Source organism: Saccostrea echinata, unplaced genomic scaffold (genome assembly GCF_033153115.1).
Source record: "Saccostrea echinata isolate AGI-Se365-2 ecotype Australia unplaced genomic scaffold, CSIRO_AGI_Sech_v1 ptg000009l, whole genome shotgun sequence".
NCBI lineage: Eukaryota > Metazoa > Mollusca > Bivalvia > Ostreida > Ostreidae > Saccostrea > Saccostrea echinata.
Window position 1 is genome coordinate 40,868,498 of NW_026889758.1, and position 63,724 is coordinate 40,932,221.

Sequence of the window (63,724 nt, forward strand, 5' to 3'; positions counted from 1 at the left end):
GAGGACTTTTAATAACAAGCTACATGTACTATATCTGATCTTTTAATGTCCTTGTGTACATCTGGGTCAAAATTCAAAACTTTATTGATCTACATGACCAGTCAATCATTAACCAAGAGGCCCAAGGGCCTAGAATCGCTCTTCTGAAAATTATACAACCTATAATCTCATCTGTTTTAAGCCTCTTGGTAACCTCTGTATAAGGATAAAGCCTTAAAATTCCAAAAGTAGGTGTCAGCATGGCAACAATTGACAAAGTTTGATAATTCCAAGCCAATTAGTATCTGAAATATTTAAAGATCATAGGAAACGATTCTTAACACTAGGATTTCACTTTTTAAACCTAAAGCTATATATGAAAGAATGTTAAATTACGAGTTGTTATATTTTTTGGCCTTTGTTCTACTGAAAAATAAAGGTGAAAACTTTTTCACTTGTTACTTTTCTTACCCGCTTATCGTTCTTGATTTTGTGGTTTTATGACGTCACAAGAGCCCACTGATGTAAACAGAGCATTAGACTAATGTATATTTCTAACATATTTTAGTTATTTTAGTTAATTAAAGCTATTTTTGTAAATATAAATGTGTCTATGTTTTCGGGTGAGTTATCTGATTTTGTAGTTCAGTCAATTCAGTTTGAGCGAGTCGTTAATAAGGCACGGCAACTCAAAACTGGAGCTTTTTATCGGAGGATGATCCTGATGAATATCCTATATAAAATTATGCTTAAATTAAGCTACAACTTCGATTACTTACTCTACATCAAACCTTTAGAAACAAAAAAAAAATTCCCTGTTTAATACACATATATACGACATACCAAGAGGATTTCATCGTCATTCAAAAAAAGTTATTAAGTTGTTTTTTATTCCAAGAAAAATCGCATAATGCAACATAGAACAGAGCAATTTATTAAAAGTGACCTTTTCTGCCTGGAATAAAAATTTTGATTAAGCCTATAATATTCTGTTAAAGAAAGATATATGACACGTATGTGGGGAATATCCCTAACGTGAATCCCCAAAATAAACACTGGGGTCATGTAGTGGTATTTAAGTCCATGATAAGCGCGAGCCACTGAATTGTCAGCGTTTTGAAGTTTCGTTTTCCCCGATCTGAAACACACATATTGCTGTTAAAACGATACAGCAATAGAATCCCTGAGTTTATGACATGATCGTATTCTTCTAAATATATATATATATATATATATATATAGAGAGAGAGAGAGAGAGAGAGAGAGAGAGAGAGAGAGAAGAAATGTTGAGCCCAGAGCAAATGAGATTGTTACGATGCCGATACTTTGTGCAGTCACGGTTTGACTCGACAATGGTATGTAGTAGTAAACAGTACAGTCCGTGATCAATTTGAAAATCCATCCATCATTTGCGAGACTACAATTTTAATATTATTGTTCTTTTTAACAGGTAATAAAACTTTTGAAATTATATCCTTTACAGAAAAAAATCCCCCGTAAATATAATATACACTGGAAATATAAATAGGTTTATATACGATGATAAGTACTGATCTTTGATAAATATTTTAACAAATTGATGGGAAAGATACCTACCTTGTTTTTTGGTATTTTATGTATTAAATTTTACTAAATAAAAAAAAATGTCGATGTCTAATTCATTCAATATCTACATTTGGTAGAATCCTTATTCTTCATAGAAATATTTCCACATGTTAGAGCTGCCTTTTTTTCTTTAATACATCTAGGTCTACATGTTTAAACGGCGTTTGTACTAACTCGCATATATACAAGTTTACGTTTAGCTTTTGCCAGAGTTGTTTTTAACCCATCTGCAGTGTGTTTAAAAATGACACGATTAAGAACTTTAAAGAACTTTCAATTACAAAAACAAAGAAATAAAGGGGGAGGGGGCGCCAGAGAACGGGTATTGGTGGTGATGTTGTACAGTAAGTGAATTAATGACTGTGTCAAATGATAAGAATTGATTAAATTGTATAAAACAGTAACAAAAGAAATTTTTTTCTTGTTTTTTTTAGCCGGGCTTTGCTGAAAGCAAAGTCCTGGCTGTAGGCATCGTGATCGACTGCCTTACTATAAATAGCACATGTTCAGAAAAGTAAACAAAAAGCCTAACAGCGTCAAAGCAGACGCTTCCGATAAACAAAATAGTCACATTGAACGATACTTAAACAAATATTTTTTACATCTCAATCTACGGAATTGTCAATTGATCAATATTTTTGTTTGAGAATTAAATTAAAAGAGGAATTAGATATTTACTTTATTAGGGTAGTCGTGATACAACAATTTGTGCACATACGCTACTGAATGCATATTGTAAGCGAACTATTTTCAATAAGCGCGGGTTTTTCGACAGGTTGCCTATATTGAATTGTTAAAGAATTTCATATCGTTTTCGTCGATGTTATGTGAGTGGTTATATTCTCTGTTTTGTCTTTCAGCAAATAAATAGATTAAGTAAATTGGAGTTTAAAGAATTAATTAATGTGCGTTATGCCTGAATTAAGTCGCCTGACAATTGTACATGGTGTATCTAGTCGGCGATAAAAGTACTGTTTGTTTGAAACTTTAAGAATATCTCTCAAAATATGTGCATTTCTTTAACTATGAATTATATTATTAAACCGATATGAATTTAATTTTTTAAAATTAAATTCTTATTCAAATCTATCTAAAGAAAAATCAGCAAACCATATGGTTCAACATTCTTTTTAAAAAAGTTTGGCAATTGACAGACAAATATTTTTTGTAAAAAAATTAATTGTTTTCTTAAAAGTTAAAATTAGTGACCTTAAATGTTTAAATTAGTGACATTAAATAAAACAAATGACTTATATATTCCCCTCACTGGCCATATGTTATTGGTAGAATTAAAAAAAAATTGTATGACATTTTTTGCTTGTTTACTGATATTATAGTATAATTAGTCTGACCTATATTTATTTACGTCCGTAATGCTTGTATAAACAGTAAGCTCAGTGACAATGTCGTGATATCTGTAAGTGTTTTTCAGATCAGTATAGCATTAAGGTGTCTTGAATTGCAAGAAATTTAATGTAATAATGAATTTTACAAATATCGGTTTTCATTTATCAGATGTAATTTGGTATGATACCGTGTTAATTCCTTTTGATATTTTCAGGGTTGATCTTGTGAAACCGGCTTAACAGGAGACAATTTATTAAATTTTTCCTTTCAAAATAATTTGAAAAGGATGATTTTATGATTATATTAACGGCATAAAATACAGCGAACACCGACTACTTGCAGCAAACAAGTGCGCCGCCATTACGAATTCGTAAAACAAAGAGACAGTTACGGAAACTCGTAATTTTCTGAAAAAAAATGTGTAGGAGGTCAGTCGGTTATAACCGGAAACAAACAAATTTTTTTTAGCCTAATGATGTATGTATGTAAATATTCATGAAGATTAATCTTACATTTGTAATACTGGTAATGCTGAAATGTTTTCAATATATTACTACTCAAATAAAAAAGTTAAAATTTGAATGCGTTTAAAGAAAAGGGTTTGAAAATACGGTATTACTTCGATAACCCTGAATGCAATTAAAATAACTTTCTCCTTTCTAATAAATAATTTCGAACAAATCCTTATGATGGATAAGATCTTGTGTTTGTTTGTTTGCATGTTGTTTAACGTCCCTCTCGAGAATTTTTCACTCATATGGAGACACTACCACTTGCCGGTGGAGAGCTCCAAATTTTGTCCTATACTCGAGCTCGGCACTTACGGCCATTGAGCAGTGAGGGATCTTTTTCGTGCCAGCAACTATTGCGACACGGGACCTCGGTTTATACGTGTCAACGGAAGGACCGGTCTCGAACCCGCGACGTAAGGATAAACTCCTTACTTCGCGACTCTAGAGCAGACGCTCTTACCACTGCGCCACGCGGGCGACTAAGATCTTGTGTAAAGGTGATGTAAATGAAGTTCAAAACTATTTATTTTCTTTCATAATATGAAATAAACAATGCGATTCCATTTGGTTAATATTTTAATTTAATAGTTTTAATTTAGATGACTGGGATAAAGATTTATGTTCTGTGAAGCATGGAATATAAATAAATAAAAATGTAAACTTTAAGATAGAAATTTCATGTGAATATGTTTATGTATAATATATAAATTATTTATACCCATTGAACAATCAATTTAGCGTCGAAAATTTTTATGTTTACAAATTCAGATCAAATTTTTAGTGAAAAGTCAATGGTATACTGTTTTGAATGTGAAAATTTTGTTCGAGACTTCTCACCTTGGATTCATTTCGTATGTGCTCCCAAAGCGCTTTACAGTATATTGAGCGTGCGCGCGCATTCCAAAAAAATTAGTCTTAAAATACATGCAAGCTCTCAAGGGTGCTGGGAAATAAAAATCGTTTATATTAATATATAATTAAAAGAAAACAACATATAAAAATGTTCATTAGCCTTTATCTAAGTACAACACATTATAATTTTTCAGAAAAAGTTGGTTAGTCTTTGCTTCAAAATTTCCTGTTCAGAATGAAGAGCCATCTATGTACGAGCCATAAAGACCTGAATATATCATGATTTTCTCAGGCAATGATCATTTTGGCCGAACCTGGAACTAGAACTAGACTCATATTCATGTCATAAAGATTAGATAATTATAATTTTCGTGCAGCTGGTTTCCTAGAGGACCAAAAATAAAGAATTTTTTTTCTGATTAATACAGGCATGTAGTATCATTTTTAAAGGAGAAAAAAGGAGAATTGTCGAAACCCGAAAATCCTATTCCGTTGGAGAAGGAGTAGGGGTGGGCTACAACTTACTTTCACATTTCGAATTTCATTAATTCATTACCAAATTACCGTAATTTTAATATGCTGCAATAAAATGATGGGTACAATCTAATTAAAATTAGACTATCCATTTTGCTTTTAGTAAATCTGTTCGTCGCTCGTGGTAAACACCTGGTTTATATTACGAAGAGTGAGTTGAAAGTTCCAATTCAAAATTTGATTGCGAAGAGTCAATCAACCTTTCAATGTACATTGTCCATTGTAAAAGTTTATGTTTGAAAAATGGTGACACCCCTAGCTCCTCCGATACTATATGCCTGTATGAATCAGCAAAACCACTCAAAGTGCACTGTTACCATGCATAACCATGGTGAGCTTAATAATTAGAAAGGTATAAATGTATTTTCATTAAAAATATCACCAAGTCCTATCCTGGGGTCTTAACGTTGGGTTCTGGACCGTTAATTTTAATTATTGGTAGATGGGTTATTGTTAATCATAATCATACAAACTCTACCTGTTAAATATCAATGGTCAGAAAGAAAGATTTTCAAATATGTACTAAATTAGGATAAGATAATACACTCGAACATATTAAAGCCCGGCTTTCAGTACTTTCAGTACTTTGATTTTTTTAAGCCATGTGATGCTACACAGCAGTAGCCCTTTTCACAAAAATTCTTACGAGTAAGATTAAAATTTTACAACTCTGTAATTTCTTTGTTTAATAAAGAAAATTATTTTTTCAGAAGAATAATTCTCAATATACTGTAATGTAATAGAAATATAAGATTTTTTGTAACATACTTCAATTTAGGTACATACAGAAGAATTGGAAAATTTTAATCTTAGTCGTAAGATTTTTTGTGAAAAGGGCTACAGGTACGTATCGTTTGTCAAGAAAAATGTCATCATATACTGATACTGACACTAGTGTGTTGTCCAGACTCTGTGTAAAAGTAAAACTAGGTTGTAAATAAATGATTTCATTAAAACAACTGCCCTGGTTATGAAAAATGAATTCATTCTCATTCTCCCTTAACGCACCCTAAGCGAGAATCATACCCCTAGACCAACGAGCCATGAGAGCATATGGTTTAAAATTCCAAACATACAATTCTTTCTATCTTCCGATCGCTTTATTTTTCTCTCAATAGATCGAAGTGTTGAACGATGAAAATGATCACATTTTGACTGAAAAAACATGCAAACATCTTGCAAATATGCAATGGAATTTTTAAAAAGGAATACTGGCCTGTTTGAAGATCGTATATTTATACAAGGTATTAGCCATGATTATGATATTCTCTAGAATTAAGCTGCAAAATGACATGATAGTTTGTAAACATTGCGTAGCTTTGAACAGCGACTGGGCCTTACAGACGTCATATGCTAAGGGAGATAAGCAACGTTAGTCAAAGTGAATACGACTGAGTAATTTTGATCGACTGTGCTGTAGCTATCTTGCGTAAATAATCCCAAAAACAATTTCAGTCTTATTTTACCAGCTCAGATGGACTTATTCCCGTATGTAACTCAATATGTTCAGGTAATTGTCTCCTATGACCTTTAAATTTAGCCAAAAGTTGCAAAAGTAGGTCACAGTGACTTACTTTTTAGTTGATACACTCCGAGGACTCAAGATGCATCAACTGACAAAATTTGATGATTCTTCCTTTTGCTCGATACACTCCGAGGAGGTGCACTGTACTGGCTAAGGAAAGTAAGGAAACTCATTGCAAATGCGTCAAAGATTTTATTGATGAGGGTGACCATAACTGGTAAGTGAGGTTGAAATAACAAATGACGATGAATGATGTATGACGTTCAAATACGTTGAAAATGATGTTTGACGTTGAATGACAATTGACGAGACAAGTGACGTTTTACTACAAAAATTACAAACAAGAATACTATACATGTAAATACAAGATAATTCAAGTAAATCACACATGATAACACATCCTAGCAAATTAATTCTGACGTATTACATATACTAGAAAAATAATAGCCTCTGCAGATTCAATATGCAAGATTGTTGATAAAATGAAAACAAAGAGGCATAACTCTTGATTAAAACAGATCGTGATAGGAAAATATGGCGGAAATGGAGTTATCTCCCGTACATAATAAATGTGCACATCCAGTGATACCACATATATGTTTCAATAACGTACCTAACTTCCTAACATACTAATGCATTATTAATAATAAACTTGAGTATAAGTGCACAGATTTCAAAATTGAATACTATGAATTTATTTTATTTTCTACACACTTCAAAGTACGGGATATGACGCCATAATGGATATAGTACCAAAAATTAAAACAATCTAAACTCATGCATGCATTCGCTATGGGAAGGGGGTATCTAAATTCGGTACCTAAAGTGAATTGATAACCCCTATTAGTAATGAGATATATGTAGGAAAGTAATTTTCCTTTATCAAAATGAAATCTATTTAAGGAAGCTCTAAACACTAATGAAAAATGTTTTTTGGACTTCGAGAAAAATATATCATATAAAGGTGCACATATTCAGTATACCTAGTTCATTTTCAACATAGGGTATCTGCCTTATTTCTGCAGAAAAAATGTTCAAAGGCATTGAACTATTTGTGAACAGAAATCACTGTTGTTTACTTGCATCAGGAAATAAATGGAAATAATGTATTCAATTACTTAATCTTGGTCTAACATAACATAAGAATACTTTAATTCATAAGAAGTTGTGTCATTAACTGTAGATTTCCATTTATTCTATTTTTCTTCTAAGGCAGATCACTTTAACTTAATAAAACTACCCTACAAAAAGAACTCTTTTGTGTGCAGTGTTTAGAGCTTCCTTAAAGCCATTTTTATACTGTCAACTCATTCAAGAATTCTCAACAGAAAGGATTATCATTTTAAAACCATTTTCCATTTTATTTCCATTCAAACCTCATTTAACATCCATTCAAACTCCATTTTTTATTTTTATTTTTCGGGGGGGGGGGGGGGGGGGGGGTTATAACATGCAAATTAACCATTCCATTTAAGCAAATGAGAAGAAAAATGAAAAATAAATGGTTTTAGTTTTAACCATTTAATATCCATTTTAAAAACATTTTTACAATATTTGAAAAATGAAAAAAGCTGGGTTCTCGATATCCACAGAATAAGCACTTTGAAAATCCATCTTCTTGGTAGTAGAGTCAGTCATGAAATAAGGACCACTTCTTCCATATTTCACAAACTTGGTTTTGATTTCCTAGAAATTTTGATGGATTCTCCTAATTTGATCTGAATAATGGTAGCCCTAATTTGATCTGAATAATGGTAGCCTGCATCTTTGACAATTTACAGTTTCCACATTCATTTTGGTGTTCCATATGCAAGCTGCAGTATACGTATTCCAAAAATAAAAGAAAATGCATAATAAGAATTTAAAAGAACAGAAAACTGCTTTGTCACATTTTTTTCACTACTGCAGCTGATCATTACTCCTGTAGCATAAATCGAATAACTTTTATGAGAATTAAGGTTTGTCTTCATGAACAATTTAAGTATACATGTACACGTATTGCCCTGCTTGTATTCACTATCATTCATCAGAAACAAGTGACTTAATTGGTTGAACAGATTGCTGAAGAAATTTAACCATTTACCTGAGAAAATTGAGCAAGAAAATAGTTACAAAAGAGCTATAATTGAAGTTAATAAGAATTTATAATTATATAGTGTCCCTCAGTCTAATTAAGTTTTAACTGAGATTGGTTTATACATTAATTATTGCATCAATAACATCAGTGGACACTCCTAATGTGTTTTCTTTAGAAAAAAGCTTTTTTCTGTTGTTGACATTAATAAAAATATGTACATACTTATACTTCTCAAATTAAAGAAATTACCCTTTCAGTGATGGTAAATGTGTTTTTCTTCTGCACTACTCCCCAAATATTAGAAACATTAAAACTGTCAGATAATCATCCTCCAAGAAGTTAGTAATCTTATAATTCTGCTTTGACCATCAATGTACAGTTTTTTCAAAAACACTAAAACCCCCAATCTTCCTTGAATTTAAGAATAATTCAGCCATCTAAGCTCCATCACTACCAGCTACGTCAAAGTGTTCTTGTCCAATGTTTAAAATAACTGAAAAAGGCGGTCACCATAGAGCTGATGGTCAGTGCCCGATTATAATTAAAACTTGCCATCTGGCATCAATTAACTGCTGACAAGCCTAAAACTGACCATTTCTTTGTCTATTTCTCAGAAAATATGGCAAGCTCAAGCAAGGTAGATCACCAAACTGGCATTTTTTTTCCATTCACTCAAATAAATGGAGAGAAAATGATGTAAATTTACCATTTAAAAAGTATTTTCTAACAAAAATGGTTTTTAAATGATTCTGAAAAAATGGTTTTGGAAAATTGAAAGATAGAGAAATGTAGGAAAAATGTTTTGGAAATTAAAAATGGCTAGCAAATGGTGAATGAATGGAGATAAAATGGAAAAATGCCATTCCTTTTGGCTATGGGTTAGTAATTTGAAACTGAGCTCAACATTTATTTAAAAAAGTGAGGTCATGGCTCAAGGGAGAAGGCAATTAAGTCCCACATTAAACTAATAATCAATGTAGAAGTGCATATCACGAGATGCAAAATTTATGCAATTTTGGTCCAGGTAGGGCATGCAGTTACTTGGGAATAGACTTGCCTAACAAATTTGAACTGGTCACTCATCCAGTCAAATCCAGCATCTGAAACAAGTATGAAAGTGTTTGTTTGGTCTAGGTAGGGGTTGAAGTAACACTTTATTAACCTCATCACTCATCTGGAAAATGTAGGTCAAATCCTGCATTTAAAGCAGTTTATATCCCCGATGCATCATCTATGCAAGTTAAGTTCAGAAAGGCATTATTGTTTCATGGTCATCGACCTGTGTCAAAAACTTTTAACCTGGGCACTCATCTGGAAAATGTAGGTCAAATCCTGCATCTAAAGCAACTCTGGTAGTGTGCATCAATAAAATTAATGTATCTTCAATGCAAAGTTGGTTAGTATAGGGCAAATAGACACTTTAGAATGAATCTGCTCCAAAAACCTAGTTGCTTATCCCAAAAATATAGGTCAAATTCAGCAATTCCGAAGCTAGTCCAACAGTGTGCATCCTTACATGTATCATACATGCAAGTTTGGTCCAAGTAGGACAAATAGTTCTTTAGAATGCAGGCCCGTAGGAAGCAATTTCAGTTTGGGGGGGGGGGCACAGCCATACATTTTCAGTTGAGGGGGCGCTATCAACTACCAAAAATTTCTTGACAAGCAAAAAAAAAAAAAAAAAAATGTCATCAGACGTTTTTATTGAGGGGGCACAGGGATATAGTATCTATGTTTTCTATAGTAATCTATACATCGGCAAAATTATTGGGGGGGGGGGGGGGGCACATGGTAAATGAGACCTGCTCCAAAAACTTTAACCTGCTTCAGAAACATCAAACTGGTCATTCCTTTGCATAAGCTCCCCCCCAACTTCATTGAGATGAGCTAAAAATCTTCTCAGCAACAACAAGGCCATGATTATAGTGATATTAATAATGCAAGGATCCTTGGTGCCGAATCAAGTTTGTGCAAATCATGGTCCCCTGGTGTACCTGGGTGAAGGCACAATAGTAGCTAGATTATAACATATTCTATACATTTAATTTTTTTTTTTAAATATTCTTCTCAAGAACAGCTGGGACATGTTTAGTAATATGCACAAATTCTCAGGTAGTAAGGGTTCAAGTTTGTTCAAATTCATGGCCCCATGGGAAAGGATTAGGCCACAATTAGGGATAATAGTTGGAATAAAAATTATGTTCCTAAGAACAGCAAAGCATTATGATAGATGGATTTTATCCCCGTGTGATTTATTCAAAACGTGGCCCCATAGGAGAAAATCTAAAACTAGAAATATGTCCATAGGACATGAATGCCCCAGCTAGGGTTCATTAATTATGCAACATGGAAAAAAAGTACCCTCCTCTATGTTTAACATTAGGACAAGTACATGTAGTTCAAGGTCACAAGGAAGGTTAATGTCAGCAAATTATGTCACAGTTAAATACTACTCACATATTAGTGTATTAGTTTGATTGAAATATCTAAAACAATTTCTTTAAAACTGGATTTTAAACATACTACTAGTAAATAGTAATGTCAAAAGTCGAAGCAACTCAGATGAGACCTAGCTAAGTATGTTTTTAAAAATCTCTCAAGAACAGCAGGATCAATGTAACTAGGATGAGCATTGTGGCCTATATCTTTTAATTTGTGCATGCATAAATTCAACTTTTGATATGAATCCATTTGAAGAAAGCAACAAAGTTGCATTTGGAAATTATGATTTTGCACCTCATTTCAACAAAATACTGCATTAAAAAATCAGAATTGAAGAGACCATTATGAGTACTTTTTTAAAGAGATTTTAATTATTTGAATTGATACATTATACATATCAAATTAATTGATATTTTCCAATGATTGAAAAAATATCATGATCAGCTGTGTCAACATTAAGGATCGAGATGGGTGAACATGATGGCGTGCAGAATGCCTATAGCTTCAGATATATACAAATCATATTCAATTTGTGAATTAAGTCTTTAGTGTAAAGTTCACAATATTTGAAATTTATGAAATTATATGATAAACAAAACTTTTCTGATGAAAATTTTCTCAGCAAATAAACAAGAGGCCCAAGGGCTTAACAGTCACCTGAGTACAATGCAACAATTTAGAGGATCCATAGAGTATTAAAATGAAATGAAAGGTGAAGCTTTGTTGCCCAAAAGCAAGAAAAATAGGGTGATCAGGATCAACAAAATAATTAGTCTACTATTCATTAACAGTTCATAAATTAGGTTCTAATCTGTTCCCCATTTATCACTATCACCATACAGTATATTAACAAACTATCAGTGCTTTTGTACTGTTTTAATTCCTTGTTGTAATCTCTTACATTGGCCTCTCTTGGTCTTTGATGAACATTTAATAAGACAAGTTATTTTTGTCTCATTTTTATTCATCTATTACTTACAAGTCCACATGATCATTAAAACTATGAAAATACTTTTTGTATTATACAATAAAAATTCTTGCATAATTCTCTTATTCTATTAATTTTTCAAGTACATTATTTACAGTGATTAATTATCAAAAGTAAACGGCAAAGGGGAATAACTCCTCTCAGTAGAATGCAAATTAATTGAGCCCTGGCTAGGACCAGAACACTTGACCAAATGGTCCAGATGTTCAAAAATCTGGTAAAAATACCCTTCCTTATTACAACTTTTACACATTTTGCCTCTGATATGCCCAAGTGCTGAGAAGATTTTTAAAGAAATAATGCATTTTCACTACAGATTCACTATATTATCAACAGAGCCCCCCCCCCCCCCCCTTCACCACCGAGAAACACCAGAGCCTCTCACCCTGGGACCAGAAGTTTCAAGTTTGCTCATCATAAGTAATCACTTTGTTTAACTGCTTAACATTAAGGAGCAGACAGGATTATTTAATAGAATTAATGCATTTTCACTACATTATCAACAGCCCCACCCTTATACCAGCACATCTGACCCAGGGGTCATGCAATTCACTACTCTGGAAGAAGCACTCTTGCTCATCATAACTATATACTTAGCTTCTTTGCTTTTTAACCAGAAGCAGAAAAGAATATTTTCAAAGAAATTTTGATTTTTCACTATATAATCAATAGAGCCCCCCCCAACCTTTTGACCAGAACCCTTGACCCTGGGGCCATGAAATTCACAATTTTAGAAGAGGCATCCTTGCGTATCATAACAATGTACTTAGTTTGTTTAAATAGTACTCAGGGGCAGAGAAGAAGATTTTCAAAGAAATAATTCACCTTCACTGTAGGAGCTATATAGCCCCACCCTAGCACCAGAACCCCTGTCCCTGGGGCCATGAATTTCACAATTTTGGAAGAGGTGTCCTTGCTTATCATAACAATACTTAGTTTGTTTAAATAATACCCAGAAGCAGAGAAGAAGATTTTTAAAGCATTAATGCATTTTCACTATATAATAAATAGAGCCCCGCCCTAACATCAGAACCCCTGACCCTGGGGCCATGAAATTCACAATTTTGGTAGAGTCACTCTTGCTTATCATAACTATGTATTTAATTTGTTTAAATAATACCCAGGAGTAGAGAAGAAGATTTTCAAAGAAATAATGCACTTTCACTATATGATCTATATAGCCCCCCCCCCCCCCCAACACCAGAACCCCTGACCCTGGGGCCATGAATTTCACAATTTTGGTAGAGTCACCCTTGCTGATCATAACTCTGTATCTAATTTGTTTAAACAATACCAAGGAGTAGAGAAGAAGATTTTCAAAGAAATAATGCACTTTCACTATACGATCTATATAGCCCCACCCTAGCACCAGAACCCCTGACCCTGGGGCCATGAATTTCACAATTTTGGTAGAGTCACCCTTGCTTATCATAACTATGTATTCAATTTGTTTCAATAATACTCAGGAGTAGAGAAGAAAATTTTCAAAGAAATAATGCACTTTCACTATATGATCTATATAGCCCCGCCCTAGCACTAGAACCCCTGACCCTGGGGCCATGAATTTCACAATTTTGGTAGAGGGCTCAATGCTTATTACAATCATGTCAACAGTTTGACTGCTTGATGTCCAGGAGTAAAGAAGAAGATTTTTAAAGATTGCATTAATTTTGATGGTTTTAGCCCCACCCCTCAGGCCCCAGGGGGGCAGGGACCATGAAATTCATAAATTTTGTTCCCCTTCACACATAAATGCCATATGCAAAAATTGGCGGAAATTGGTTCAGCGGTTTCAGAGAAGAAGCTGAAAATGTTCAAATGTTAACACACGACGCACGACGGACGACGACGGACGAAAACAGATAGCAATAGGTCACCTGAGTGACTCAGGTGACCTAAAAATAGTGTGAGTTTCTAATCCTAGCAATAAAAATCCTAAGTATCAATTTCCTTTGAGACTTAAACATGCTAATCACTAAGAAATGTGTCATAAAAGTGTTGTTTTTTTTTGTTCACCAAAAAATGTATATTTTAAAGCAACCTTTGATAAACTTTCAACAAAATGAAGCAAAAACCCACTTGTATCGAAAAATTGTGTAATAGTATGAGATAATGATCCGTTCTGCCCTCCTTAGTGTGTGTTTGCTATTTTATGTGCAAATAATTTCAATCTTTGTGAGATTTTTTGCAAATTGTAGAGATTTTACATAAAGTATACTATGTTAGATGAAATATCAAAGAAAATTTTGTTATAAATGAGATTTAATTTTTTACCTTCATGTTCATTGCACTATAGGTATTCTGTTTGTCATTGTCTGCCCATCTTCTTTGGCATACATTCAGTAATGTCAATATGTCATAAGATACCAAAACTTCTCCTCTGCTTTTAAGGGCTTGGAACCTTCTGCTTGAAAAAACATGCAAATATGTTAATTCAAGCAGGCAGCATTAAAAGTTTTGTGCCTTTTTGTTTTGCTTCTTTTTATATTTTTTTTCTTTCAAATCTGTTTTCTTTGTTTTCTTTCTTTCTTTTTTTTTGGTTTGTTTTTTTTTTTTAATTTGTTTTTTTGTTTGTTTGTTTGTTTTTTTTTTGTTACTATGTTTTTTCTTTCTTTTCTTTCTTCTTTTTTTTTTGTCTTTTCTTTTTTTTTTCCTGGCTTTTTTTGTTTGTTTTGTTTTCTTTTTTTGTACAATGAAATCAGACATTAAATTCACAAACAATTACAAATCACTATTTTACATAAACAATCACAATTTGACATTCAAAAATCACAATTTAACATTAACAGATCACAATTTAACATGTTCAAATCCCATTATTTTACATTATTAAATACAAATCATAATTTCACATCAAAATTTATAATCAATTACTTTTACTGAAGTTTAAGTCAGTATATAATGCATTCAATTTCACAATAAGCTAATAATCGGAATTACTATGCAAATTATTACTGGTACAGTAGCTGACAGAATTTGTACATTCCAAGAATACTAATTTAATATTTAACAATCATTATATCTGCAACATATATGATTTTAGATAAAATGAAAACAGATTATTAAAGACAAAGCAGCCTACAACTAGTTGCATTTTCAACCTCTCCTCCCCAGGCCAGCCTGGCAACCGTAGCGGCCAAGGATCCACGAAGTTCCAACCAGTAATGCCCCAGGGTATCGACAAGGTCTACTTACAACTAGCTTTCAACTACTTCATCTAAACATTTTATAATATAAAATATAACAAATTACATAAAATAACATTAGAGCAAAACAATTAATAGATAATAAAAGATATTTACATTGGCACAGAGAAAAACAATGGGGTCAGTGTGGGAGGAAACCGGAGCCCCCGGAGAAAACCCACGTGTCTGAGTGGGTGACCCCATACCCTCTTACAACTCAGACACCCATTTCCAAAACAAATGTTTCAAAAAAAATTGTTTTGGATTATAACATCGTAAACTGGATATGCTTGTGTGTACAAATCTGGCTTTCTACATGGTCATCTATCTTTGTCTTTCTCCACATGCGACCACAAGGATATGCCTCAATACTTTTATTTTCTGTCAATGAATGAGAAAAAAAGGTAATTAACCAATAGGATCAATGAAGTAAAATGAAGAACAGTCTTACAGAATGGCATACTTGGGTGACTTATTTCCATACCTGAGGACTCCTTGTCATTCATAATGTCAAGCACATCCACATGACTTTAGCTGAGTCTTCTACTGGGTACTGTCATCAAAGCACACTATAACATAGAAATTAATACTTCAGCATCTATCTGGGTAAGTATAAACAGAAATTGATAAAAAGAACAGACATATCTTAGTGAAATATTATATAGCTCTAAGATGATATCTTTTTGCTGTACTTTTTCAAAAAAAGATGTTGGATCATTGATTATGTCACATACCTGATCAGTGACAGTCCTCCACAGGGTTAAGTCTTGCTGTTGGGAAGCTCATCCATCAGTCTTGTCTTTTCTAGTTGCTTCCACCAATTCCTGTCTCACTGTGGCTGTTCATTTCCACATCTTAGAGGGTCAACATCCATCAGTCTTGCCTTTTCAAAGTTTTTCCACAAATTCCTGTCTGGTGTAGAAGCTCATTTCCACATTTTAGAGGGTCAACATCCATCAGTCTGGGTACAGTCCACTAATACATTTCCCATATGTAACAATGTTAATGTTTTCTCACACAGCTTCTCCCCTAATTTTCATTGAAGGATGGGACACGTCCTCAAATGAAAGCTCGTCAAATTTTCTCTAACTGGTTAAAATCTCAAGATGCACATGGCATGTCAGATTCGTTTTCCAAGAAAATGCACATGTTCGCAAAAACATCTGAAAGTAAAAGTAAGGTAATTCATTCCCAAAGTCAGGGTATGCACATATCAAACAATTCAATTCTTTTTCTTTCAAAGATAACACAAAAATGAAAATGGTTTTGAATGTGGGATTTCTTTTTCTTAATCATACATATCAAGCATCTTTAGTTCAGATGACTTATTTTTATTATATACTGCTTGCAAGTTAAGGATCCAACTATTTTGTGTTAGTGAACTACTTGCTACCCTTACCAATTCTAAAAATAATTAGAGGAATATACCCAGTCTTGCCAGGTTTTTCCATCAAGTCCTGTGTGGCTGTAGCTGCTCATTTTCACATCTTAGAGGGTCAATGTCCATCAACATTGCATTTTCAACCAGTTACATTTTTCCACCAATTCCTATTAGGCTTCTTTTTTTCACGATGTTGAAGAAAAACTTCATCCACACCATTCTTAGAAGTCACCTCTGCAACCTGTCAGGTGCAAGTGTATTATTTTAAACAATATATCAGCTTATGATTTTCTCATTCGCATAAAAGAAAGATAAAAGGGGGTCAGTGTGGGAAGAAGTTAGGTACCACAGAGATTTAACCCATACGTGTCCGAATCGGGTGACCTCATACCCATTTATAATTTGGACACCCTTTACAAAAATGTTCTTTAAAATGGTTTTTGATTTTAAAAACAGAAAAACATTGTTGCTAGAATGCATTTATATCAGTGCTTTGGGATTTGAATATCAGCTTGTCCTGCTTCTCCATACATTATCTCAAGAACGTGCTCCCTAAAAATTTTTGTACTTTATACACAGGGGGAAAGAAGAAGATACATTTTAAATCACTTTTCATTTGCGAGAACTTTATTTTCGCATAATTATGCGAGATAGTGTGCTTGCGAAAATTTTATTCAGGCATATATTAGTATTCCTAGGGATATCATATTTTAGGAATGACTCTAATTCTTGGCCAAATTATTTGAGTATAACCTGGTTTGGGTCAGTTTACGCTTTATAAAACAGCGTAAACTGACCCAAACCAGGTTATACTCGAATAATTTGGCCAAGAATTAGAGTCATTCCTTATAATTTAATTTTAAAATCATTAAATAACTATGGGTGTAAAATTTCGTTGCTTTTTATTAGTTAAAATTTGCCGCTCAATAATACAACCATAGTAACGGAAGTAACAGAAATGATGGGAAGTGAGGGGAGGTAAAAACTGATACATAGGCCTAGCAGCCTTGTTGTTCGTTTACATGTGGTAAGATCAAATTATTGTTTGAAGTTAAATGTACATTTATTAAATCTGGAATTTTCCATGAATCCCGAGGACTGGAAATGAGAGGATTGTATGGATACAGATGTTTCAGCTGGTTGTCAGGGGGGTGTGTCCCCATACCAAACCAGGTTATACAGAAATAATTTGTGTTCCTTTTTGGATATCAACCAATCAGAGGCTAGAATACAAACAAAATTAAATTATAGAGCAATAACCATAATTAGTGAAAATTTTGTCTTGCTAATTAAGATTAAATGACTTTCTCGTGAAAATTTAGTGATCTACAGTATTTTAAAGAATTTATGATTTTTCACTATGTTCATTAGAACCCCACCCCTTACTTCAGAATCCCTAACTCATTTAAGGGCCATGAATTTCATAATTTTAATACAGAGCTCATTGCTTATTACAATCATGCCAACAGTTTGACTGCTTTTAGTAAAGAAGAAGCTAATTTTATAGATAGCACTAATTTTAACCCCACCCCTATGGCCCCAGAGTGCCAGGGACCACGAAATTCATAATTTTGTTCCCCTTCAATCATAGATAATCTTCTTCTGCCAAAATTGGTTGAAACTGGATAAGCAGTTCTAAAGAAGAAGCTGAAAATGTTCAAATGTTAACACATGAGGGATGACGACAAACAAACAGATAGGAATAGGTCACCTGAGTGATTCAGGTGACCTAAAAATTACAAAAAATAGTAATCAAGGTAACTTTGACATACCTGAATGGTCCCCATTCTTCATAATGTCATCAAGCAAACCAAGCCAAAATGAGATCTGCTTAATTCCCAGTACTTTGAATGGTCTTCAAATCTTCAAACTTTAAAGAAGAGGAAACACATGCTATATAGCATCCACTAGAACAAAACAGAAAAATGAGAAAAACTACTGACACCCCAAGGAGAACCTGTAAAAATGTCAACCAACACTTCAGCGGAGGTTGACAGTGGGGTGTCTATTTGAATCAACTGTTACTCTCAAAAACATGCACTATTTATTTTTTATACTGATTGTCTCATTGATTTAGGATGTCAGCAAAAAAAAGAAAATTCGGAGATCGTCATTAAGTTCATGCACGTTTAGAAATTAAGCTTTCAAACTCCCCGCTTTGTTTCAATAAGAAATTTAAGCTTTGAAAAAGATTAAACAACCTCTTTATTGTTTATTTGATACTTAGAGAGATTGAGTCCTTCATCATCTAAAGTTTGTTAATTGAAGCATTTATGGTCTGTCATTTGATGTTTTATCAATTAAGCTACAATGGACACAAGCTTTGATTGACGTCAAGTTTACTTGGCTTCTTTCATCAAGCCAGGTGTGCATCAGGTCACATATAGTGTTAACATGATAACACAACCTGTATTTATAGAATGTGACACAGACAGGCCTAAATGGAAGTCAAAAGGGAGAAAATGCATAAACATTAATGTTCAATATTTTTTTTTAAGAAATCCTCACTTTTCTTTACTTTGTTTGATTAAAGTGTTTGAGTTAATTGTTGCAAAAGTATAGTTTAATAGACTGTATATGCACTATGTTTCTTAGCAAAAAATTTAATTTGGGTGTGAAGAGTTTGAATATCTGGTTGAATGTACACCATTACATAAAAGCTTAGGCTACTGCTGACTTCAAGCTATCCGCCCGTCTAAAAATTCAGTCAGTGCTTGACCTTGTTAAAAAGATTGATATCAATTGTCACAAACACATTTATAATATTGGCATACAAAAAAAAATCATTTATGAATATAATAAATTAAACACTAAAAATTTATAATTATAGTGACAATTGAGATAGAGGGATAGACTGGCCAGGGAGGAAGAGAGGTGAAAGGGGGGGGGGGGAGTTGCATAAGAAGAAAGATATCTGCTTATTATAGTACATGTGCTGGCAAGAGCAATGTCCAAGAATTGCAAGATGTCTTTAACTGCCTGGTTTCAAAGTCTCACACAAGTAAAAGCCAATCTTTCTATTTATTTTTAAACTCATTTATTTGATTACTTTTTGTTGTACTACATTTCATTGCAGAAAGTATGTTTTAATGTATCCAAGCAATCCTTATAATGTCAAAACCTCATAACAATATTTTATTAAAGTCCTTTCTATTGAATATAGGGGCTTAAAAGTACAACTATCTCTTGGAAACTATATTTTCAGGTCGAGACCACCAGATTTTCTGAAATCACCATAATTTGCATGTTAAATTAGCTATCTATTTATATATATACTTTATCAAATGAACGATCAGCTGAATGAGTCACAATGCATTATGGGCTATTACAAATTTTAGTACAAATGCAGCATATTGAAAATGAAAAGCTAATAATTAATTGTCCATTGGAAACTCATTTTCCATTCTTTTTTGATATTTATGAAAAGATATTGAAAATGGTGTGTAATCTTCCATTTCTATGATCACATTTACAGTTTGGTTTATCAAACCTAATATGAACTTGTTTAAATATCAGCGTATACTATTGTTCAAAGAGACGTAAGGTGCTATTGCGTAGAACAAGCAGCAAGTATTTTTTCACGTGGTTTTGAGGAGCAAGGGAGAAAACATCAATTGACTGAATGGGCCTTGAAGTACTTTTACGGAATGCTTAAAATTCAAAGCCTTTTTTCTTTGTAATAGTATTATGAACATATATTCCAATGCTATTTTAAAAATGGTACTCATTTGCAACTAAAAATGATTTCTTTTTGATTTTCATTAGAGTATTAGGTGTAATGAAAAAATCTAGATGCTTTTTGTTGACAAACCCAACAAGAAAAGCATATTTTTCAGTCTGTGTATCTTATCTACATATATCTATTCATGTATGTCAAAAGTAATATCTTGTATTTAGGATATTTTTCTTAGATCTACCGGGTAAACATCAATACACCAGTGTGCAATTTTTGTTTTCATTATCTTCAAAACGTATTTAATGTATGCATATGTCAAAGAGTTTAGACAGAATTTGACGTAACTATTAATCATCTAATACATCTCAAATATTCAATGTGAGCATGGAATTTTGTCTTTGGTATATAATCTTTCAATTTCAGCCATATAAAATGAAAAAGAATTAAGTTGTACAGGTTTCCCAGTAAATATTATGCACTATAACAACAAAAACCACATACAGCTATTTAATAGTAAACACATAGTAGACCATCATGCTTTGCAACTCATTCAATTGATTGGACAATGGGTTTGACAAAAATATTATCACGTGATGAAAACTACCTTCCATAAAAGGTAGTGTACTTGACCTGATTATGAGCTTCACAGAAATTGGTAAAACTATTTATATGTTCCTGAACCTTCTGGCATTCTCACAGTGGAAATCCCACATGAAATAATATGAACAAGATGTGTTTGTGAAACAATGATGCCCCCCCCCCCCCTTATGGCAACTTGTAGCAAAGGTTAAACTTTCTCAAATGCAAATCAAATATGTTGATACCCAAAGTAAGGTTTTGTCTCGAGGAATATGCCTGTGAAATATGAAAGGCCTAGCAGCAACCATTGAACAGATATGGAAAAGGTTAAAGTATTTTTCCAAAATTATGTCAAACATCAAGGTCAAGTCAAATGGTCAAAATTAATGGTGCCAAAGGAAAGGCCTTCTCCCAAGAAATACACAGGTGAAATATGAAAGCCGAAGCACCAATCGTTCAAAAATTATGACCAAGGTTAAAGTTTTCCAAAAGTTGGTCAAATTCCAAGGTCAAAGGGTCAAAGTTGTTGGTATCCAAAGGAAGGTCTTGTCACAAGGATTAAACAAGTAAAATATGAAAGCCCTAGCACCAACTGTTCAAAAGTTATCGCAAAGGTTAAAGTTTTTTCAAAAGTAGGTCAAACTCCAAGGTCAATGTTAAAGGGTCAAAGTGGTTGGTATCCAAAGGAAGGTCTTGTCACAAGGATAACACATGTGAAGTATGAAAGCCCTAGCACCAACCGTTTAAAAGTTATGGCCAACGTCTAAGTTTGTTAAAATTTTGCAAAATTTGGTCAAACTCCAAGGTCAAGGTCAAAAGGTCATATATGGTGGCACCCAAGGAAAGGTCTTGTCATAATGAACACTCATGTCAAACAGCGCAATAGTTATGGGCTAGGTTAAAGTTGACAACAGACAGACAGACAAAAGACAAACAGACAGACAAACAGGATAAAAACAATATACCCCCGGGATCTTTCGATCCGGGTCATAAAAATTGTTTCCTCATGTCCGAGAGAAGCTACACAATTTATGCGCTGTTCACACAGATGGTTTAATTTGAATTAAATTCAAGTTACTGCGAATTAAATTTGAACCGCGTTCACAGGGAGAATTGAATGATATTAATTTTATTCGTATTAACTGCCTATTAAATTATTTTGCTTTAGCTCCATATGAATACTAAGCAAAGCTAATTCGAATTAAATTCTGATGCACATGTAATAGCAAAATTAAGCCACCTGCCGTATGTCGGTGGTTGATATCAGTACTTACTCTATTCTTTTAGTGAAAAACAAAGAAAAAATTATAAATTTATCACTAAACATCTGTACAGACACTACGATATGTCAAATGCAGGAAATTTCAAACCAATTACATAACACTTTATTTGTAGCTAAGATATGATAATTTATTCTGAATTGTAGCCATTGTAATTTGGAACTTAATTTTTGATAATAAGATAATCTTGGATCATGATTATGTCACATACCTGATCGGTGTCAGTTATCTTCTGTGATACGTCTTGAAAGGGGGGGGGGGGGGTTAACATCCATCAGGCTTGTCTCCTCCAGTTGTTTCCACCAAGTCCTGTGTAGGTTCCAGCTGCTGTTTCCACATCTTGGAAGATCAACATCCATTAGTTGCTCGTCCAGTTGTTTCCACCATGTCCTCGCCCCAAGACCATAAACTGAGAACGGACTTGAGTCAAATTTTTATTTTCAATATCTTGAGTTTTATCTAGTGTATTGCTTAAACATTAGCAGTTTTGTATAGCATTTAAATTCAAGCATATGGTCGAATTTTTTTTCATAATCAAAATTATTTCAAAAGTTATTTAAGTTTGAAATTTTCTCAGTTTATGGTCTTGGGGCCTGTTGAGAGCTGCTGCCGTTTCCACATCTTTGGGGATCATTGTCAATCAGGTTTGCCTCAACATCCATCAATCTTCCTCAACATCCACTGGCCTTGCCTCCTGTGGTTGTTTCCACCAAGTTCACTTGGGTGTGGTTGCTGTATCCACATCTTGGATGATCATTGCCCATCAGTTTTGCCTCCTACAGTTGTTTCCACCATGTCTTGTTGTCTTCATCTGCACGCTTTCAGAGTCAATATCCATTATCCTGTAGAAAATATCATCCATGCTTCCAGGGCTCCTTTCAAGCTGCCAGATAATTCTTTAAGTGCCTTTTTCAATCTCTTTAATAACTGTAAGTGATTGATTTAAAGTGTAAATGGAGGCTACAAGAATGTGAAAAATTAGAAAATTCCTCAACTCTGATGAAAATTCATCAGATTTCTGAGATTTCCAAACATGAGATTTATCTGATACCAGTGTATGAAATATGTATATTTTAATAGACTGTGAAGCTTGGAAACCAAACGGCTCTTAAAATTATTGCACAACTGAGTATCATTCATTTTTATATAACACTTTATTTGTAGCTGTGTTGATTTATTTTGAATTGAAGCCATTGTAATTTGGAACTTAATTTTTATTAATAAGATAATCTTAGATCATGATTATGTCACATACCTGATCAGTGTCAGTTATCTACTGTTAAATGTCTTGTGGGGGGGGGGGGGGGGGGGAGGTTAACATCCATCAGGCATGTCTCCTCCAATTGTTTCCACCAAGTCCTGTTGGCTGCAGCTGCTGTTTCCACATCTTGGAAGATCAACATCTATCAGCCATGCCTCCTGCAGTTATTTCCACAATGTCCGGTTGAGGGCAGCTGCTGTTTCCAAATCTTGGAAAATCAATGTCCATCAACCCTGCTTCTCCAGTTGTTTTCACCAAGTTCTGTTGAGTGCAGCTGCTGTTTCCACATCTTGGAGATTGATTGTCCATCAGACATGCATATTCCATTTCCACCATGTCCTGTTGTCTTTTTCAATTAAAACTGAAAGAGAGGTAGCTTTTTGAAAAGTTATTTATAAAAGGACAGACAGCTAGACAGACAAGGGACTCCTTCTTATGCTTCTAGTCTCTGACCATTAGAGCTAGAGCTTACACATTGGCCATTGCCGAGAAAAGCTACACAATATCAAGGATCACTTTCTCTGTTTTGGAAAGATGATCAAGTCAATTAGGACTATTTTACTTTCATCTGAAACATTTCCAATTGTCCAAAAATAATGCATTATGTAAGCTGTTATTTTCTGGCTCCGAATTTTTAATTAATTCAGTATTTTCTGTTACATTTTACCTCATCTTTCTTAAGAAAATTGCTTATTCCTCTGCAACTTTCAAGCTTTGCCCAACTATAAAATAAAGCTGTAAAAAGAACAAATATAATTAAATAGGCCCTCAGTCAGGCCAGAAGTTTCGGCTGAAACACGTTTCAACACTTCACATCTCTTATATCCACCATGTCCAACGTAGATATCACTGCAAAATACAACAAAGAACATTAGACACATGCTTAATACTGATACCATCAACAAATAACTAATACTGATATACATACCAATAACAAATATCTAATACTGACACACCAATAACAAATACTTTATACTGACATACTGATAATAAATACCTAATACTGACATAACAATAACAAATAACTAAAACTCATTCCAATAACAAATAACTAAAACTCATATCAATAACAAATAACTAATACTGACACACCAATAACAAATACCTAATACTCATATACCAATAACAAATAACTAACACTCATAACAATAACAATTAACATAATCATAACAACACACCAATAACAATTACCTAATACTGATATACCAATAACAAATAACAAACACTCATAAGAATAACAAACAACTAAAACTCATACCAATAACAAATAACTAAAACTCATAACAATAACAAATAAACTCATAACAATAACAAATAGCTTATACTCATAACAATAACAAATAACATAATCATAACAACACACCAATAACAAATACCTAATACTGATATACCAATAACAAATAACTAGCACTCATAATAATAACTAAAACTCATAGCAATAACAAATAACATAATCATAACAACAACAAAAAGATTTTACAAATAACAATTATAACAAAATACTTAACTTACCAAATCAACATAACAAAGTACAAACAAAACTTGAATTAACAAATGTCTAACAAAAAACCCCTAATGAAACAAATAACTAATATAATGAACAAAGCTAACAAAATAAACATTAGATAAATAATATTATCTAAAAATAAACAAATAACTTACAACTAACAACAGTAACAAAGCAAGAACTATAACAAATAACTAAGATAACAAAACAACCTAACATTAACATAATAAAAACAAAACAACATAACAAAAACATCAATTCCAGCGTTGTTGGCATGCTGTTCCAATCCAATATGCCCAGCCGCCTCCAAGTCCTTATTCCACCATCTCCAACGATGAGGTCCCGGCAAAGAGAAAACAGAGATGATTAGACAAATCAAAAACAACACAACACAACAAAAAAACTATTACTGTACAAAAGATGTGCTGAGAGTGGGGGAGGGAAGGGAAATGTTAGTACTTAGTAGGGGTGCCAAAAATAATAATGAAACGATCATACCTCTGCTATTTCTTAATGACTAAGAAATACCTCCATTCCAGCGTTGTTGGGATGCTGTTCCAATCCAATATGCCCAGCCGCCTCCAAGTCCTTATTCCACCATCTCCAATCCAATATGCCCAGCCGCCTCCAAGTCCTTATTCCACCATCTCCAACGATGAGATCCCGGCAAAGAGAAAACAGAGAAGATTAGACAAATCAAACACAACACAACAAAAAAACTTTAACTGTACAAAAGATGTGCTGAGAGTGCGGGGGGGATGGGAAATGTTAGTACTTAGTAGGGATGCCAAAAATAATAATGAAACGATCATACCTCTGCTATTTCTTAATGACTAAGAAATACCTCCATTCCAGCGTTGTTGGGATGCTGTTCCAATCCAATATGCCCATCCGTCTCCAAGTCCTTATTCCACCATCTCCAACGATGAGGTCCCGGCAAAGAGAAAACAGAGAAGATTAGACAATTCAAAAACAACACAACACAAAAACTATTACTGTACAAAAGATGTGCTGAGAGTGGGGGAGGGAAGGGAAATGTTAGTACTTAGTAGGGGTGCCAAAAATAATAATGAAACGATCATACCTCTGCTATTTCTTAATGACTAAGAAATACCTCCATTCCAGCGTTGTTGGGATGATGTTCCAATCCAATATGCCCAGCCGCCTCCAAGTCCTTATTCCACCATCTCCAATCCAATATGCCCAGCCGCCTCCAAGTCCTTATTCCACCATCTCCAACGATGAGATCCCGGCAAAGAGAAAACAGAGAAGATTAGACAAATCAAACACAACACAACAAAAAAACTTTAACTGTACAAAAGATGTGCTGAGCGTGGGGGAGGGATGGGAAATGTTAGTACTTAGTAGGGGTGCCAAAAATAATAACGAAACGATCATACCTCTGCTATTTCTTAATGACTAAGAAATACCTCCATTCCAGCGTTGTTGGGATGCTGTTCCAATCCAATATGCCCATCCGTCTCAAAGTCCTTATTCCACCATCTCCAACGATGAGGTCCCGGCAAAGAGAAAACAGAGAAGATTAGACAAACAAAAAACAACACAACACAAAAAACTATTACTGTACAAAAGATGTGCTGAGAGTGGGGGAGGGAAGGGAAATGTTAGTACTTAGTAAGGGTGCCAAAAATAATAATGAAACGATCATACCTCTGCTATTTCTTAATGACTAAGAAATACCTCCATTCCAGCGTTGTTGGGATGATGTTCCAATCCAATATGCCCAGCCGCCTCCAAGTCCTTATTCCACCATCTCCAATCCAATATGCCCAGCCGCCTCCAAGTCCTTATTCCACCATCTCCAACGATGAGATCCCGGCAAAGAGAAAACAGAGAAGATTAGACAAATCAAACACAACACAACAAAAAAACTTTAACTGTACAAAAGATGTGCTGAGCGTGGGGGAGGGATGGGAAATGTTAGTACTTAGTAGGGGTGCCAAAAATAATAATGAAACGATCATACCTCTGCTATTTCTTAATGACTAAGAAATACCTCCATTCCAGCGTTGTTGGGATGCTGTTCCAATCCAATATGCCCATCCGTCTCAAAGTCCTTATTCCACCATCTCCAACGATGAGGTCCCGGCAAAGAGAAAACAGAGAAGATTAGACAAACAAAAAACAACACAACACAAAAAACTATTACTGTACAAAAGATGTGCTGAGAGTGGGGGAGGGAAGGGAAATGTTAGTACTTAGTAAGGGTGCCAAAAATAATAATGAAACGATCATACCTCTGCTATTTCTTAATGACTAAGAAATACCTCCATTCCAGTATTGTTGGGATGCTGTTCCAATCCAATATGCCCAGCTGCCTCCAAATCCTTATTCCACCATCTCCAATCCAATATGCCCAGCTGCCTCCAAGTCCTTATTCCACCATTTCCAACGATGATATCCCGGTAAAGAGAAAACAGAGAAGATTAGACAAATCAAACACAACACAACAAAAAAACTTTTACTGTACAAAAGATGTGCTGAGAGTGGGGGAGGGATGGGAAATGTTAGTACTTAGTAGGGGTGCCAAAAATAATAATGAAACGATCATACCTCTGCTATTTCTTAATGACTAAGAAATACCTCCATTCCAGCGTTGTTGGGATGCTGTTCCAATCCAATATGCCCAGCCGCCTCCAAGTCCTTATTCCACCATCTCCAATCCAATATGCCCAGCCGCCTCCAAGTCCTTATTCCACCATCTCCAATGATGAGATCCCGGCAAAGAGAAAACAGAGAAGATTAGACAAATCAAACACAACACAACACAACACAAAAAACTATTACTGTACAAAAGATGTGCTGAGAGTGGGGGAGGGAAGGGAAATGTTAGTACTTAGTAAGGGTGCCAAAAATAATAATGAAACGATCATACCTCTGCTATTTCTTAATGACTAAGAAATACCTCCATTCCAGCGTTGTTGGGATGCTGTTCCAATCCAATATGCCCAGCTGCCTCCAAGTCCTTATTCCACCATCTCCAATCCAATATGCCCAGAAGTCCTTATTCCGACATCTCCAATCCAATATGCCCAGCCGCCTCCAAGTCCTTATTCCACCATTTCCAACGATGAGATCCCGGCAAAGAGAAAACAGAGAAGATTAGACAAATCAAACACAACACAACAAAAAAACTTTTACTGTACAAAAGATGTGCTGAGAGTGGGGGAGGGAAGGGAAATGTTAGTACTTAGTAGGGGTGCCAAAAATAATAATGAAACGATCATACCTCTGCTATTTCTTAATGACTAAGAAATACCTCCATTCCAGTATTGTTGGGATGCTGTTCCAATCCAATATGCCCAGCATATTTTAAATATTAGGTAGGAATCTGAAAATAAACATTGATACTTCATTAGAGGCCTAGCTTATATTTGACTCTGTGTTGTAGATGATTTACGTAGTTTAATTATGATTTGGCTTATGGATGTTGACATTTACAGAAGTACAGGTGTTTGTATGAATTTAAGTTAATTGATGATCTACCATATCTCACCACCACTTTACAAACCACCCCCAACCCAACTCAATTTCTGCCAAGGACTGAGTCATAAATATTAAAACCATGCATACAATTATCTCATTTCCAACTCCATGAACTAATTTTAATTTCATCACAATGAATGTCATCTAACTTCCATCAAACGAAGTCTCACACCAATAACAAGAATGTTCTGATATATGTGCATGGGTTATTCTATAGATGCAAATCCATGCAAATGTTGTCAATGTAGGTTTTATGGTTTCTTGGGAATGGTTCTGCTAAAAATTTTGTTTTGGTTACCAGGAAAATGTATATCAGTTCATCAAGATAAGTCAGATGCTGCATCTGATGCAAGTCTGGTGAATGTGCATCCCTACATATGTAAGTGTATCCATCATACAAGTGTGGTTAAGGTATGATTCAATTTATAGTTAAATTGCAATGTACCTACTCAAAAACCTTTATCTGGTCACTTATCAAGAAATGTAGGTCAGATCTAGCCTGTACGGAGTATCCTATGATGCATCATAGACAGCTATATTCAGTCTTACAAATTTGGATACACAGTCCTTTTAGTTACTTAAAGAATGAACCTGCTCCAAAATTTTTGTTCAATCAAAATCTTGCATATTAGACCCAGCATCTGAGGCAAATCTGGTAAGTAAAATGCTTCCTCATTGTGCACAAGTTCAGTCACCATAGGGGTTGAAGTTACTTGGGAATACGGCTAGATCTGCTCCAAAAAACTTTAACCTAAGGCCTGTTCAACTGTCAGAGTGAGCGCTTGCGAACATTTCTGTTGGAAGGATAAGGAATTTTGGCGAGCGCTCGTGAACGTTCGTTCTGTTGAACATTGCCTCTGGCCACTCATCCTGAAATTTAGGTCAGTGCCAGCATCCCAAGCATCTCTAATAGATCATCATCCATGCAAGTCTGGTCATGCACCTGGTGGCAATTTAGTTTGGTACAGGAAGGGTTTATTAAGCTACTTGGATTTTGACTTGCTACTGTAACTTTAACCAGAACCCCAATGTCAATGCTGGGGTAAAGCAATGCTCATTTCAACTTTGTTGTAGTAAGAAAATGAAATACATGTACATTTACACTCATACTTAGATTTCAAATGTAAGGCTTTTTCCTCACTTTTTGTACAAGTCATTATTTTTGAGTACAGGTGTATTGTGTTTTAGCTAGTAGCCCAGCCTTAATAATTTTGCCGATATATAGAATACTCTAGAAAATATAGCTAATGTATGATTGTGCATTCTCAATAATAACGTATGATGACGTTTTGTTTTATTTTTAATTTGCCTATCAAGGATATTTGGGTTGTGTCCCACAACTAAAAATGTTTGGCTGTGCTCCCCCCCCCCCTCACTGAAAATGCTTACGACCTGATCCTTGAGAACATGACAACAAACTCACATTTATCAATACTTGTACCGAATTGAATGTTTGACTGGATTGCTGGCTATATGAATAATGCCCAAATAATCTCTTTGTTACATTACTTGTATATCAAACTAAACATTCTAAACAACTAAGTACTAATGGCTTGATATCTACAGAAAAGGTATCATTTGATATTAAATTGAAAATTTAAATATATACATTGTTCCTACCTCTGTCTTAAGTTTTGGTATTGTTTCTATTGTTACTTATTCCCAAGACCCCCTCCCAGTTTTTCCTCTCTTCAGTCTTTTGGAAAAGCTGTATTATGTTTGCCATTTCATATTTTCTTATGGTTTGAGTTTCGATGACAGATCCTGTGGTTTGAATTAAATTGTATTGCATTTTTTCTGCATTTTATTAACAATTTACCATCAATATATATCTTTGTTTTTAAATATATCCTTTCGAGATTCAACCAGATTTATCAAAAAATGTTTGAAGAGCTGTAAAATTAGGAAACTTACTAGCCTTCAACAGTTTAATTTGAGTAAGTCAAGATTAGGTAAGCCTTACTCAGTTTTATAGCGTGCAACAGAAGTACGTCTCAAGTAAACCCGACTCAACTGGGGTTTAAACCCGGCTTACGTGATCCGCGGAAGTGTCCATCCCTAGATACATCATCCATGCTAATTTGGTTAAAATATGGCTTAAATTCACTCTAATCTAGAGACCTAGAAAGTCTAGGTCAGATCCAGCATCCAAAGCAGTTTGGTTAGTGTACATCCCTAGATGCATCATCCATGCACGTTTGGTCCAGGTAGGGCTTATAGTTACTTGGGAATGGGACTGCTCCAAAATCTAAACCTGGTCTCACATGTGGAAAATCTAGCTCAGATCAAGCATCCATAGCAAGTGTGGTAGTGTCCATCCCTAGATGCATCATCGATGCAAGTTTGGTCCAGGTAGGGCTTATAGTTACTTGGGAATGGACCTGCTCCAAAAACTTTAACCTGGTCACTCATCTGGAAAATCTAGGTCAGATCCAGCATCGGAAGCAAGTGTGGTAGTGTCCATCTCTAGGTGCATCATCCATGCAAGTTTGGTCCAGGTAGGGCTTACAATTATTTGGGAATGGACCTGCTCCAAAACCTTTAACCTGGTCACTCATCTGGAAAATCTAGGTCAGATCCAGCATCCATAGAAGTGTGGTAGTGTCCATCCCTAGATGCATCATCCATGCAAGTTTGGTCCAGGTAGAGTTTATAGTTATTTGGGAATGGACCTGCTCCAAAACCTTTAACCTGGTCACTCATCTGGAAAATCTAGGTCAGATCCCGGGCATAGAAGTGTGGTAGTGTCCATCCCTAGATGCATCATCCATGCAAGTTTGGTCCAGGTAGGGCTTATAGTCATTTGGGAATGGACCTGCTCCAAAACCTTTAACCTGGTCACTCATCTGGAAAATCTAGGTCAGGTCCAGAATCTGAAGCAAGTGTGGTAGTGTCCATCCCTAGATGCATCATCCATGCAAGTTTGGTCCAGATAGGGCTAATAGTTACTTGGGAATGGGACTTGCTCCTAAAACTTTAACCGGGACGCCGACGCTAGATGTATAGCATAAGCTCATCTCAACTTCGTCGAAGTGAGCTAAAAAAGAATTCATTTCTTTCTTTTATGGGGTACGAATGTCAAATTTTAACAAGACCGTTTCTAAGACTTCAAAGAACCTTGAATCATCTTGAGATGCATAAAATGAAAATTGTTGCACGAAAAGATCTCATTTTCAAGCTTCATTTTGAGACTTTTTAAATTAAATAATAATTTTAAGAGTTATTCTTCCTGGCTGAGGATCGGATATCCTTAAAATGTATTGCAGGTAATCAATTGGCAATTCTGTATTCAATTGCCATCCTAGCTGTTATAACCAATGATATAATTTTTGAAAAAAGTCAATTTTCAAGATCAAGGTCATGAGGTCAAAACTTAACAAATAAGTTTGAAAATTCCTCATCAGAAAACTGCACAAAAATAGGTGTACAAAATATTGCCCCCAAAAAATCAATAACAGAGGTAATTAATCAAAGATTACAATTTTAACTCACCTTGACAATTGAAATTTATAAGTATTGGCAAATCTCACTCAATTTTTTTTTTCTACTTAGTGTGCATCCCAAGATCAATATCCATGCAAGTTTGCTTCAAAGCAAGACCTCCTCCAAAAACTTTAACCTTTTCACTCATCTGGAAAAAAGGTCAGAACCAGTATCTGAAGCAAGTCGGGTAGTGTCTATCCCTATATACATCATCCATGCTTAAGTTTGGTTCAGGTAGCAGTTAAAAAATTAAGTTCAGTTCCATCACCTAAAGAGGTTGGGTAGTGTACATAACCAGATGCATCATCCATGAAAGTAAAGTCCAGTAAGGCTTATAGCTACTTGGAAATGAACCTGTTCCCCACACTGTAACCTTAGTAAGTCACCCATCTGAAAAATGTAGGTCAGATTCAGGATCCAAAGCAAGTCTGAAAGTGTTCATCCCTAGATGCAACATCCATGTAAGTTTGGTGCAGATAAGGCTTATAGTTAATTGAGAATGGGCTTGCTTCTAAAGCATTGACACCAACGCAAAAGCCAATGCTAATGCCAATGCTGGTCACAGTGGTATCCCTAATGTAGATTTTCCAAAGGGTTTGGAAAAGTTTTGGAATTCCATGGAATTCCAAACATTTCCATACAAGAGTCTAAAAGTGTTTTTGGAAGTTTTTGGAATCTTTTGGAATTTGAATAACAAATTTGGACTTAGACATTTTGAGGCTTGGAAAGTTGTGGAAATCTATGGAAAAGCTGATAAAATGAGAAACTTAGACATTTTCTGCTCTGGAAAGCTGTGGAAAATAACTTGGAATTTTTTCTTAAACTGTCGGCTCATAGTACAATTACGTCGGGATCGATGTCGGGCTTGATGAACAATTAATTTAAACAACAGCCCGCCAAAATTCAACAATTCGGCTGGCATGTTGTATTGTTGGACAGAAGGAAAGAGAGTGTCACGAAGAAGGGAACTGCTGTCATCATTAGCTTGGAATGGAATTTGTATTTTGACAAAAGATGCAGACATTTTAAGACCCGGTAGGTACAATGTACAGTATTTTATGTGTCCTTGAAGTTGAATGGATAATTGCTTCTGCTACTGTTCCTCAGTCTGGGCACCACACACATAGAATGCCCGACGGTGAAACCATTAGGGCGAGCGCAGTTTCATTTCTGTAATAATTATTGTACAAGTCAGTACAACTCTAAACATCGCTTATCAAAATATGTTTGAACAATATGAGGCGCCGTTTTGGTATTTACTGCCAAAAAGTGATATCACCTATTCGAATAGGTGATATCACCTATTCGAATAGGTGATATCACCTATTCGAATAAGTGATATCACCTATTCAAATTGAATAGGTGATATCACCTATTCGAATAGGTGATATCACTTATTCGAATAGGTGATATCACTTATTCGAATAGGTGATATCACTTATTCGAATAGGTGATATCACCTATTCGAAATGAATAGGTGATATCACCTATTCGAATAGGTGATATCACCTATTCGTGCTGAATAGGTGATATCACCTATTCGAATAAGTGATATCACCTATTCGAATAAGTGATATCACCTATTCAATTTGAATAGGTGATATCACCAATTCGAATAGGTGATATCACCTATTTGCATTTCTTACAACAATAAATAATGAATGCTCCCTTCCTCAAGATTATCTACATTTTCATTGGAACCAAGCAAATTCGGGCTGCATTAGGGTCTGTAAGTCTCGTCACGTGACTCGCGAGATTTTTCGATAATATTAACTTCCGGGTACCTCACACATGGAGATGCAAGATGTGTATTGCGTTATGCATGTTTATGGTTTACACAAAGCGTATAAGGAAAGTTAAGCAGTTGTACAAAGCCGAAGGGTTCTCCGACTTACGATGGATAAATTGAGGGTCGTAAAAGCTTGGGTGCGAGCGGTTGTATGTTCGTTCGCCCTAAAACTTGTTCGCCCTTGACGCCGTTCGCCCTCATTCTCGTTCGCCCAGAGTCCGTTCGCCCTGAAACTTGTTCGCCCAGGGTCCGTTCGCCCTATTTATATTGCAGGAATTGAATAATGAACAAATGGATTTTTTCCAATACTTTATATGTACATTGGAATAAAAATTGCACATGGGAAACAGACGTATGCATGGTCACACTAAATACCAACAGAAATTCGGTAAATATTTTATATAGATATATATTGTACCACAAGAAAAATTCGATGCATGGATTGATATATATTTTTTGAAATCGTAAGTTTTCTTTGGTGCTTAAATAAGCAGCTTGTATAGTTTTCTATGTAAATCTATACAAATATATATATAAAACACGAAGTCGTAAAATATTGAATAAAATAAAATAAATCATGAATGATGATAAATAATAATATTTACTATATACTGTATATACATGTATATATATGAGGGCGAACGAGATATAGGGCGAACGGACCCTGCGCGAACGGACTCATGCGAACAGGTAGATAGGGCGAACGAACCCGATACCGGTGCGAGCAAGTAGGAGGAGAATTTCAATCGAAGTACAGGTAAACAAGTCAGAGAATGTCACCTGTTTCTTGGGTATTCTTGGGTGAAATAGAAGTCTTATATTATACATTTGTATCTGATTAGAATAGTTTTGTTATCATCATTACAACTAATTTATTAACAGATTTTTCTTGAAATCGAGGATAATGATGTTATTACCAGCTGATTAAGGAGGAGTAGTGTAAGTGTCAGATGGGTACGAACGTCATCTTGTGACAGCATCACCTTTGTTTGGGTAAATAATTTGTTCAGAATACGCTTCATTTATCAACAGAAATTAAGCTGTTGCATGTCAGTGGGTCTAGTTTTATAAGTATTCAATGTTTGAAAGCACTTATCAGGTCCAGTACAATCTTTTGATTTAGCTATATAGCTTTATTAAGCTATTCAGAATAGATAGAACGTTCTATCGTTAAAATGATATTGTCCTACGGACCCGGTTTAACGATAGAATTTGTTCCGTGTATTCGCAATGTAGCAAAATAAACACGGGCGATAACTTGAATTCTCTGCATTTTGTATGAAGAATCCAGAGAGTTCCGAATGTCAACATGGTGTTAAATTTGAAGCGAGGAAAAAACGTTGAGAAAATGAGTTGAATTTTCGTATATATATGGATTAATTTGTAGGTTAAAAGGCATATACAATCTCAAAAATGTTTGTTATGATTAATTTGGTAGTTATTTTCAATGCAACTCCTTTTGTATTCTTCAAAATCATATCGGAGTGGATCCACTCCGATTTGCTACGTTGCAAGTATATGGGACATATTCTAACTGTGGTGAGGGCTTGTCCCGAGACACAGTTAGATTATTCTAACTATATTCAGAATAGCTTAATTTAGCTATTTTATATCAGTTTTTCTTAAATGTGTACTTTTCTCAGCATGCACAAAAAGTCGCACCTTGGTGCAGTGATGATACTCAACCTTGAACTCATCTGAAATTGATGCATTATGAAACTCACTCATTAAAATCTCCTTGCATTCATGTAATAATTTTTAGGCCCAAATACTGTACAGCAGTCCTCAAAATACTGGAATTTGGGTGAAAATACTGTACATTGTTCATAAAAAAACTGTAAAAAATATCAACCAAAAATCAATGTAAGAGGTTCATTTTTAGCTCTTCTGAGCCAAAGGCCCAAAGAGCTAATGCTATGGCCATTTGTGCGGTGTGCGTAAACTTTTTAGAATATGGGCCATAACTCAAGAACCCTTTGGCCAATTATTGTCAAATTTGTCACAGGGTATCCTTGGGCCAAGGGCTTCCGTTTATACTAAAACTAGGGTTGTGACCCTTAAACAAGGGGAGATAATTAGGAAAATAGAAACAAAAGAGACTTTGTACTCAAAGTTCTAAAAGTTTTTAGGCTACATGCGCAATTGATACAGTTACTTCTTCAATGAAATTATAAAGGAGGCCAATTATGGTCAAGAAGATAATTGATTGGTAATAATTCAGTACAATGAGAAGCAATCATACTTATCCATGCCTCAATGCACACAAGGTAGTGGACAGTTACTCAAATAATAGAAATTTATCTTTTGCTTAAAAGTATTCAAAAGTTGCAAAGTTGGAGATATCTTTGATTTTGCTTGTTGTTTCGATAGCCCATAGCACATATATGAATGGTCAAATACATGCGACTCTTTGTCTATTTCTTACCAAAATAATTTTTGTGAAAAACTGCATATAAATAGCTAAATTAAGCTATTTTGAATAGCTTAATAAAGCTATATAGCTATTTCAAGCTATATAGCTAAATTAAGAGATTGTACTGGACCTGCTTATTTCCCAACGATAAGACTTTCTTTATATATTCTGCAAATTCTCTCTGCATTTATCATTGAACAAAATTCATATGACTGCAATTATATGACCATACTCTTCAGTTTAGAGAGCATGTTAAAGAGGATATTTTGGTTAAAGTTTTGGTCTGTTAAGGTTTCAGTCTGTTTCAGTGTTTGAAATATTCTTTCATCTTACACAATTGTATACATTAAAATTTATTTTATAGCTAAAGTACAAGAGAACTGCAGCATGTAAGACTACATGTACATCGACTTTGAATAATCTACCTGGTATATCCTCAAAAAGGCAACTCAAATACAGGTATGAAATTGATGTCACAAAATAAGTTTTTGGACTTACATTTACTCTTATAATTCATATACATATAAAGCATATAAAAAATAGAAAAGAATTAAAGGTTCATCAGGTGACAGCTCAATCATGTATGGAATATAATTTGGCCAAATAAAAAAATATGTGTGGTTCCCGTTACCCGACCGTCGCTATTTTAGATACCCAACCCTTAACTTTTTTCTGGCAATTTTCATATTTATTTTCCGGAATTTTCCGTGATTGCCGTCATCCACTTCGGTATTAGTTTTAGTTCCAGCAATGGCGACCTCCATGCAAAAATCGTTTCATCACGTAGTGCAAGTGTTTGATGGTGTTAAATCTAAAGCAAGCTAGCATGGCGCAGCAGTATACCTTTTTCCAACGCCATGTTTTTTGTTTGTTTGTTTTATGGTTGCCAAAATTAAATAAATATGCCCAAGAGTGGCGAGATTCAATTAGTTGCTCTGTTTACAGCTGGTTTATAACAAGTGCATGCTGATTAGTCCCTTTATTATTAATGCACGCAAAGGTGTGAAGTCAGGATAGGAAATCACTTCTCGCTTGAAAGCACACAGACAGCTGGCCAGGTAACGTTTTTTGGAGTTAGAGGGAAGATAACATGAGAAAACATTTATTTGATTGCATTGATTATGCAAGAATTAGCCCAATGTGTAAGATAGATTAACTTGTAAATTATTAAAAAATTTATATCAGGATCGTTTCTTTTAAACCGAAAGTAGAAAAAAAAAACAATTCATGAGGAAACGTGAAAAAGAAGACTGCTGATTTCACCTGAATAAAGTCAACTTGCAAAACACCAATATATATGAGAAATGAGCTTGGAAGTATGAAGTTTTCAATGAGGCAAAAAGGTTTCATGAAAGGATTTAAAATTTTAATAATATTAAATATTTGTAATTCTGACGAATTTGAATCATTCTATGTCATCTTGCTTAGGTGATTTATTTTGTTTTAAACATTACTGTACAAAGTATAGGTGTCACATTCTTTTCCTCTGACAGCTCTTAAAAGTTTATCGTTCAAAATTTATTATTAAGTAAAATAAGAACTATTCTGGATAAAAGTAATTAATTTCATTTATAAACACTGATTTTAAGCAAAAGGATGTTCACCTTGGACTTTATTTTTTACAAAAAGAAAAGATTGTGTTTTCATTATTTTTATGCCCCTGGATCGAAAGATCCTGAGGGTATATTGTTTTTGTCCTGTCTGTCTGTTTGTCTGTTTATCTGTTTGTCTGTTTATCTATCTGTCTGTTGTCAATTTTAACCTTGCCCATAACTTTTGATTGGTTGGAGCTATGACTTTCATATTTCACATGTGTATTCTTTGTGACAAGACCTTTCTTTGGGTACCATCATATTTGACCTTTTGACCTTGACGTTGGAGTTTGACCCACTTTTGCAAAATTTTATGAGACTTTAACCTTGACCATAACTTCTGAACAGTTGGTGCTTGGGGTTTCGAACTTCACATGTGTATTCTTTGTGACAAGGCCTTTCTTTGAATACCAACAACTATGACCTTTTGACCTTGACCTTAGCGTTTGACCTACTTTTGAAAAACTTTAACCTTGGCCATAACTTTTGAATGGTTGGAGCTAGGGCTTTCATACTTCACATATGTAATCCTTGTAACAAGACCTTTCTTTGGATACCAACAACTTTGACCTTGACCGTGATGTTTTACTTACTTTTAAAAAACTTTAACCTTTGCCATAACTTTTGAACAGTTGCAGCTAGGGCTTTCAAATTTAACATTTTTTATCTTTTGGCCTGGATTTTGACTTGCATTTGAGAAACTTTAACCTTCGCCATAAGATGCCATATGGGGGCATCAGTGTTTCACAAACACATCTTGTTGATTTAAAAATATTTGTTTCATATTCATAACTAGGGTGCCCCCTACCAATGTTGACTAGTATATTTCACGCCACATCGAAATGCCACTTATTTTCTCCTTCACTCTGTTCATCCACAAATAAAACATTTCTTTTCTGAACCATAGTTGGAAAAGACTGAATTCAAAATAAACAAAACATTTATTAGTTATGATTTATATACTCAGCTCTTCACAAAATATTTCTGTTTTTTCGCATTCTATAATATACAATTTTAGATTTTATATACCTGTATAAAGTTTAAGACTTCCGCAGCAGATTCCGATGGAGAAATCATGATCTATATTTAAGATTTAATGTATAATGCTTAAGATATCCATTAATTTTACTTATAATATACAATTCTGAAATTAATATCATCCTTTAAAAACAAGGACAGCACTTATCATCTTCGTAAAAACTTAACATTCTAAAAAAAGAAAATATAATATCCAAATAACAGTTAAATAATTCAATTTGCTCATGCTGATTTTCTTCAAACATTGTATTTTCTGGATGAGTATGAACTTGAATGAATAGAATCAGCAAACAACTGTTTAAATACCCAATACATTTTATTCACACATTAAAGCACATATCTAATCCATATGCTTAAGAGAAAACATATCTAACACTCTACACATAAAATAGTTCACTTATGCTAACGAAAAGAAATAGGTATTATTTGGAAAAATTTAGAAAATCATTTTGTTAAAAAAAAAAAAAAAAAAAAAAAAAAATCCCTACCCACCTTCCCTATTTTTTTTGGAGGTGTAACCAGAACCACACATATTTTTTGTTTGGCCTTAACGCTGGGTTTCCAAATGTCAAAATTAAGGGTATTCGATATATTCCATACAAGTTGTCAATCATTTATAAGTGATTTGTACAGAGGTTCATTTGCATATAAATGTTGTTAACATTGTTTTACTGTCTTTATTAACTTGTAATACTAAATTTTATAAATTGACAAATTCATTCTTTTTAGAAAGTGCATATAATTTGGAAAAGAGACCATCAATCCACTGGGGGGTATCGCATGAAAGCAATGATTATAGAATATTGTAAGGTTGGAGGATCGAGTTATAGTACAACAGGCAGGCAAGTAATGGTACTTTGTTCTGGAAATTTTTCGCCCCAGTTAAGTTTTATTTTTCTCATTCTGCCCTCCTTACAAGTAGGTGAATTTAAAACGGGACAAATTCGAAGAAGGCAGCATATATCTTTTAAACACAAATGTGTCTGATCAAATTTTAAAAGGGCAAAATTGTTTTCAAGGGTGAAAGAGTGAATATTTTAAAAATTAGAATGGGGTGAAAATATCCAATAATACAGGTTATATGTATTAAAACAGTACATATGCATTTCTCTTTTCTTTAAAATGAAAATAATTTGTTCTGTAAAAGGACAAATTTTGTTCTGATTTGTATCAAATAAATAAATATGTGCCAGATTTATTATTTTGCAGGCACCTAAGATACCATCAGTTGTGCGTCAAGCTGTGCAAAAATTCTATGTCATGTTACAGAATCTTTCTTAAATACAGGTATATGTCTGCTCATCTGGCAATCTTAGGACATCACTGGATGGTTTTGTTTAAAAAGATTACAGAGTTAACACACACTTCCAGCATGAAGACCAGCCAGTTGCCTCACCTGTCCTGACATTGTTAAAGGTAAATGGCCCTTTCAGAAAAGGATCTGACAATGCAAAGGCTTGCTAATCAATTAAAGATTTCTATTTACTAATAGGTAATTAATTTGAATTTCTGTAGCTTAAAAATTTAATGATGTGAATTAAAAGAAATATTTTAATCAAAATTATTTTTATTTCAGTACTTTGTGACAGTGAAAAGACATGGCTTTAAATTACTGCATCAGAGATCAATCCAGGTTATAAATCTGAGGAAAACAATAAAGCATCACTTCGAGCTACTTATATCACTGCCTTAATAAGTTGTCTGCATGTGTAACTAACAAAGGACAGTGACCAGTTGTACCTATGATATCAGAGGGCATCCTGAAAAACACTCATCACTAAGAATAGAAAACTTCAAATGACTTTTGTATCAATCCTTTTGAATTTCATCTGGCTTGGAATTTCAGTAGCCTTTAGCATCCTTCAAGCATTTCATGAAGTACATGTACCAATTTGCAGGTATAAAATGTTTGAAACAGATTGCTTGTCCCAAATAAAAAAAAATAAATTCTCTGCCAATTAATAGTGTCATAAGCAGTTGATTGATATCACAGTTCCACTGGCATAGTATTTGTAGTTGAATGGTGCCATTTTTAAGAAAACTTTTCACAAAAACCTGGAAAACATCAGATGGAAAGGAGCATCTACAAGAAAAACAGTGAACACTTTCTTGAATATTAACAATGATATGTCATGTCCATTTACATCCTTTATATAAACTAATTAACCAAATCATAGAGAATTATGTACAAATTTGTCCTTTTGTGTATTCATAGTGTATTAAATTGATTTTACTAATTTATAAATATTTATGTTTTTCACAGTCATTAACATTTACAAATAGAAGTACATATAACATGAAAATATTACATGTTTAGTAGGATAACGTGAAATTGTTATACCACAAAAACCATCGCTGACCTCGCCTCGGTCAGCAATGGTTTTTAAGGGGTAAGAATTTCACATCACCCAAAATAAACAGGTAATATTTTTCTTGTTATAGAATGCATTTTAAAGAAAACAACAAGGTGAAACGAACGTGCAAACATTCTGCACAGTTAACATTTTTTATTACTATATATACTGTTACCCGTAGTCATGCATTTTCAACCATTGGGATGTAATGTCTGGCATGCAGTATGGTAATAGTACTTGTTAACAAATGTTTTTTAAACCAATCAAATTTGACTATTTAACATGAAAGTGTATAACAAATTTACCTAGCATAATGGTGTTGTAAGTAACCATGGAATGTGAGCTTGTGTGAACTTGATCCTGAATTATTAAGTTTTGAATATTGTAATAAAGAATTGTGCAGCCTAAACTTTAACTTGTACCTGATTTAAATGGAGTTCCGTCATTAACAAGTTGGAAGTTGTTACACTCTCCATGAGTATAATAACTGGGGGATCTGCTTCATTTGCAGATACATGGATAACACATTCACTCAAAGCGCTGTCCCTTTTTCAGTACCTTGTGCAGCCCTGTAATATGTTATGACAAATGGAGAAAAATGCCTATTTCAAGAAAAAAAAAGTCTGTCTCATAATTGTAGAAGTATTGGAAAAGGGGGGGGGGGTGGTCATGAAACTTGGCAGTTAATACAGTTTGTATGTGTAAATGAAAAAAATGCCTTCTTCTTTGTAGAATAAAAAATAATTATTTTTTGAGTGTATGTGACCATTTTTATTTCTGAATAGACAGGGTAGCCTACAGAATGACCAATTTTGAGCTGACCATTTTTATTTATTGTAGTAATTAAATTAAAAAAAAATGTGTTTTCTACAAAGATCATATGTTATCGACGTGGTATTCAACTTTGTATTCCCATGGTCGATGCATTTGGGTACATCTATTTTTTTATTTGCTTTCAATGACATCGCATTCAATATCCCAATCTCATGTATACCTGTCCAATACTCCAAATTATACCATATTGTAAGCTAAATCAATGCTTTAAATTTATGAAACCAATCTGTAGATAAGCGTACCTTTTGAATACACACGATTTTAGAATAAAAACGATTTAATTTTCCCTTTATGCTTAAGTATGTTGGCTAATCTTGGCCCCCTCGGAATAGCTTGTGTTTACGTTATGTAATGAAAAAATAAAGCAATTAAACGCTATTTACCTGCATCTATCAATCCATTTTCTCCTCTTCTTTGCAACAATCGGGAATCAAAACAAACTACAAGTTTAATAATTCCACTGCGATGCTTACAACTTTTAAAGTAATCCATTGTCTCCAAGAACGCTCAGATACCCGGGAGTTATAAAACGAAAGTGAAAGTCAACGAGACTTACAGACCCTTTGAATTTTCCTATAGTATACATGATAGATAAGTGTAATAAATATAATTTGTGAGCAAAACAAACTACAAATTCTACTGGGCTGCTTAAAACTAAATGCGAAGCTGTAATCCATTGTCTGCAAGAATGGTAAGTTATAAAACGAAAGTGAAAGTAAATGAGAATTAAAGGCTATAGTCTTGGGAGCAGTTGTTATTTCATAAATAATTTGAATGGGTGATATCACCTATTCGAATAAGTGATATCACCTATTCAAAATGATTAAGTGATATCACCTATTCGAATAAGTGATATCACCTATTCGAATAGGTGATATCACCTATTTGATTTGAATAGGTGATATCACCTATTCAAATAAGTGATATCACCTATTCAAAAGGAATAAGTGATATCACCTATTCGAATAAGTGATATCACCTATTCGAATAAGTGATATCACCTATTCGAATAGGTGATATCACCTATTCGAATAGGTGATATCACTCATTCAAATTGAATAGGTGATATCACCTATTCGAATAGGTGATATCATTTATTCGAATAGGTGATATCACCTATTCGAATAGGTGATATCACCTATTCAGAAGCTGAATAGGTGATATCACTTATTCGAATAGGTGATATCACCAATTGAATAGGTGATATCACCTATTTGAATAGGTGATCTCACTTTTTGGCAGTAAATACCAAAACGGCGCCTCATAGAACAATGTCATTATGTGTGGATTTCAACCCGAATTTCCTCCCGTTCGTACATGCCTTAGACCTCGCTATATATGCGAGTGGCACGTTGCCAATTGCGCCACCACAGTCCATGTTACATCGTACACACACATCATAACACTATTAGTGTCTCCAACATGATGCAACATTTAAATTGGCTATTTTTACCATGTTTACAAGGCAGAAGAAACGTGGTAGACTAATAATGCTCTATATGATATAAAGTTGTGCACAGCTTAGTTGCGGTAGACCCAAGCCTCTATTTAGTTTCACAGTACCACCAACAAAGGCATTCCTTACTTTCACACCTTTAGTGCACAGATAATTTAAATAAAGCTCCCCCCCCCCCCCCCTGCAGTGATATTATGGAATTCTCTTCCATGCTCAATGTCGGCAGCCTCTTTTTTTTCTTATCATAATGTTTACAGTAATTAATAATTTTCTTCTTAAATTCTTTCCTAATTGTGGGCAACCAAGTTTTGCATTTGGACAAGTCAAAGTTTGAAAGTTAAATGTCTATCCCTGAAATATTAAAAATGACTATACGTACTCTATGACATAAAATTATGCATGCATTATTTACAGGAATGCTCACAAAAAGGACAAGAGCTCAGAGCTGTATGGAAATTTACACAAAGGTCAGATTTTTTAATCATTTTCCTAATCAATAAAATCAAAAGAATTGAAATTATGTGTTTATCAATGTTAGCCAGTTATTATAAACATTAGACATCACTCTTTCAAATATTTTTTTTAATTTCAATACTGAATTGTTGATGCATGGAAGTTACATGTATTTATAACAGTTTATTTAATATTTCCTTAATTTTTCAAAAAAAATATGTACATGTATTTGCATGTTTGAAGCCAGTAGAACAAATGTATTCTATATATTCACTTTATGTTATTTGCTTTGTCTATATTTTTGTTACATTGTAAATATGCCAATATGCATTTAAAGCAACTACATATGCATATAAATTCGTCTTTTCCTCTTTTCAAGGGTCAGTTAACAGATTTTGCAAATATGGAGGATAAATATATCAAAGGCAGCATAGGCGTCCAAACTCCTGTTCAGGGTGCTTTTAATCAGAAGCTTAAGAGTCAAAAGACGACCCATTGACAAGGCAAAACTGAATGTTTTATATGGTATATAAATTATATTTACTAATGTGCATGTACTTTTTTTCATACCTTAACTTTATTTGCTGAATGTTTTTAAGGGTACATAGTTTATGTAATTTACAATGTTCTCTCTCATATTCAAGGTTAATTAACTTAGACACAATCATGTCTCTTTATTTATACACTTTAGTTCTAACCTTTTCTTTTTAGCTCACCTGAGCTCAAGGCTCAAGTGAGTTTTCTGATCAGTGTCTGGTGTTACATTTTTGACTTCTCAGAACCATAGGATCAACCAAACTTGTCACAAAACATCCTTGAGTGAAGGGGATTCAGGTTTGGCTTTCATACTTCATTAGGTGTTTCCTTGTGAGAAGGCCTTCCATTGGATATCAACAATTTGTAGATATCATACATCTTTATGGTAATCTTTTCTTTCAGAAATTGAGCAAGAAAAGTTTGAAGTGTGGGAATGATCAACATCAAACTTGCTGAGCTTTTGAAGCCGTCATACCAAAAGTGAATCCATTCGTGACACCAATTATCTGACCACCCTCTAGCAGAACAGTGAGGAAGTGATTCTAGCCAACACTTCAGAAGTAGGATCTTGGGGCATGTTGGGGGAAAAAATAGCATGTGTTGATTTTATGGGATCTTCCAAATATAGTTGTGTAGTAGATATTTGTGTACTTAATACCTATGTTTGTCACTCTAGTCATTAACTTTGTATGGTAAATGTATATGGACCACTGGAAGATCAATGTAACTGCATGTATACAAATGTTGCAAATATACCCTGTTAAGGCTTTAGTGACCTTTCCCAAGGTCATTTAATGAAGCAAAAGGTCATAATTAATGGGTTTTTTAAAAATCTATTTTGTTTTATTATCAAAAAAATGTCATATGTTTGAGATTAGGTACAAAGGATTTTCTTTAACCAAAAGTCATTTGTTTCTCATGCAGACTGTAATTTACTACATGTACATGCATGTATATTATAATAATTCTCATTAATTGAACCAAGGTGATCATCCAGTAATGATATTTTTCTGTGGATTTTTAACATTGTTTAAATAACCTTTGATGTAAAATACTTTCAGTGGTAATACTTTTTAAAATATGTGCTTACATTATACATAGAAGCAAAAATAATTTTTTTATTTTGAAAATATAGATTTGATTGATGAAAAATTGTGATGTTATCATTTTTGTTGTAATTATTTGGCCCTCAAATTATTTTGATTATTCCAGTTTTTTGTATTTTCCTGGAATTCCTTGGATTTCCGTGGAATTCCATAGATTTCCAAATATCCTGGAATTCCATGGATTTCCAGCTATTTCCGCAAATTTCTATTCTGGCATTGTTCCGCTCTTTTCCAGGCTAGATTTGAAATTCCATACCATTCCGAAAAAGTTCCGTCCCAATACTCTCGAGAATTCCTTGGAATTCCATGGAACACTTTTTCCATGGAATTCCACGGAATTTGTTATGGAATTCCACGGATCTTACGGAAAATCTACATTAGGGATAGCATAGCGACATGAGATTTAGAGCTTTCTTAATTTTGTTGCAAAAGAGCAGCAGTAATTTTGTTAACTGCAAGGTAATAAAGATACTAAATATTTTGTGGGAAATGTTTGACACCTTTAATTCCTATGTTTTGTTAACTAAGCACAGTCAGTCACACATTATTGATTCCAGTGTTTTGAGAGCGAGAAAAATGGCCGTTTCTGGTAAACAATTTGATCAAAATAAAGGACAAATTTTCATTTCCCATGAATTTTAATGTCCAGTTTGTGAATAAAGGCCAAAATGACACAACATTTTTTGTATAGCTGGTACATATATACTTGTATCAAGTACATGTCTGAGAAAAATGAATGAGATTAAATGTTTTTCCAGACACATTTTGGTAATGCAAGAGAAAGCCAAGAAAAAACAATATTGTGATTATCTGTGTTCAATAAAAATTTTCCATTCATTATAATTTCATCTATATCTACTTCAGTATAAAGTATTGATTAGTAAATTGAATATACTGAGAAATTTTCCAAAGTATATTAACAGAATTAAAACACATAAGAGTTATAATTTACAAAATAATAAGTATAGAATTATCACCACTTCAATTCATCATTTTGTTTCTGTAACTTTGACTTAAGTAAAAGCAATCTGATTAAGAGTTCCAGACATATTCTCAAACCATAAAAACCATCTGTATGTGTTACCTGTTAAATTAATATACAAGTGTCTAAATTATAAAAGGTTTGGAAATTTAAATGCTACCATAACTTTGAGATTTCTCTATTGATCTTGATTCCTCATCAGAATTGACCCTAAAGTCATAAAGAATGAGCCTCCAATGTAAATATTGCCAGGAATTATGCGAAGTTAATAACTTATTATTCATTATTCTACAATGACCAGGTTGATGGTGAAAGACATTTAAAAAGTAGTATTTTTTGTTGGCCTGAGAGGCAAGAAATATTCAACGGCCCATGGGCCACATTGCTCACCTGAGTTACTATGGCGCTACTGTTCTCCATCTGCACCTTTTTAAAACTTTCATCATATATTGTAGCCCCATCTTATTCCCAGGAGTTATGGATTAAACAAATTTGATTCTACACTATCTACATCTGTATAAGTATGACTAATCATGGATAATTTGTTGCTCTTGTGTAAAACTGGATATGACACGAATGCCCCTCTCCCCACTTTTGACAAGCAAGTTTAAATTTTGTGGAAGTAACAATAGGTGGAAATTGCACGAACATCACAAAAATACAATATCAATTTGCTGCTTTTGTTTTCTGGAAACAAAATTGTCTATACCATAACATACATAAGTTGCTTGAAATTGTAAGCATTTACAAGACAGGCAATGAAAAAAGGCAAAAACAGTCAATAATTATAAATTTTCAAATTAGAAGAGAGCAAAACAGCTTTATTTTGCATTAGCCCTAATTCTTTACTTTGAAAACTGCACTGAAACCCAATGCAAAAAATAATAACAACAAAATCCCCACAAAATTAATGTAAATATCCTGTAATTTCACAGTCAACAAATTAATTTGAATTTAAAACAACAAAATATAGAAGCTATATAATGATCAAAATTCCAATTTTCCTTAAATTTAGGGCATTCTATGCTCTTAAGAAATTTTTTAAAGATTTTCCCTATACATTTCAATGTAAAACTAAGATCCCCTATCGTCCCCCTCCCCATGTTTTGAACAATTTAGAATTCACACTACTTTAGGAAGCTTCCACATTTCATCTTTTCTTGTCTAATACTAATTCTTGTGAAGATTTTTGATTACCTCATCCCTATTATTGCTTTTCCTTGATTATCTCCCTTTGGAAGGGGGGATTGGCCCTTCATTTGAACAATTTATAATCTCCTTTATCCAAGAACATTTTCTGTCAACTTTGAATAAATTGGCCCAGTGGTTCTTGAGAAAAAGTCAAAATTGTGAAAAGTTTACAGAGGAATGGCAGACAGATTAAGATAGAAGGACAGACACTGGACAACTGGTGATCAGAAAAGCTTACTGAGATTTCAGCTCAGGTGAGCTAAAAAAAATACTCTTGGATGTTATCGTAATATGAAAATAAGATATACCTAGTGTATTTCTGTTGCATCCTGTCCACACTTTGAAAGCATTTGCAATCAAAGTTCTATAAGTTTTTGGGCTTTATTAAGTAGTTGTTATTGAAATTATTAAGTGTCCTATTTTGGTTCACAAGATAAGACTGAACATGAATAAAAACTAAACAATGTGAAGTATTAATCATACTTATTCATGCCTCACTGCACACACGGTGAACAGTTACTCAGCGGAAATTTACATCTTTTCCTTAAAATGTTAAAAGACACATGGTTTTAAAATATCTTTGTTTTTGGTTCAGGGCTTTTTGAAAGATCTAACTAAAAATATTAATTAGTTGTCATACCCTTGCAAATTTTTGGCCCAATACTAAAAGTGTAATTTGTGAAAAAGCTCATTAAAATAGCTAAATGAAGCTTTTTGTAAAGCTGAATAAAACTATATACAGCTAATTCAAGCCTGATGTGGCTAAATTAAATCTATTGATTTTAATGGACTTCTTATACAGAGTTCAGTTATACAGTTATATTATTATCTCAGTTACTGTTTGTTGACTTCATATTTCAGTAAGTAACTGCTCCAGAATTACTACTATAGTTCAATTAAGAAATTACTTTGTAATTGCCTTGCACTTCCATGGAATATTACCTGTTGAGGACATTACATGTAGGACTACAGGTCGAGAAGCACTCCTCCAGAGACTGTAATTCAATTAATTTATTAAAGTCCTTCAAAGTGAGGACTGTCCACTGGGTATTTCCCATTTCACCACATCATCCTGGATGTACATCTGCTAAACAAGGAAAAATCATTGAATGTTTTGTGTTAATATTACTGGTTAACTCAGTATATCAGTACATCTGCTAAACAAGGAAAAATCATTGAATGTTTTGTGTTAATATTACTGGTTAACTCAGTATATCAAATTAACCAAATAAAAAACTGTCAAACTTGCGCTATAACAGCGAATAAAATACATTTAGAGACGACTGACCTGGGCTAAGAATTTATATAAATCCGTGTATTATTTAGAACACATCAAATGATTCAAAGGATATACCTCATACACACATTCAGCAGGGCAACTTTCATGGCGGCAATATGAACAAAAGAACAGCAGAAAATTCCCACCAAAATAAACACGTGACCAAATATCAAAGTGCATCCAATGAAAAACAAGGTTCTCTAACCTATATATTCTATTTATAACATAACAGTGGAAAAGGCAGTGACCTAACAATATTATATAATTAATATTTACTGATTAACGATCTCATGAATTTTTCCAGAATTAGCTAACTTCTAAAAAAAAAATCCAGTCCAGAAATGTATTATTAAAAAAAAAAAACAACAAAAAAACAAGGTCAACTCCTTTCCAAAATCTGCAAAAGTTATTTCGAAGGGGGGGGGGGCAGTCGTGCATAATTTTACCTCTCTCCGGAGCTTTCATTCTCATCTTGAAAAAGTTATGAACTTGCAATAGTAATATAACATGAAAGTCGAGCATTTAAACCTTCTAAAGATCACCACTCTACTTGCAAAGAAATTCAGTCTAGTCTATAGCTTAAATTGGGAACAAACTCAAAAAATGTGCAGTTAACGCTAATTAATTAATGATCTGATGATGATTTGAGATGGCAACAGTTCTGAGCGGTGGATCATTAGTTTTAAAGGTTTTGCAGAAACCCTTTTTGTCTGTCTGAATTTATTAATCTCTTCACAATTTTACAATTGTATACAGAGATATAAATGTAAACAATGATGACAAATAATTACTAATTCGGGGAGCACGTTTTAGTAATTTTTCTGATAAATGTACACAGTTTTCTTAAAAAGGATTGTTTTTCTGAATTCTTTACTTCTCTGAATGTAATTGTATTTTTAAACCGTAATTGTTTTTGCGATAAGCATTTATTTCTTTCGTGTATCACTGACGTGCAGTTTAATATGTAATGGAATTCATCGCCTATTTCATTTAAATTACATTTTTTACATAGTCTCGTTTCTCTTGGTTCATTTAGCCAGCGTCCACTTTCAATCGGTAAATGATGATTACAAGTACGAAATTTGCAGAAATTAATGGCATCTTTTCGGGATAGAATATCCAAGTATTTTTCAAATTTTAGTTCGTCTTTGTATATTCTGTAATTTAGAGTCTTTGATAAGTTTTGAACATCCGAATTCCATTTTTATTTAAATTGATCATTGACATTAATATTACTTGTAGTCAGAAGACAGTTCGAATTAATTTTCAGCCCTTAGGCTGTCTTAAAAAAACCACAATATTTGAGTAAAACGTATGTAAGGTTTACATGCGCGGATCTAGAAGGGGGGGGGGGGGTTGGGGTCGAGGGTAAATTGCAGAGTTCTTAAATGTATATGTACTAAAGCAACTAAAAGGACTCCCCACCCCCCACCCCCGTAAAACGCGGACCCCTATGGAGCGGCCCTCCCCCCCCCCCCCAAATAAAGAGAGAGAGAGAGAGAGAGAGAAATAGGCTATTCACGTTTTTGAAACAAGTTTATGGAATTCCATATGCGTCAACCGACTGCTCACTGCCAACTGCCTATAGATGATATTGCCTATTTTGTTATCTTAATAGCTCTTATACGCACGTTTAAACAGTTTTAAAAATAAATCTATGATAACAAGAAATCAAAGTATTGAAACCCGGGCTTTCTAAGTTTGAGTACATTGTCAAATCGAAATTAGTACATGTTTAAGTACGTGTACGTGTACGTAAGTACGTGTTTAAAATCTTTCTCTCTGGCCACTGATAGTTTGAATGATTATTATTAACAATTAACCCTCTACCCAAAAAAACCCCTAAACTGACCAAAAGTGGGGAGGGGGCTTTCCAAAATAATCTGACAAGCAAAAAAAAAAAGGGTTATTTACTGTCCAAATCCTGGAATTTGCATGTGCTCGACCTCACAACATCAAAAAGTCGGGGAAGGGGGGGGGGGGGCAGCATCTATAAAATTTCCTATAGAAAAAACTATACTCGGAAAAAAGTGGGCCCCCCGCGTTCTACGGGCCTGACCTTTGATATTTTTTTTTCGTTCGTTACTCATAGGCATTAAGTTACAAATTGTGCGCATCATGTCCTTGTTTATCATGGGGATTAATAATTAAACGCAAAAGTCTTTAAAACTTCGTTAAAAGGCCAAGTAGACTGTAGGTCATCTAACCTATAAATCTTCAAAATGTTGTGAAGAGGAAACGATATCACAAAACCTTGAAATTGTGAAGTGTATAGGTTAATACGTATTAAACTTTGTTAAAACATGTTGTCTGTTCAATAACCCGTAGAACCTAGTATATTCATGTGTTGGAAAAAGCTGCACTTTTAGGAAAAAATAATAAATTATTCATGTGATAATGTGATAACTTTGATTTTGGAATGTTTCTGAAAATGCTGGAACAAAAGAATAAAGGGAGGATTGCATGCATTCTTTTTTTAAAGGATAGACCCTATTTCTGGACAGCGCAAATAAAATATTATATTAGGTAGACACAGTTAAACTTATGTAAATCAAACCATAGAAAAACAATGTCAAGTACTTGCGGAGAAGTAAACTGTTGGCTTTGAAAATAAAACGCAAATAACCAAAAGACCGAAAGCTTGCAAGCCACACTGACATAGTTACGCACAAAATCATTTTCTTTAACTCCTGGAATCAAAATCTGAGAAAAAACTTAACGGTCTTTAAAAGTCTTTCACAAAGCTTGGCAATTTGTCAAGTTAACAAAAAAACCCAACTTTGCTTGTGCCAACGCGGGATGCGGAAAGTGAGAAATCCGCTTAGAATGTACTATATACATGTACACGACATTTTTTCCCTTATGACTCAAAATTTTCAAAACCAGCCATACCAATTGATTTAAAGATTTGTCTTTAATTATGAAAAACAATTTAGTAAGCATGGTATGTACTTGTATACTAATACATCGTAATGTACGTTTATGAAAATGGGATTTTATAAACATACATAATGAAATATACATGTAAGATAGATAGAGAATAATACATGGCAAAATCTGTATCACACCCCATATCAACCGAGACTCCAATATCAGCCCGAGGGCCGAAGGCCAGAGGGCTGATATTGGTCGAGGTTTGATATGGGGTGTGATACAGATTTTGTCATGTATTGTTGTTTTTATTATATATTTGAAAATAGCGTCTAAAAATCTTATATAAACTTGTAAATTAATTACCATTTTTTAAATAATCGAATGTGTTCTGTTGTTGTTGAATTTCCGTTTCTCATTTTTTTCCAAAGGCAATGCATTCAGCGATAAGAAATGAAATAATTATAAATTGAACAAATAATTATTTTGAATAGCATAAGATATCTGATGAAGTAAAATTACAATTTAAATAAACTTCATTAACAAATAGAAAAAGATCCGAGATACTCCAAATGAAAAAATTCAGAAATGTTCCGGAAAGGTGTAATAAAGGGTGTGATAAAGGGTGAAATAAAGGGTGCTGATACAGGGTGTGTAATACAGGGCGCATGCCTGTGTTCATATCAGGGATGCAAAAATCCTGTATTATATAACAAATATATAATAAATTTATTTTAAAACACATGACGCTCCATTCTTGTTTATGACGTCGCGTACAGCAACTTCAACAAAAAAGCGCAACGTTATCGTAAACTATGCTACTTTTACGTTTATATAAAATATTAATAAAGCTTTGTACATGCATATATTGATAATTTCAGGAAAATATATACTTTCTGAGAGAACTTTGAGGAATATTATTTAATTTGGACACAGGGCCGAATTTGGCATCAGATGAACCTTGTCCTTTAAAATATTCTCTCCGCTTTAGTATGTTAGTTATTTCTGAACATTAAAGAGACAGTTCGGCTGCAAAATATGTGCTTTTTCATCCAAATTTACCCAATATGTCATTAAGAAATTAGGTATAAAGTTGATGTAAGCAGTTTGAGAAACAGAAATATTCTCTACTCAAACAAAATTAACGTAATTAGAATCTGCCGGAAAATCAAGGGTCGTACGAACTGGAGCGATCTTAGATCTGTTTATTTGTACCACGTGAATTCTAAAACGGCACGTGCCTACACTGTAGCGTTTACATTAATAATGAATATTAGGTGAAAGCAATTTTCAAAAACACAAATTATCATAACTATCTGATAAAATAATCTAAAATAATAATCGAAAAGATTTTAGTCTGCATTCAGGCGAATTTAACAGAAATTAAAAGTACAAATGTTTACGTTTTGTGTATTGGGGTCCGAGAAAGGAAAAACCAACTAATCATACGTTATCGCGGCAAATGTCAAACAAAATATGTTTCTGCACAGTTAAAAAAAAAATAGCATTTCAAATGACAACAATGTTTATAAGTCAAAGATGTATTTTTTATGTTGAGATTACACTATTTTTTTTCTTTGAAAGCGACGGAAAAATGAGGAAATGATAACAAGTATCAACAAACCTGTCGAATAGAACCTTCGAGAGCCCTGCCTGAGTGCCGCCGAGTTCCCGTTTCTTCCTTATCCAGCGATTATATTAATCCCCAAACTAAATTTTAGTCAGGAAAGTTGCTTTTTCAAGTTTTGTTTTCAGTTTCTTTTTCTTTTTGGTCGACTTTGTCAATGTTGCAGGCCTACCGGGATTCCCTCTCTAACCATGCTGTTTTGTTTATGAAAACTACGCATGCGTGCATAGCATGGAATGTGGAACCCCGAACACGTTGCGATGTATATATTTACGTCCCATGAATAACTATTAATTTTAATGAAATAATCCAAATTATTTAATTGTAAAAGTTGTAATTTTCTGAAAGTTTATACATTTATGAGTAGTAAAAAAATTCCAAATCTTGTCGGAAAATTTTATCTAGTCAGTTTTTTGATGAGACGCGCCGTACTGTCACTTTAAGGATGTACAACCCCCCCCCCCCCAAAAAAAAAAAATTCTGTCCTTTAATTTTCACTATTTATGTATATTTTATACATGACTATTTATACAATATGTATGCACATTTTGGACAATATCGTTCGAGTCGTATTTGGACAAGAAGTTCCAAAAGTTACTCCCCTTTGGCTTTTCACGAGGAGAACAAAATTTTCAACCGATTAACTATAAAACCCCTTATTTTCAAAAATTGTCAGGTTAACCTAGCTGTCAAATTTTGGTGACTAATTTGTTTATTAAATACACAAAGTAATTTTGTAGAGGTAAACATCATCGACAAAAACAATTTTGAAGAATTTAAACTGAAAAACTATGGTTCATCTTTAAGTAGCATTAAATAAAATTAAATATTTTTTTTAATGAAAAAAATCGTTTAATTTTGGTAAAAATACTTTCTTCGTGTAACAAATCCACAAGATTTTTGATTAATTTACTTATACATGTATGTTTTGTCATATAAATAAAGTTTTAAAAAAGTACATTGCATAGTATAAATACATTATCTACTGATTTATCTCGTGTACTGTGGTTTCTTGGACATGAGGGGAAATTTCACTAACCTAAAACAAGGCTTTAAGGAAGCTCTAAACACTGACAAAAAATGTTTTTTGGACTTTGAGAAAATATTATGACATAAAGGAGTACATAATGAATTTTTCTAGTTCATTTTCAACATAGGGTACCTGCCATATTTCTCCACAAAAATAATTAAAGACAATGAAGTATTAGTGAACAGGAATCACTGTTCTTTACTTACATTGGGAATGTACATGCAAACATTAATTACTTTATTTTGGTATATTACAATGTAAAGAATACTATAATCTATTCTAAATTGTGTCATTAACTATAGAGTTTAATTTATTTTACATCAAAGGGCAGATCACTCTAACTGCATAAAACTACCATGGAATTTGAACTCTTCACTGAGCGGTGTTTAGAGCTTCCTTAATCCGAAACATATTTTGTCAGATTATCGCCCCCTTATTGATTTGATCTACGCACTAATTCTAATGCTGTGCACACAATAATTGAACTACTTACATCTTCAAATAAAATCTACGAAAGCCTATTAGGATCAAACTACGGTTAAAAAAAAATTAAAAGGCGTTATAACGCCTTTTCAAAAGGCGTTATATAACGCGAAAAAAGGCGTAATAACGCCTTTTGAAAAGGCGTTATAACGCGGAAAAAGGCGTAATAACGCAAATAAAGGCGTAATTACGCCTTTCCAAAAGGCGTTATAACGCGAAAAAAGGCGTTATCACGCCTTTCTAAAACGCGTTATTACGCCTTTCCAAAAGGCGTTATTACGCCTTTCCAAAAGGCGTTATTACGCCTTTCTAAAAGGCATTAATACGCCTTTCAAAAAGGCTTTATTATGCCTTTTGAAAGGCCATTATTATGTCTTTGACAGGCCCGTGCTTTTAAAGTGGGGGGGGGGGGTTCCCATAAAATTGACAAGCAAACAAAAAAAAAAAAAAACAACAACAAGAAACAACCCCCCCCCCCCGAAAAAAAATAAACTGCCTAAACTTGAGGGGAAACTTTTTCTAATTTTTCGGTAAAACTTTTTTTAAATGCAATGACTTGCCCGAGTTTAACCATACTGCAACAAAATGTTAAGGGACCAAGAAATCAATAAATGATTTTTTATATTCAAACTATAGCAAGACTATTCTCCCAAAAAGTGGGGTGGGGGAGCCCCCCCCCTCCCCCCTCACTCGCATTCGTACTACCGGCCTGTTTGAAAAGGAGTTATATCCAAAAATGGAAAGGCGTTATTTTAAAATAGTAAATATATGAAAGATTGAACCAAAGCCATCTTTATTTATGCAATATTTAGATTATAGTTTTAATGTTATAAATTATAGTATTTTCTATATTCCTGCACATCTCGCAGACAGTTGTTTGCATTTTGCATGCATATTAAGAGAAGTCAACACTCTACTTTTGAAAATCCAGGATATAGGCAGAACCAGCTTTGGGCTTTGCTAGCCACGTATTAAAAATTCATGTCAAATTTGAAATATTTTTCTATCCTCTTGGTAAAAAACAGGCAAAGTATTTGCCTAGGTATAATGAGCAATTAGCCTTCAACCAAATTTCTGAAATCCATGCACCTTGGTAGAGGCGTCTGGCATCAGAGAAGGACTAAGTTGGTTTAACACTGAAAATATTTTACACATTTAAAAATCTTTTTTCCTGGAAATCTAATTATAATCAGCCCCCAGGGTGGGCTAAGTAAGTCATGTATTGAAAAAAGGAGGCGTAATAACGCCTTTTTAAAGGCGTAATAACGCCTTTTGGAAAGGCGTAATTACGCCTTTATTTGCGTTATTACGCCTTTTTTCGCTTTATAACGCCTTTTGAAAAGGCGTTATAACGCCTTTTATTATATATTTGTTATATAATACAGGATTTTTGCATCCCTGATATGAACACAGGCACGCGCCCTGCATTACTCACCCTGTATCAGCACCCTTTATTTTACCCTTTATCACACCCTTTATTACACCTTTCCGAAACATCTCTGTATTTTTCATTCGGAGTACCTCGGACCTTTTCCTATTTCTTTCCAAAGTTTATTCAAATTGTAATTTTATTTCATTAGACATATTATGTTATTCATAATAATTATTTCTTTGATTTATAATAATTTCATTTCGTATCACTGAATGCATTTATTTGCCTGTAAAAAAGACTGAGAAACGGAAATTCAACAAAAAGAGAACACATTCAATTATTAAAAATTCAGTAATTAATTTACAAGTTTATATATGATTTTTAGGACACTATTTTCAAATATATAATAAAAACAACAATACAATACAAAATCTGTATCACACCCCATATCAACCCTCGACCAATATCAGCCCTCTGGCCTTCGGCCCTCGGGCTGATATTGGAGTCTCGGGTTGATATGGGGTGTGATACAGATTTTGCCATGTATTATTCTCTATTTAAATTTTTTTTTACCGTAGTTTGATCCTAATAGGCTTTCGTAAAAATCCTTCAATTATTTGAGTTTGTTAATTTTTCGCTCCATACAGTAATTAATAATTTATTCCATTGTATTTGTTTGTAAAATCAGCCATTTCCAGAGGAATAATTTGACATGAAGCATCGATAAGTTCGAGTCACCTATACTCACCCATACCTTAATCGGGCTTATAGATGAGCTTTTATTGATGACGCTATAATGTGTACACCAGGTCACGTGATCCTCACATCATTAGTGTTAGCTTGAAGACGCGACCTCTAAATAAGTAGACAGACCCGTAGGAAGCAATTTCAGTTGGAGGGGGGCGGGGGGGGGGCACAGCCATACATTTTCAGTTGGGGGCACTATCAACCAACTACCAAAAATTCCTTGACAAGCAAAAAAAAAAAAAAAAAAGGCCATCAGACATTTTTATTGAGGGGGCACAAGCTAGAAGTAGCTAAATTTTCTATAGTCATCTATATATCGGCAAAATTATTGGGGGGGGGGGCACCCCCCCCCCCGTTCCTACGGCCATGGAAGATCTTTGCGAGCTCTTTTGGACAAGACCAAATAACATAGGGTATACAGATCATGAGATGAATGTGGTCTGCATGCGTAAAGGAAAACGAGAGGTGTCCGACTCACGATCACTTTATCCTATTTGATATTTTTCCTTGAAAAAAAAAAAAAACTCATCAAGTTCTTTCAAAACTTAACCTATGATTATTGTATTTTTGGCAGCTGATTAGAAAATAAAATTTATCTTCATCTGTTGAAAATATTACAAAATCTTTCATCTGTGGGTATACACATGGCCGTAGGAACCGGGGGGGTGGTGCCCCCCAATAATTTTGCCGATACACTGTATATAGAATACTATAGAAAATAGAGCTACTATATGCTTGTGCCCCCTCAATAATAATGTATGCTAACCTTTTTTTTTTTGCTTGTCAAGAAATTTTGGTAGTTGATAGTCCCCCCCCCCCCCCAACTGAAAAAGTATGGTTGTGCCCAGAGTTGTGGAAAACTGCCGGTCATGCCGGCAAAAAATGCGTGTGACCGGTAAAAATGCTATCGATGTCGGTCCAAATGACCGGTCCCTTTTTGGGTAATTTTTTTTTCAGTTGTTTTTTTTGTTTTTTTCCATTTATCATTGGCGCACTTCCCAACTTATATGCGATTGCGTAATACTTTTCTAGGCTATAAATGAAAGCGAAACCAGCATGGGCTCGTGACCTATTAAATTTACAACCGGGGCAGAATTAGGTAGAAAACATAAAGACAAGCTAAAATACGAAAAATTTTGACAGCAAGAATTCAAACACAGTTGGGAAAAGCGGTAAATCTAATACTTCCGACTGTCCCGGATTTCGTTTTTTCATCGATGGTGTTGATATCATTCTATTCGATGCACAGAATTTCTTCAATTTTTAGAATCATTTAATTCCCAAATGTATGGAATTCCATATACGACAGCCAACTGCTTACTGCCAACTGCTCACTGCTTACTGTCAACTGCTCACAGCTTACTGCCAACTGCTCACTGCTTACTGCCAACTGCCACACATATTTGAATAAATTTTCATATTTATATTGATATTTATGTTAATTTTCATAAAACCAGGCGCGGATCCAGGATTTTTTTTACAGGAGGGGTCCACCCCAGTAAAAAAAAATCCAACCAAGAAATTTCTTGACAAAAAAACAAAACAAAACAAAAACATAAACGTAAACTCCTTTCCTAAACGTAAAAAACCTATTTCGGCGGGGGAGGGGAGGGGTTGACATCTTATCTTTCATATCTACGTTTTCTAGGAGGGGGGAGGGGGTTCCAAGGTCACCGTGGCTTTTAGTTGGTTTAGTATATACATTAAATAACTCTACAAATTCAAGGGGGTGGTCCGGACAAACACCCCCCTCCCCTTCCCACCCACCCCTCTCTAGATCCATGTATGTAAAACATAACTTATTTGGGAAAATAAAGAGATATAAATCTTTAATTTGAAAAAATATTTCACTACAGAAATTAACAGAAAATGGAAATTTATTTTCAAAACATCTTCCCCGCGAGACAACAGATCCTTTTTTCAGTTTTTATTCATTCCGAAGGTTTTGTTGTCTCACGGGGGGGGGGGGGGGGGGGAGGAGGGGAGGAGGAGGATGAGGCACGTGTTTAAAGATTAAAAAACAGGAAAATAGTCATTTTATTTCCAATATTAAATGAGATCACAAATAAAAAATGTACTTTATCACTTTATTCATCTCATATGTTAAATTTTACATAAGTTAAAACATACGGTGAGATTTAAGAGTCATTTATCCATTTTCATTTTCATGAGTACAGAATGTATTTGAAAATGGTGATGTTTTCAGCCTGATTTCAATTAATAAAATTTTCTACCCCCTTATGAAAGGAGATGTAAATAAGAGCAATTAACTTTTTGTCACTGGTTTTTAAAATTAGTTCTTAATACTAAATGAACTTTTCTTTTCATTCAAACAAGTTTTTATGTCCAAATTGCCATTTATATTGAATTAAATGAATGGAAAATGTAGGCGGGAATCGAGAGTTAGTGTGCGTAGTTCTTACAATAATAACAAAATTTGGCGGATTTAGGAATTTTTAAACTGTAAAGTCGAGGAAGGAGTAAATCGGAAGAAGGGGTGTTTTCTCTTAAAAAAAAAAAAAATTTAATTTCTGCATTTCGTCGCAGGCAAATAATTTGATAGCTTTTTTTTATGCGGGTAAGGGGAGGGGGGGGGGTCACATACGACAAAAGAACAAACTTTTAAAAGGGTCTTGAGTAACATTTGTTGGTATATGTATTTATAATAGAAATATTAAGTCATAAGTCATAATAACAAATAACTTTTGCCTAGCTTAAAATATCGAGCAATATCTTTCGGATTTTCTTTTTACCCTAGAAAAAGTACCTATGTATGGGAATTTTTATGTGTGTCTTGTGTAAATCGTTTTAATGGCTAATGTTCGATCTGTTAGATCTGTAAAAAAATTCGTGGTGGTAGTGGTTGGGTGGGGGGGCGTAACCACTAAATTTTCAGCATATACTATATACAGTAGTTCTCCCTTACGGAAGAGTATTAGTGCCAGGAGGTTAGGGGGTTAGTAAGGGGGTAGAAAATTTTATTAATTGAAATCAGGCTGAAAACATCACCATTCTCAAATACTCATGAAAATGAAAATGGATAAATGACTCTTAAATCTCACCGTATGTTTTAACTTATGTAAAATTTAACATCTGAGATTGATAAAGTGATAAAGTACATTTTTATTTGTTATCTCATTTAAAATTAGTAATAAAATGACTATTTTCCTGTTTTTAATCTTCAAAAAGACGTCCCCCCCCCGTAAGACAACAAAACCGTTGGAATGGATAAAAACTGGAAAAAAAGGATCTGTTGTTTCGCGGGGGAAGATGTTTTGAAAATAAATTTCCATTTTCCGTTAATTTCTATAGTGAAATATTTTCTATTAAAGTCTCAACCTGCTAATAATTGATCTCTCTGTTCTCTTTTTTTTAATATATCAGTGTATCCACAGCGTTTAGAATTATCAAAAAAAATTTGGTAAAATTTTCAGTTTTTATGAATTATGAATTTTTGCATATTCCTCTTGTAAGCATTGATCTGATATTCTTTGTATATCAATAACTGAATTTTACAAACCAAGACCCAAGTACCTGTGAATTTTTTAGACAGATTTATGAACGAAAGTGTATCTAGCACTCTCAATTTAAAAAGAACATTTTATAAATAGTTTCTCCTTTTTCTGTGTGGGTGGTGCCGCGGTGGGCAAAGCTTTGCGTAAAATCCGGGAAGCTCTCGTTCGGATGACTATGGAACGCCATAGCTGCCTGAAGGTCATTTTCATATTATATGAGGTGGAATAACCTTTATGTGAAGTGGTGAAGTCATTATATATAGTGGTAAAATCATTATATTCAATGAAAACTTTATTATATGCAGTGGTTTTAACATTATATACAGTGATAAAATCATTATATTCATTGAAAACTTTATTATATGCAGTGGTTTTATCATTATATACAGTGATAAAATCATTATTTTCATTGATAACTTTATTGTATGCAGTGGTTTTATCATTATATTCAGTGGCAATGTCATTATATGTAGTGGTTAAATAATGTAATGAAGTGATAATGTCGATACATTATGTTGTAAAATCATTATATGCAGTGGTTTTTCCATTTTATACATTACTGATATCTTTCTGTGATGTGATGAATTCAATATATACAGTACAAACATAATTTGTGTGATAAAGCAATCATTACATTGTATGAAACCCGCTGCATGTGGAGTGCCAAGTTAATTTCATTCAGTGCGACACCTTTACATGAAGTGAAAAATCTATATGTGCAGTACTAACATCATTATATTATATAGTAAAATTATTATATATATTCCTTAAATCATGCTTTGCAGTAGTAACATCTTTATATGAGGTGGTTAATTAATTATATGATGTTGTTAATTTGTTATATGATGTGCTCAAATCTTTATATGCATTAGACGTTTCATGTTATGCAGTGGTAACTTCTTTATCATCATCTAAACTGGTCCTTTTATTTAAAAAAATGCGCGGAGTTCCAGTTTAAAGAGTGTTTGAAAATAGGAAACCCGGGCCGTGGCAAATTGAAAGCCGGGACTATTCGAGATTTTTCTAATTTCTGATTCTATTATACAGCTTCCTGATTTTATCATCTTTGCTGAAATTTTAAGACTCATTTTTATAGGTTAATGTGTATTCGCTGTAAAAATTGCATTTAATTTTAAAATACTTAGTAATTTAGATTTTCTTGGCGATTGTTGATTTCCAAGTTCAGTGGTGGATCCAGGAATCTTGAAAAGGGGGGCCCGACAAGTTTTTGGTCGGGGTAGGTAGCCCACAGCCAAACCAAAAAACAATTGATTTATTAAATCTTATGTATATTTTGGACACAAGGGGGGGGGGGGGGGCGGGCCCCATAGGCCCTCTCTGAATCCGCCCGTGAGGTTGGTAAATCGGGTAGGCAATCAAGTAGACATTTTACGTGTTTTGTTGGTTTGTTTGTTTTTTTTTGTTTGTTTGTTTTTTTTTTGTTTTTTTTTGTTTTGTTTTTTTTTGCCATATTTGACAGAAAGCTAATAAACTTTTAAATTATTCTGATGTTAAAAATTATTCATTCTTTGAAAGGAATTTATTGAGTGAAATGACACGTTTAAGAAAAACCGGTTCACATAGGCGTCGAAACCGGGTGGGGGCTATTGCCCCCCCCCTTTTTTTTTTTAAAAGGTAGACATAATATAGGCATTGAAAATTCGGGCGTAGGTCTAGCCCCCCCCTCCCCACTTTCTACAGGCACGATTCATTGTAGTGAAAGAAGGGTAATTGGTAGTGTTTAAAAGAATTTGGTACTGAAAGATGTTCGACCAACCCCCCCCCCCCCCACCCACCCACACCCCCGAAATAGGATTTTCGGGTTTGGAGAAAGAACAATTTTCCTTTTTTTTTTTTGCTTGTCAAGCTTATTTTCAGGTTTGATTTTTTTTTCTATTTCAATTAGCCACCCCACTATCAATTTCGTTCCGACGCCAATGGTTCATTAAAATCGGATTTGATCTCCCGGAAGTCAAACATAAAAAATCCGAAATACTTATTCATTATCTACATGCCATTTGATAAAATATAAATTAATTAAAGAATTATCACATATACATGTAATTATAGGACTATTAATGCAAAGCCTTGTGTCAAACTTTAATCACGCGTAAGTTGCTTGGTTTAAGAATATCCGATCCTCAGCCTTGAAGGATAACTCTTAATTTTATCATTTTATTCAAAAAGGCTAAAATGATTTTAATTTGGTTGTTTGTTTGCTGTTTAACGTCCCTCTCGAGAATTTTTCACTCATATGGAGACGCCACATTTTGCCAGTGGAGAGCTGCAAATTTTGTCCTATACTCGACACTTACGGCCATTGAGCAGTGAGGGATTTTTTTTCGTGCCAACACCTACTGTGGAACGGGACCTCGGTTTATGGCTTTATGCGGTCTCTTACGAAGGACCGGTCTCAACGTCCCACTGTCGGATTCGAACCCGTGACGTAAGGATTGACTCCTTATTCCGCGTCTCTTAGAGCAGACACTCTAATCACCCTGCCACGTTGGCGACGGCAAAGATGAAACTTGAAAATGAAATGTTTTCATGCAGCAATTTTTATTTTAAGCATTTCAATGTGATTTAAGGTTTTCTGAAGTCTTAGAAACAGTCTTATAAATAGTTGATATTAGTAATTTAACACCCCCCCCCCCCCGAAAAAAGTATTAAACAAATTACATATTTAACGTAATCCAGTTTCCTTCCATCTACTAACATATAGATACATGTACCAGTACACATTTGCATATTATGAAATTAGAAATGATTTATGGTGTTTTGCACCAGGTTCTTCCCGGATGATCGGATCTGGTTTAATAATCCTTTTTTTAATGAAAATGTGTATTTTGCATAAAAATAGCATTTTCAAATAAAGAAATAACTATCAAAAAGAAAAAGTTTTTTTTAGTTAAAATACAGTGTTTAACATCGGAATAATTTTTAAGTTTATTAGATTTTTATCAAATATGTCAAAAAAAAAAAAAAAAAAAAACCACACACATAAAATATCGCCAACCCAGTCTACCCATTTTACCAACATGGAAATCAACAATCGCCAAAAAAAAATCTAAAATACTAAGTACTTATAGCACAATGGATAAAATATTAAATCAGAAAATTGAAACTGCCTACCAATTTTACTTGAAACCAAAAATCGTAAAGAAAATCTAAAATACCAAGTATTTAAATACAATTTTTACAGCGAAAACACATTAGCCTAAAAAAAGAGTCTAAAAATTTTAAATCAGAAATTTGAAAAATCTCGAATAGTCCCGGCTTTTAATTTGCCACGGCCCGGGTTTCCTATTTTCAAACACTCTTTAAACTGGAACTCC

The 63,724-nt window shown here is 34.0% G+C and overlaps 7 long non-coding RNA genes across 7 annotated transcripts; 3 read left to right on the plus strand and 4 right to left on the minus strand.

Moving 5' to 3' along the window:
• Positions 1-14,695: 14,695 nt before the first annotated feature.
• Positions 14,696-16,204, minus strand: LOC133183728 (uncharacterized). Its single transcript, XR_009720709.1, has 3 exons — positions 15,781-16,204; positions 15,531-15,615; positions 14,696-15,427 (listed from the first exon to the last, which is right to left on the minus strand). It is a non-coding gene; the product is annotated as an uncharacterized LOC133183728 (long non-coding RNA).
• Positions 16,205-16,506: 302 nt separating this feature from the next.
• LOC133183729 (uncharacterized) lies at positions 16,507-22,329 on the minus strand. The gene is made up of 3 exons (XR_009720710.1): positions 22,174-22,329; positions 18,200-18,297; positions 16,507-16,668 (listed from the first exon to the last, which is right to left on the minus strand). It is a non-coding gene; the product is annotated as an uncharacterized LOC133183729 (long non-coding RNA).
• Positions 22,330-22,730: 401 nt separating this feature from the next.
• LOC133183730 (uncharacterized) lies at positions 22,731-23,967 on the minus strand. The gene is made up of 3 exons (XR_009720711.1): positions 23,891-23,967; positions 23,218-23,584; positions 22,731-22,889 (listed from the first exon to the last, which is right to left on the minus strand). It is a non-coding gene; the product is annotated as an uncharacterized LOC133183730 (long non-coding RNA).
• Positions 23,968-32,663: 8,696 nt separating this feature from the next.
• Positions 32,664-44,898, plus strand: LOC133183731 (uncharacterized). Its single transcript, XR_009720712.1, has 4 exons — positions 32,664-32,755; positions 43,611-43,663; positions 44,029-44,174; positions 44,589-44,898. It is a non-coding gene; the product is annotated as an uncharacterized LOC133183731 (long non-coding RNA).
• LOC133182387 (uncharacterized) lies at positions 34,201-39,394 on the plus strand. The gene is made up of 4 exons (XR_009720541.1): positions 34,201-34,266; positions 34,392-34,502; positions 36,287-36,381; positions 39,282-39,394. It is a non-coding gene; the product is annotated as an uncharacterized LOC133182387 (long non-coding RNA).
• On the minus strand, positions 39,038-42,212 carry LOC133182388 (uncharacterized). The gene is made up of 3 exons (XR_009720542.1): positions 42,124-42,212; positions 41,329-41,475; positions 39,038-40,635 (listed from the first exon to the last, which is right to left on the minus strand). It is a non-coding gene; the product is annotated as an uncharacterized LOC133182388 (long non-coding RNA).
• Positions 39,840-41,315, plus strand: LOC133182385 (uncharacterized). Its single transcript, XR_009720540.1, has 2 exons — positions 39,840-39,968; positions 40,129-41,315. It is a non-coding gene; the product is annotated as an uncharacterized LOC133182385 (long non-coding RNA).
• Positions 44,899-63,724: the final 18,826 nt, after the last annotated feature.